We start from the raw sequence: 60,948 nt of genomic DNA, 5'->3' as shown, positions 1-60,948 counted from the left end.
CACCCCCTCCGTCGTCCTGAGGCGCCTAGCCACCTGCCCTCCCCTCCTTACACCTTCCCTCTGCTGCCCGCGGCGGGAGAGTCCGCGGTGGACGCCTTCAGCCTGCGCGCGAGCCAAGGCTCCCCGAAAGGTGATTCTCAGGTGAGGGTGCTTTACAGGCAGCCACGTCCTCGTCACAAGTGTTTGCTAGTGAATCACGTTAAACGCCTTTAATTTCCTGAGAACTCACTTTACACGATGAGTTTTGAAGAACCAGTTTATTTAGATTACACCAAAAGCATAAACAATTTATACACTAAACTCCAACTGAAAAAACAATTAACCAATAAAGGTGCTTTTGTTTAAAAAATGCACAGTACTCACAAATAACAAGACAAACTCGACCTGTTCAATAAATAGAAATGAAGTAAGGGCTAAGGAATTTTACATGGAAATGGAAACGTCTTCCTCTTTTTACAATTTCCAGTGGATGCCCGCTATTCAAACATATATATATGAAACTCTGACAATCAGAGGATCACTTGCCTGCAGCCCCAGCAGGCTTCCTCTAAGGTCCCAGGAGGGCGGCCACCTCGATGTCACTCGTAATGACTCCTGACATGAGCTCTAAGGCCATTTTTAATATGTTACGTTCAAAGATGCTGTTGGTCCAGAGACTCTAACAGGCAAAGAGTGGTTGGATACCAGTATGAACTTGTCAGCACTTGTGAAAATTATGGGCATCATTTTTCACATCCATTACTTGCTGGAGGATGGACGATAGTTGGAAGAATGGGCGATGGTCTCCGCATCTTCCTTTGCATCTTCCCACGGCCTTCTGAAGGAGTCATAAAAAACCAGCCCCATCAACCACACTGCACCAACAAGTCACCTTAGCCTAAGCTGTTTTCAAGCATTCATATTGCAAAAAAGAAGATATAATACAGTTAATGAAAAAGAATTGCTGGCATCACTCTTCCCCCACAATATTACATAAAAATGAACAACACATTAAATAAACTTCTGTTATTAATCATTAAATATATTAACACTAGAAATCATGTATAAATTAGGAAATAAATGTACAAACTATTTCACAAAGTGCTTTTTAAAAAAATATGTACACAACATTCAGGAAATTCTTAATGTAAGACATTTCAGATTGCAGTTTTGGGATGATAGTTTTTAGGTCTCTTTTTTCTTTCAAAAAGTATTAATACAGCACTCTTAAGAAAACACATAAAAGGTTTATTCCCAGATTGGCAAGGAATAAAAATAAACCGTATTTCCACAGTCATCTAAAATGTTTAACATTTTTGATGGGAAATTTTGGCCCCAGTGGAGTTTGCAAATGAGTTATACGAAAATCATTAGGCAGGATAAGAACAAAATCAAGGAAGAGGAATCACTAAGTGACACTCACAGCTTGGTCAGCAGTCAACAGCGCCCATTTCAGGAATTTGATATGGACAGGTAGATGTGAAAATTGGGCCCTTACCGGGCTTTTTAAACACACCTGCCAACAGACTTAGCACTGTGTCCCCACGAGTGTGATGTGGGTCTCCCTAGAAGGGGCAGAGCCACAGGACGGGACCTGCGCCCTCCCCGACGGAAGAGCAGGGGCCGCCACGCTGCCCCGTGTGGCCTGTCAGGACTCATCTGAGCAGAAGAAATAAAAGTGCCTTGCGAACTGCAAAGCGCTGGAGAAAAGCAATTATCTTCAGCAGACCTCACGCATCCAGAATTGGATAGCTTTTGTATTTCCTTGCAAGTTCTCAGAAATACTTCGGCATTTATCCAAAGCTGTTTTTTGTTTGTTTGTTAAAGGATTCCTGGTAGCTACAAATGTTACTATCCAAGTAAAGGTTAAGCAAACGTCCCTTCTGCTTAATCGTAGAAATCTAAGATTTTTCCTGTGCTCGCATGCTTCCAAGTGGGCGGTCTCCAGTGTGTGCACACCATTCAGGCAGCCTAAAATGTCCTGGGAGTGTGAAAATGGCTCAACTCGAATTTCTCTATGTAAAACCTTCGCTTTTCATTAGGAAGAACACGGTCAGGTGTCGGGGTGCGTTTTGAAGGTAGGCTGTGAGTTTCAGGGGTCCCTAAAGGACAGGAACCCTGGCCGGGAGAGCTGAGCAAAGGTGCTGGAAGGGACAACAGGACATAAACAACTTGCCAACTGTTTGGAAAACTTGGTATCAACGCTTAAAATTACTTAAAAACTTAGAATTGAGCATATTAAATATTCAAATCCCAGAAATGACCATGAGATAAACAAGGGCCAAAGCCACTCCGGAGGTACCTCCTGGCCCCGGTCGGGCCACTCCCCTGGGATTAGGCTAATCTAGCGCTGCCTTCCCGGAGTCATATTTATTTGGAATATAGTCATTGGTCCCTCTTTTTAGTACAAAAACCTAACTTTTGAGATAAACGGCATCGGCATGAGACCCAGGTAATGAGTAAGCGCTGTTCACAGCCCCCGGCAGTGAAGCACTGGGTAACAGGAAGTGGCCAAATGCCCCCCAGCACAGCCCGCCGTGCCCAGGAAGAGGGAGCTCCCGGGCGCTGCGTGTGCCTCCAGCTGTGGTGGAGCAGGAGAGCATACAACCCACGTCATGAAAGGAGCACAAGCAGGGAAGCGAGGCCAATCTGTCCACGTGAGGACACGGAACACAGCACGTGTCCGCGGCGTCCCCTCACCGGGCACAGATGACCCCGAAAGCGAGACACAGCAGGGAGGGGCGGGGAGAGGAACGTCTCTCCACATACAATACCACACAGCACCAAATATGTCACACCACTTGAGCGCTGTCTCGGCCAGCGGCGCACGCAGCGGCCCGCCTGGCGTGGCGTGAGCGTCGCGTGCAGGTGCTGTGCTGGGCCAAGGGGTGGCCTGCACGCCACAGCTCGTCAGACCCGCTGCCGGCCCGTCCGGTCCCTGGTGGACACGCTCTCCGGGGGCTCCGACCAGAGCGCCGTGCTTCACTGCTGGTAGTTTCCATACTGGCCCTAGGAGAAAGGAAGACAGGGTTGGACCTCCGGTGGGTGCTGCAGGGGCCACCCCAAGGAGAGCAAACCCCACGAACCAACACCCAGAACAAGACGGGAGGAAGTTCAAGGGGCCAGGGGGCAGCCGTCCTGTCCAGCGGTCGCCCGCATCCACGCGGCAGGGCAACGGGCCCCCCGAGAGCCCCTGTCCAGCCCTGCAGCTAGGGATGTCGCCAGAGAGCTCCACGCCGTCAGGCAGTGGGTGCAGGCCCGGCAGGTGTCTGCCACGAGACCCTCGGCTAAGGCTGCGCTGAAGGCCTGTCGCCCTCTCACTCCAAAGTGTCCCACAGGCGCAGTCGGCCCGGGGGACGAAACTTGGGCCCGAGGGCACAGCCCTCCGAGGTCCCCCCTCCTCAGTGGATGTAGGACGGCGGGAGAAGAGCGGGTGTCGCGCTTCAGCGACGGGAGCCCGAAGAGAGTAGAGAGCACGCGCCCGCGAGGACGGCGGCGGAGGCGCCCTGGGAAGCAGAGCTGGCGGGTCACTCCGAAGACCGCCATGGACGAAGGGCACGCTGCCCCGCCCTGACGCCCTGAGCCCCTCTTCACCCCCCGCTCCCTGGCAGTCAGGTCTCCTGGGCGCCTACAACCAGCCTGGGGAAGAAGGTCGGAGACCGATGGAGAATCACAGCCCAGTGGAGAGGGCGTCCGCCTACCACATGGGAGGTCCACGGTTCAAACCCCGGGCCTCCTGACCCGTGTGGAGCTGGCCCATGCGCAGTGCTGATGCGCACAAGGAGTGCCCTGCCACACGGGGTGTCCCCCGCGTAGGGGAGCCCCACGCGCAAGGAGTGCGCCCCGTAAGGAGAGCCGCCCAGCGCGAAAGTGCAGCCTGCCCAGGAGTGGTGCCACACACACACAGAGCTCACACAGCAAGATCACGCGACAAAAAGAAACACAGATTCCCGTGCTGCTGATAAGAATACAAGCGGACACAGAAGAACACACAGAGAATGGACACAGAGAGCAGAAACGGGGGTGGGGAGGGAAGGGGAGAGAAATAAAAAATAATAAATCATTTAAAAAAAAAAAGAAAATCACAACTTAAAAAAAAAAACCCAAATAGTAAACCACTCTAAAAATTCTAACGCCACAGCAAGCCACAGACCACCACCCTGCCCAAGCCAAGACGGCGCCTCTTCCTGGGTGCCGCGGCCAGCGAGCCTCCGAAAGCGCCACACGCCAACCCTGCGCACAGCCCACGGGCGTCGGCATCGGTGGAGGGCGCGCGCCAGCTTCACGCACAGGGGCCTTGGCATTGTCTCTAACGCCAGAATGGTTTGCCCTCGTTATCCTGCGGAGGTGGGTGTGTCTTGTGTTTTACTCTCTGTTTAAAACAGATTTCGCTTGAATCGTCTCCTCCTTTACTTCTCTTCAGGGAGCAGGAAAAGAAGTGAAACACTTAAAAAATAAAATAAAGGGTCTCACCTACAGTTACCTGAGAAAAACCACCGTGCCCGGCGTGGTATTCTGAGATTCCACACCTGCGCCAACCGTCGTGAACCCCCCACTGGCTTAAAAGTCGGGGGCAGACGCCTCGGCAGAGGGCTCCCTCTAAGGAGGCCCCAGGAAGCGCCCAGGGTGCCTCCCACCCCCGCTCCAGCCCGAGCCCCCCTCTGCCGTGAATGGGAAAAGCCACCAAGGCCCCAGGACCTCCCACGTCACCTCGGTGGCTCGTGGCCCCAGTGTCACGTGTCCTTGACCACCCTGCCAGACACAAGCCCGGGGGCCCTCGCCAGCGGGACTTTACTTGCTATTGACTGTCCTCCCCTCCTGGGGTCCGTAACAGTCACTTCAAATCTCACACGCCCGATACTAACTTTTTTTTAAGCTACTTTAATTATATATTTAGAAATGACAAGAAACGACAGTAAGTAGCACAAACCAACTCCTGAATCATTGGCCTAGCTATTACAGGTATCTCCGGTTATTTCCTAATTCAAATCTGTAAGCAGACCCCCAGTGGTGATTCCACCGTAATAAATAAGGAAAAAAATCTCTCCTTTTTTTTTTTCAACAAGGTTAGGAAATTAAGAGAAATAGAAAGTAAAGCCATGCCCTCCACCCAGCCTAGAAGTTTGAAAATCTGAAATTTTATCGGAAGCGGAAGTTTGCAGATGCCTTGCCACTGCCTGTTCTTTGCGGCTGCGGGATAGCGGCGTGCAGACGGGGCCTCAGAGCTTCCTGCTGAATTTCATCCCATTCCTAAAGGCTTTTTTCTCTGTCGCCTTCGGGGTGTTTCATGGACTGTGAAGGGAGCGGACACTAACTCGCGACTCCCTCCAGGCTGCCCTTCCCAGGCTTCTGAATCCCAGGAAGGGGCAGCGGCCCCCGCTGCTCGGCCACAGCGGGGCCACCGAGACCCTCACGCCCCGCCTCATCCTCCAGCCCCACGCCCAACCCACTCTAAACGCACCCAGCGCCCTTGCCGGGGCACGGCCACAGCCTCTGTGCTGTTAGGGATTACTGATCAATTCCAAAAAGAAATACAGACTACGTTTGTAAGCCGGTCTGTTCCTCTGGGCGTCATCCCCTTTGACTGTACTAGATTGAGCTGTCTGATTACATCATATAAACATTAGGGCTTTGATCCAACCACGTCATTAGAGTGTGACCCCGCATTGGGACCCAGTCCCCTCGGGCTGATAAAACTGACTCTCACGTGGAAGGTGGCACAGAGAAAAAGAGCAGAGAGGAAGAGGGACGGCTCATTAGACACGGCAGAGGCCCCGGGAAGAGAGATGAGCCTGATAGTCTAGAGCTGACCTTGTGCAGAGACCAGAGCAGCTGAGCCCAGAAAGAAACGAGCCCCAGGGAGAGAGACGCGCCCCAGGCAGAGAGACGAGCCCCAGGGAGAGAGACGAGCCCCAGGGAGAGAGACGAGCCCCAGGGAGAGAGACGCGCCCCAGGCAGAGAGACGAGCCCCAGGGAGAGAGACGCGCCCAGGGAGAGAGACGCGCCCCAGGCAGAGAGACGAGCCCCAGGCAGAGAGACGAGCCCCAGGGAGAGAGACGAGCCCCAGGCAGAGAGACGCCCCAGGCAGAGAGACGCACCCAGGGAGAGAGACGAGCCCCAGGGAGAGAGACGCGCCCAGGGAGAGAGACGCGCCCCAGGCAGAGAGACGAGCCCCAGGCAGAGAGACACGCCCCAGGCAGAGACACACGCCCCAGGCAGAGACACACGCCCAGGGAGAGAGACGAGCCCCAGGCAGAGAGACGAGCCCCAGGCAGAGAGACGAGCCCCAGGGAGAGAGACGAGCCCCAGGCAGAGAGACGAGCCCCAGGGAGAGAGACGCGCCCCAGGGAGAGAGACGCGCCCCAGGCAGAGAGACGAGCCCCAGGCAGAGAGACGAGCCCCAGGGAGAGAGACGAGCCCCAGGCAGAGAGACGAGCCCCAGGGAGAGAGACGAGCCCCAGGCAGAGAGACGAGCCCCAGGGAGAGAGACGAGCCCCAGGGAGAGAGACGCGCCCCAGGCAGAGAGACGAGCCCCAGGCAGAGAGACGCACCCAGGGAGAGAGACGAGCCCCAGGGAGAGAGACGCGCCCCAGGCAGAGAGACAAGCCCCAGGCAGAGAGACAAGCCCCAGGGAGAGAGACGAGCCCCAGGCAGAGAGACGCGCCCCAGGCGGAGAGACGAGCCCCAGGGAGAGACGAGCCCCAGGGAGAGAGACGCGCCCCAGGCAGAGAGACGCGCCCCAGGCAGAGAGACGAGCCCCAGGCAGAGAGACGAGCCCCAGGCAGAGAGACGCGCCCCAGGCAGAGAGACGAGCCCCAGGGAGAGAGACGCGCCCCAGGCAGAGAGACGCGCCCCAGGCAGAGAGACGCGCCCCAGGCAGAGAGACGAGCCCCAGGGAGAGAGACGCGCCCCAGGCAGAGAGACGCGCCCCAGGCAGAGAGACGAGCCCCAGGCAGAGAGACGCACCCAGGGAGAGAGACGAGCCCCAGGGAGAGAGACGCGCCCCAGGCAGAGAGACGCGCCCCAGGGAGAGAGACGCGCCCCAGGCAGAGAGACGCGCCCCAGGCAGAGAGACGCACCCCAGGCAGAGAGACGCGCCCCAGGCAGAGAGACGAGCCCCAGGGAGAGAGACGAGCCCCAGGGAGAGAGACGCGCCCCAGGCAGAGAGACGCGCCCCAGGCAGAGAGACGCGCCCCAGGCAGAGAGACGAGCCCCAGGCAGAGAGACGCACCCAGGGAGAGAGACGAGCCCCAGGGAGAGAGACGAGCCCCAGGGAGAGAGATGCGCCCAGGGAGAGAGACGCGCCCAGGGAGAGAGACGCGCCCCAGGCAGAGAGACGAGCCCCAGGCAGAGAGACATGCCCCAGGCAGAGACACACGCCCAGGGAGAGAGACGAGCCCCAGGCAGAGAGACGAGCCCCAGGCAGAGAGACGAGCCCCAGGCAGAGAGACGCACCCAGGGAGAGAGACGCGCCCAGGGAGAGAGACGCGCCCCAGGCAGAGAGACGCGCCCCAGGCAGAGAGACGAGCCCCAGGGAGAGAGACGCGCCCCAGGCAGAGAGACGAGCCCCAGGGAGAGAGACGAGCCCCAGGGAGAGAGACGAGCCCCAGGCAGAGAGACGAGCCCCAGGGAGAGAGACGAGCCCCAGGCAGAGAGACGCACCCAGGGAGAGAGACGAGCCCCAGGGAGAGAGACGCGCCCCAGGCAGAGAGACGAGCCCCAGGGAGAGAGACGCGCCCCAGGCAGAGAGACGCGCCCCAGGCAGAGAGACGAGCCCCAGGCAGAGAGACGCATCCAGGGAGAGAGACGAGCCCCAGGGAGAGAGACGCGCCCCAGGCAGAGAGACGCGCCCCAGGCAGAGAGACACGCCCCAGGCAGAGAGACACGCCCCAGGCAGAGAGACGAGCCCCAGGCAGAGAGACGAGCCCCAGGGAGAGAGACGAGCCCCAGGCAGAGAGACGCGCCCCAGGGAGAGACGAGCCCCAGGGAGAGAGACGCGCCCAGGGAGAGAGACAAGCCCCAGGGAGAGAGACGAGCCCCAGGCAGAGAGACGCACCCAGGGAGAGAGACGAGCCCCAGGGAGAGAGACGCGCCCAGGGAGAGAGACGCGCCCCAGGCAGAGAGACGAGCCCCAGGGAGAGAGACGAGCCCCAGGGAGAGAGACGCGCCCCAGGCAGAGAGACGAGCCCCAGGCAGAGAGACGAGCCCCAGGCAGAGAGACGCACCCAGGGAGAGAGACGAGCCCCAGGGAGAGAGACGCGCCCCAGGCAGAGAGACGAGCCCCAGGGAGAGAGACGCGCCCCAGGCAGAGAGACACGCCCCAGGCAGAGAGACGAGCCCCAGGCAGAGAGACGAGCCCCAGGGAGAGAGACGCGCCCCAGGCAGAGAGACGCGCCCCAGGCAGAGAGACGCGCCCCAGGGAGAGACGAACCCCAGGGAGAGAGACGCGCCCAGGGAGAGAGACAAGCCCCAGGGAGAGAGACGAGCCCCAGGGAGAGACGAGCCCCAGGCAGAGAGACGCACCCAGGGAGAGAGACGAGCCCCAGGGAGAGAGACGCGCCCAGGGAGAGAGACGTGCCCAGGGAGAGAGACGCGCCCCAGGCAGAGAGACGAGCCCCAGGGAGAGAGACGAGCCCCAGGCAGAGAGACGAGCCCCAGGGAGAGAGACGCGCCCCAGGCAGAGAGACGAGCCCCAGGGAGAGAGACAAGCCCCAGGCAGAGAGACGAGCCCCAGGGAGAGAGACGAGCCCTCGGCCAGCCCACAGCCGAGATTGGAAGGAGCTGGGAGGGAGAAGGAAGAGGGCAGCTGACCCCTCACAGACGTCCCCGCCATCTTGCTTGAACACGTGGCAGCAGAGTTTGGTGAGGAAGCAACCCTGAGTTGGACTCTTTAGGGTCTTGCGAGTGTAAGCTTCTACCCCAAATAAATCCCCTTTATAAAAGCCAACAGATTTCTGGTATTTGGCTGACTGATACAGCCTCCTACCTGGTCTGGGTCACGTGTGACAGGGTGGTCAGGGAAGGCCACCCTGAGGAGGTGACTCAGGGGCCGAGAGCTGAGAATGAGGCAGCACAGGGAGAGGACGTGCAAAGGTCCTGGGGCAACAATGGTTTGCCACATTCAAGATGGTGACGCGGCGGCTCGGTGGCTGGAGCCCCGGGTGTGAGAAGTATCTCAGACATTGTCCAAGGGCTCCCTGCTGTGCCAGAGCAGAGGGTGTCCCCACCAGGCCTCTCGCCTCCTGCCACCTGGCCTCCCTGCTGCTTCTCCCGGGTCTGTGGCCCTCAGGCTTCTGTCCACCCTCGGCTCCTTCAGGACCCCATGCGACTGTCACATTAGCTAGAGGGTCTCCATGTAGTAAGGACCCTGGGCTCACCCGAAGAGGGGTGAGGGCCTTTGTCCCTGCTCGGGGGCTCCCTGAGTGTGGGAGGCCCTGGGTGATGCCCGGGCTCCTGCTACGAGGGGCTGTCGCCCAAGCCTGGAGCCGGAGCCTGCACTCCACCACGGGGTGACGTGCCGCACGCATCGTCCCCGTCCCTGGGCGGTGCATGTCCAAGGGCAGCCTCGCGCCTGGGCCCTCCGGCCTCCTCCGGCCGGTTCTACGTGTCCTCTCCTGTGATAAACACGCCCTGGGGGTGTAACAGGGGTCAGAGGGTCTGTCAGTCCTTCTAGCAAACCACCGAGCCGAGGGGGTTTTGGGAAGCCCCTGAGCGTGCGCCGGGGTGAGAAGTCAGGGGCTGACTTGGCAGCACCGTCCCCTGAGCCCCGAGCCGGCCAAGTCCCTCGTTGGGGTCACTCCCACATGGGGTTCCCCAGCCACGCGGTCTCAGCCTCCTCCACGTAACTGAGCACCTGACAAGTGGCTCCCCGGACAGTCGGGGCGTGTCGAGGGCGCGGGGCGTGAGCTCTGGAAGGCCGGGGCTGTGTCTCTCGCCCGCGCCGGGCGGCAGAGGGCAAATGCTGTTGAACGACCACGGAAAGCCCTGGGCACGGACCCAGGGGTGCACTCAGGGTGGAAACGGCCGCCTGCGCCTGGACACGGTGGGCAGACGCGGCGAATTCTCAAAGCCCCGCTGCTCTGCGGGGCCCTGGCGCCCGCAAGCCCCCGCAGAGCGCGGCCTCCCGCCCGGCGCCCGGAAGCTTGCCTGCTCGTAGCCGTAAGGCCGCTGCTGCTGGGCGGACGGCCCCGTCTGCGATGCCCTGTAGCCGCCGTACTGCTGGCCTTGGCCTTGCTGGTAGCTGGAGTACTGCGAGGTGCCCTGGGCCGGCCCTGGGGAGACAGCACAGCGGTGACTGCGAGCGCGCACGCAGCGGGCTTCCACAGCCCCCGTCCTGGTGCCCTCCTGACGCGACCCCCCGCCCCCGCCCTCCCACCTGACCGGGCCTCGAGAGGGGGTGGGCGGCGCTCACCAAGGAGCACTTGTGTTTGTTCCAGAACCAGGTTATGCCAGTTAAGGCGTGGCTGTAACCACGTCACTCGACCACGCATGATGGGACAGGTGAAAAAACGCACGCGCAAGAGGCTGAACTATTGCTGCTATGAAAACTAAGCTGAAGGCTCTGGAAAGAATCCATGAAGGCCTAGCAATTTGAAAAACGCACTGAAAGGTTGGGAAAACACCTCAAGCTCTGGTTTTCCTTCCTCACGGTGTATCAGAATCACTGAGCATAAGAAAAGCAGCTCCCAAAACAAGATACAAAGAAGACAAGAAAGTAAATAAATACAAATGCCTGCTCCCCACTTACAAGGTCCTGGTTTCAATCCCAGTACCTCCTAAAAACAAACAAACAAAAATGAGCAAAATGAAAACGCTAGCTCTCCCTGGGGAGCGGGTGTGGCTCAGTGGCTGAGCACCTGCTTCCCAGGTACGAGGTCCCAGGATCTACCCCTGCTACCTCACAAAAAGAGAAAGAATCTCAGCACTCCCTCAGTTGTTGTTTTTAATTGTTTCCACTATGAAAATATCCAAACATTTTTATGTACCCTGGATATATGCCCTGGAGAACTCCTGCCAACCCGATGTCCTCTGTCAATAACATCCCACACCAGTATTCCTCCGCTGAACGGCCTCCCATGCAGGGCGGAATGCGACCGTGAGTCATCGTTTGGGCTGAGCTGGGCCCAAACCTTACTTTCCAGAAGCTTCCCAGGTGAGCCTAAGGCGTGGCCAGGCTGCTGCCCCGTGGCTGAACTCCCACTCCCGGCCAGAGAGGGCTGAGCGGAACGCAGGGATGACGCGCACTGGCGCTGCCCACGCACGGCTAAGGCCGGGCGCCGTTTTGAAGCGGGTGAGCAGGCGTGCGCTGCCTCGAGTCCTGGGGCCTCGGCGTGGCGCGTGGACGCCTACGACACCTGCTGCCACTCGCCGATGGCCGGGTTATCAGCCCTTGACCCTCCCTCCCAATTTCCTGGAGAATCACTGCGTGGGCAGCGCACGGCAGCTCCGCCAGAAACCAAGAGCACTGACACCCCCGAACAGCCTGGGATCTGGGGAGACCCCAGCAGAGCGCGAGCCCCAGCAGGGCCGGGCAGCGCCTCGGGGGGACTGGGGGCCCGAGGGCCTTGCCTGGTTTGGGCTTGATGGCTGGGCCTGCGGGCAAAGGGCAGGTGCTGCGGCCGTCCCGGCGACCCCACCCGGGGCACCGACCTGGCAAGGCCTCCAATAACTCCAGTCCACCGGGATGACCCCGCCACCAGCCTGCCCTGCGAGGTCCGCCTGCCTGAGCGAGACTCAGGTTTTCGTTTCTGCCCGTTTTCTTTGGGTGGATGTGATTTTCCCCGTTGCTAATGAAGCCCCAAGGCTGCCCATCTGCCCGTGTCCTCCTGTCCCGACGCAGCCAGGAAAGCAATCTTGTCGCCCGGGGCTCCCGCGGCCCGGTGTGCAGCAGCCTGGCTGGCTCGACCGGCCCTCAGCAGACCCTCGAGGGTGAGCTGCGGCTCAGGACGAGCGAGCACTCCCCAGCGCTGCTGCAGGGCTGCTGTTGCAGGCAGAACCTTAGAAAGGGAGCTTGGCACGTGCCCGTCTGTCCCCGCTCTTGGCTCCTGAGCACCGCTCTCTGGTAACGGGAGCCAGGGCTCCCGGAGAAACGCTGGTTCTGGGTCTCGAGCAGGAAAATGAAGACGAGCCGGGAGCATCCTGCGGTGCCAGAAGGTGAAGGGCGCTTGGAAGCCAGAGGACGGGCACGTAAAGGGCAAGGCGCCGGGCAGCCCCGACGACCACCGCGATGGCAGCGGTAAATCGCACGAGACTGGGATCAACCCCAGGTCTGAAATTTACACCCATGAGTCCAACTGACACAAATAACTGCCACATGGGGGCAAGAGCCCACCTGTCCCTACAGAAGGGACCCCAAGAACCCGTGCAGCCTCCAGGAGGGGGGCAGCTGCCTGCAGAGCCTGGGCTGGCCTTGGAGGCCTCCAAGAAGTGCCGTCCACCGGGTGCCGGGGCCACTGGACTCTCTGTGCCGTCCTCACAACCTTGCTGTCAATCTCAATTTATTTCCAAATGAAAAGTGTGATGCATTGGGAAGCGTATGTGGCTCGAGCGATTGAGCTCCCGCCTACCACATGGGAGGTCCCAGGCTCGGTTCCCGGTGCCTCCTAAAGAGTAGATGAGCAGACATAGAAAGCAGACAGCGAGCACAGCAAGTGGACCCAGAGAGCGCGCAGCGCGTGTGCACAGTGAGGGGTGGGGGGAATAAATAAAATAAATCTTAAAAAAAGTGTGACATCCTGGAGCTGCGCAGCAGCGGCGCAGCGGCCCCCTTACCGTAGCCTTGCTGCTGCCCCGGGTACTGCTGGCCCGGGTACTGCTGCTGGTAGCTGGCCTGCTGGGCGCCCTGCTGGTAGCCGGCCTGCTGCTGGCTGTACTGCGAGTTCCCTGCAAGAGGAGGAGCCGGAGGTGAGGCACTGTGGCTGGCGTGCGCTCCCGCGCCGGGCGCCACGGGCCCTCGGGGTGGACGTGCCTGGGCGGTTCCCAGGTTTACGTACCCTGCCACGTGTTCTCTTATTATTTCCTAAAAGCACAAAGGGAAATCACAACAGCACGAAGGCTAACACTGCATCGGAACGCACACGCCTCCAGAACCCGGCGGGTCAGAGCCGTCGCGCGGGGCACGCTTGGAAAGGGGGCGCGAAGACCGAGCAGGTGCTGGGGCGCCGTGGAGCTCAGCGCGGAGACAGTTCCCGTGATGACGGAGGGGACAGAGCCTCACCGGCTGGGCGAGACCACCGACCGGGCTGCGGGTGTTTCAGGCAAACGCACGTGCCCGTTTCCACTCTTCAAAAGTCAGCTCAAGGACCGTCCCGTGCGCCAGGTATTGAGAAATATAAAAAACACCATGGGCCGAGCTGGCCCCCGTGGAGTGTCCCGCAGCGCTCTGCGCGGAGCATGGCGGTCAGTTCCTAAGGACACTGCCAAGAGGGGCCATCGCACCCCCACGTCCCTTTGCAGGTGAGGAAACCGAGGCCACAGCAGTCGGAGGTCCAGGAGCCACATCAGGTAGCCGGGTGGCTCTGGCGCTCGTCCTCAGGCCCCCCCACTCATCCCGGGCAGCGAGCAGTGGAGGGTCTCCAGGCCGGGGGGGGGAGGCCGAGACAGGAGGGAGAACCCGTTTCCCCAGAGCCACGGGGTGAAGCGGGTCCTTGTGCTACTGTGTATCTCCGCCTTAGCGAAGCCCACGAAAAGCAGTCTCTCTCCTCTTCAGAGTCACATGCCTCAGCTCTTGCTCCTAAAAGCCTAACTACACGTGAACTGCGGACTGTAGTTAACAGTGATGTGTTGCCGCTGACCCCTCGGCTGGAGGAAGGGAGCGCGCGCCAACGGCAGGAAGGGGCTGGGCTGGGAGAGCCTGGACTCTGCTCAAGTCTGTGTAAAGGTAAAACTCCTCTAAGAGGTGAAGTCTAGTTTTTAGAAAAAGAAAGCCCAAGTAGCCAGCCTGTGCCCATGCCAAAAGAACTCTACAGTGAGGAAAACAATGTAGGAAAGGAACGAGCTACCGCCAGGTAATTTCCAGGAGCGAAGCGAGGACTAGGAACCACTTTAACCTTCCCACAAAGCCCTCCAGACGGAGGCCTGAAGAGCCACTGCTGAAGGGTAGCATCGAGACCAAACGCCCCTCGTGGTTTGCAAAGCGTCTTTTCAAGAGCCCACCCAAGCCTGTTGGCACCATTTTCTTTTGGGTGGTTGTAGCAGTTTGATAGGGTTATGAATTCCAAAAATAGATACTGGATTATGCTTGTAATCTGATCTGTGCCTGGGAATGACTGAGTTATGATTAGGGCATTTGTGGGTGGGGACTCACAGATAAAAGACAAAAGACAGAGTTGAGGGTTTTCTGATGTTGGAGTTTTGATGTTGGAGTTTGATGCTGATGCCTTAAGCTGGAGCCCCAGGAAATCAGCTCATAGAGGAAAGAGAAGCCAGTCCCGGGAAGGAAGGAACCTTGAGCCCAGGAAGAAGCAAGCCCTGGGAAGAAAGGAATCTTGAACCCAGAGAGAAGCAAGACCCTGGAAGGGAAGAACCCAGGAAGCCTGAGCCCTCGCAGATGTCGGCAGCCATCGTGCTCCAACACATGAAAATAGCCTCTGGTGAGGGCAGTAACTTAGGCCTTATGGCCTGGTATCTGCAAGATCCTATCCCAAATAAACGCCCTTTATAAAAATCAACCAGTTTCTGGTATTTTCCATCAGTACCCCTTTGGCTGATACAGTGGTGGAGTTGGGCTCTGTGGACGTCCTGGGTGGGCGAGGAGGGGTGGGCCGGCGGGACCCCGAGACCTCTCACTCCTCTGGGCCCTAAACATGCAACTGTGAGCCCGGCCCGAAATGGATCCTTTTCTTCTGAAAACAAGTCCAGGAATAAGGAGGCGCAGCAACAAGAGGCCAGACCACAAGAGCCGGTTCCCAGAGAACCCACTCTGCTAAGCCCTGCCTTTCCTACGAGCGTAAAACATCCGCGTTTCTTAACCAGCTCTTTCTCTGAAAACAGCTTTACTGCGATAGAACTCCCGCCAGAGAGGCTCACGAGCCAGGGGACTCCGCCGTGCAGTCGCCCAGCGCTCCCCTCTGCAGGCCCAGCCCCTGCCGCGCTCACGCCTCCTGGAGAACGCCCGCCGGCCGCTCCTCCTTGGCACGCGCCACCTGCCCGGGGCCGCCGCCCGCCGAGGAGCTCACGCTCTCGCTCTGTGCTCAGAGGCCACGGGCCTCCTGAAGGTGTGTGGGCCTCTCGGGACAGCTCGCACGTCCCCGTCCCCCCTGGGAAGTCGGGGACCTCGGAGAAGCGGTGGCCTCGGGCCTGGCGCACAGCAGGAGGTAAGAGAAGCCGCCGGGACAGCCTCAGCCGCAGCTTCAGCAGCTTTGCCCCGCCCGGGCCGAGGGGGTGGAACGCCGGCGCAGGCGCCAGCCCTGGGAGGAAGGGGTCTCGGGGAAGGCGCCCCGGCGGGCCCAGGGCATCTCCTGAAACAGCGGCAGGGAGGAGGCTGGGCCTCTGCTCCTTCCGGAGTGGCATGGGGGGCGCCGGCGCCACTCCCCTCCCGCAGACAACCTGCCGCGCTGCCTCTCCTTTCCTGTCCCGTCTTTCGGTTTCCTCTCTTTTCTCTTTAGACTCTGGCGACATCCTGTGCCGTCGCTGTGTAAACACGAAGCTTCGGTGCATTTTGTGTAAGTTTCAGGCGCCGCCGGCCCGCAGCCCGAGAGGGACCGCTGGGAACAGCCCCCAACGGGACGCGCCCAAGAAGTGCCCCTGCCGGCCGCCTGGCAGCCCCTGGGGACCCAGGGATAAGGCTGGGCCGCGGAACTTCGGATTTAGGGTCCGTTTCTTTCTGACAACAGGCCAGTGCTGAATCACTGCTAAGTGTGACTCTGGACAACAGGTGCGGCTACACGAGGCAGGAAACCAGCACGTACCTTTAGAGAGGCTCAGGGTGCAGGGCGCTGCCACCACTGCCCGCCCCGCGCCCACTGTCTCGGTTTCTGGGGTATTTCAGAGTTTGTCGATGGCGTCCGTGCACGCACGTGTGTCAGGACAGGCTCTCATTTCCTTACATTTCTGCACAGAAGGCCGTGTCCCCCGTCACCCTGGGGGCTGCACCGCACCTCGCGGAGAGCACCTGCTCATGCAGCCCCCACGGCACCGGCCTGCCGCCGGCGAGATGCAGCAGGACCTCCCACACCCCCTCCAGGCTGCCTGCTTCCGTCAGGCCCGCAGCTCCTCATCCATCGTGGGAGGCCCCACGTCCACTGCCCCGCCGCACCATGTCCGCTGCCCCCGCGGCCCCACGTCCACTGCCCCTGCCGGCCCCACATGCGCTGTCCCTGTGGTCCTATGTCCACTGCCCCTGCCACACCACGTCTGCTGTCCCTGCCGGCCCCACATCCCCAGTGCCCTCCTGGGCTGGACCTTGGGGATGGCGCTCCGGCAGCCTCATCTGACCTTGGGGGACGTCGGCCAGGTGCCACCTCCCTTGAGCAGCCCTCCAGGCTCTGGGCACACCTGGTACTGGCCTCCCCGGTAACGCCGGAAGGGACAGCCAGGCTGCGAGACGGGAGCTGTCCCAGCACGGCAGGACCCAGGTGCCGCTTACTGGGGAGAACGGGCGCACAGGAGCCTGGGGCTCGCATGGGGGCCCAGTCTGTCGGCGCCCACGGGCACCGCTCCCCGAGGACAGCCCAGGTCCTGTTTCTCCCACGGGAACTCGCCTCTCGGTCTGGAACGAAGCCGGAGCGCCGGCTGCCACGAGGACATGCGGAGGGCGGCGAGCGGCAGGCAGCCCCGGGGTCAGGCCCATTGGCCCTGCAGGGGTCCCTCGGCTGGCACGTGCCGCCTGGAGCCACGCCAGGAGCCGCCCTCCAGGGAACGAGCCCCCAAGCTGAGAAAGCGGCCGTGAGCACCGCAGGCGAGCGAAGAACAGAAGCGCGGCCGGGCCGGGCTCGGGGCTCCAGCGGCTCAGCTCCTGGGCGGGCCCTGCCCTTTCCCAAGTTTCCCAGCGACGGTCCACGGTCCGATGGAGGAGAGGAAGCTCATTTGGCGTTTCCGTCTCGCCGTCCCCCCAGGCCCTTCCTCTCAAGGAGCGCGCTCAGAGCCCTCGCGCTCCCACTGCTTGGCGGATTTGCGGGACGTATTTGCAGCCGGAGCCGACCCCCACCTTCACCCAGCAGGGCTGACGGACATCTCTCCCCAGGCCCACGGGCAGGGGCTGCTGTGCCGGGGTGGGCACCGTTGCCTTGGCCTTGGCCTTCCCTCAAGCAGCCCCGCCTCCAGCCAGAAGACGCGCTGCAGCCGGCGAGGGCGCTGGAAGAAGCACCGGGGCCAAGCCACGGGCACCCCTACCCAACTCCCCACAGTCTGAGCTGGCCGGGCGAGGCCATCCCCAGCGAAGGCCCCGGGCTCTCCAATGTGCGCCAGGAGAGGCCCCTGCGGCCCACGCTCCGCTCGCAACACCAGCTCTGCCCTCGGCTCGCCATGGGCTGCTGGCACCTGTCCAACAGTGACCCTGCTCAAAGCCCGCTCCCAAGAGCGCCGCGGTGCCGTGCCCCCGCGCGCCCAGCCCATGCTGGACGCGGGGCCGTGGCCCCTTACCGCCCTCGTAGTAGTGCTGCGCGGGCTCCTCGAATGGCCGGTCGTAGCTCTGGTCGGCGTAGGGCGACTGCTGGTAGGCGTACTCGCCGTGGCCTGCGGGGAGGTGGGGGGCAGTCAGCGGGGGCCTGGCAGGACCACCAGGTGCCGGCCGCGGGGAGGAGGAGAGGGACAGGGCCGGCCCCCTCAGTCCCTCACAGCTCAGGGTCTGTCGTCTGAAAATGCGCATGCCGATCGCCACCGCGCGGCCGGTCGCCAGGACAGAGAGCCTCTGCCCACGCCTTCGCTCACATCCGCTCCCTCCCCAGTGCCCGTCTCCCCAGAGCCCCACCCCTGCCTCCCCAAATCCCACCCACCCTCGAGGCCACTTCAAGTGCCGCCTCCATAAACCCTGGGACGATTAAGGGTGACCCAAAGGTGGCCGTCCACAAGCAAGTAACGCACAGACGTCACAACCGAGCAGCTGGGGGATGAGGGGCCCGAGACCCGGGTGGGGTAGCCAGGTAGGGCTCATCATGCGCCTCTCCAAGACACTCCCACACGTCCCCGCCTGGGGACGGCACCCCCAGCCGAGCCTCCCGCTGCCTTCTGGAAAGAGGGGTCGGGGGCACGGTGGCAGATGCTGGAAACCTCTGCTGGAGCCCAGCGGCCCCCCAGCCGTGAGCTCAGTGAGCAGCCCGCAGGCCCCAGGGACGGCAGAGTCCACGCCCCGCAGCCTCGGCCCCACCTCCACGCCGCCCCCGGCCCCCGGGCGCTCACCGTCGGGGTAGTAGGGCTGGCTCAGGGGCTCCGAGGCGCTCTGGCTGTGGCCGTACTGCTCGCCGTAGTACTCCTCCTGGCCCAGGTACTGCTGAGAGGAGCCTGCGGGGACGGCCCGTCAGCCCCACGCAGACCTCGGGGGCCCCCGCCAGCTGTCCACCCAAAGGGGCACCCACCAGGGCACCCGGGCCGAGCTGGCCGGCCACTGGCTCCCGGGCAGGAGCCACGCCGGCCGTGGCCCCGACACCGCGCTCGGCACGGACCGGCGCGCCGGGCCCCCCCGAACGCCCCCAGCCCCCGTGGAGGAGCGGCACGAGCGCGCGGTGCGGGCGTTACCTTGCTGCGAGGACCGGTAGGGCGCCATGGGCCGCTGCCCCATCATGCTGCTGCCCTGGGTGCCTTGGCCCATGGCGGCGAGCGAGGCCTGGCCTTGGTAGTGGGGGCCGCCGCCGGGCGCCGAGCTGTAGTGGGGCGTGGCCGACGGCTGGTGCATCATGGAGACTGTGGGCGCAACGGCGGCCGGCTCAGCCCCACGCCCGCCCGTCCTCCTCCCAGCCCGGCCCCTCGTGGGCCCCCGAGATCGTCCTCTTCCACCCCACGTCGGATCCCCCGCCAGCGCCAACGTCCTGGCACCAGCCAGATGCCGGGGGCTTGGGCCAATCGTGCTAGAATGTGTCAACCCTCTGGAAGCACCGCGGGGCAAGAGGCCGGGAGCTCCCCCGGGCGGCAATGCCTTGGGAGGCTGCGCACGGCAGGCGCCCGGCAGCCCTGCAGAGCACGAGGTGCACGTCTCCCCCGCTACAAGCCTGTCCATACACGTCGCCCCTGCCCGGAACCTTCCAGAACAGCACCACCCGGCAGGAGTCAGATGTGAGTCGCAAACGCGAGCCACACACTTTGAGTTTTCTAGCAATCGTCTTAAAAAAACTGAAGAGAAACAGGTGGAGTGAATTTTAATAATGTGTTTTATTTGACCCCAACGTGTTTAAAACGTCATCGTTTCGAGGTGTTGTCGACATAAACCATCCTTGTTTCTGCTGTGACTGAGCCAGGTGCCCTCGCCCTGCCCTGAGCGCTCGCGCCCCCAGTGACCTCGTGGCAGGCCGGGGCTCAGGGCCTCTGCCCCCGCGCAGCGCTCCCACCCCACCCATTCCCCCGGCCCGGCCACCTGCTCCTCAGGGCCTGTCCGGAAGCCCCCAGGAGGACGAGCCCACCCCTCCCCAAAGCCAAGCCCCGCCTAGCTGGGGCGGGGTCCCCGCCACATCCCCTGCACCCCAGGAGCTCCTGGGGAACGGGTCTCATCCTCCCTCCTGCCCCCACCGAGGGCGGCACTGGAGGCCCCCGCACGCGGGCCGGGCGGTACCTGGGTTGGACGGCAGGTTGAGGTTGGTGCGTGACACGTAGCTGCCGATGGCGCCCTGGCCCTGCATGGGGGCGCTCTGCGAGCCCGGCCCTGCGTGGCTGTAGCCGGGGCCTGCTCCATGGCCGCTGCCCGCCATGCTCATGGAGGTCGTGGGCAGCGTGCTCTGCGCCGTCTGCTGCAGGGACGCGTGGCCGGGCCCTGCCGGGCGGGGCGGTGAGGGCAGCATCAGGGCCAGCCCAGGGTCAGCGGAGGCCGAGACCCTGATGGCCCCCCTGGGCCCGCGGCCTCCCAGCTCCCCCTGAGACGCTGTCAACCCCAGAACCGCGAGGGTGCTACGGGGAGCCGGCCCATGGGAGCCGCGCCTCCAACCCAACGCAGGGCGCTTCGCTCTGCCCGGAAGCTGCGTGCGCCCCGTCCCAAGAGAACCGCCGCCCGCGTGGGGAGCGCCGACAGACGCATGCCTCGGACCGTGGCCCCCGGGAGCCTCCCTGCCGGGCGCCCGCCGGGGACCACCCCCACCCCAGCGGCCGGGGCTCACCGTTGCCGATCTGGCCCTGCATGAGCGAGGCGGGCGGCAGGCCCGAGCCGATGGCGTCGCCGAGGCCGCTCTGGGGGTGCAGGCTCTGGCTGGAGCCGCCCTGGGGAAGCGCCCCGGGGCCCAGGCTCAGGTTCTGGGTTGGTGGCTGCGGGCGACAGGAAGGGTTCCAGGGCGGGGGGGTTACCTCTGCCGGGAGCACCCCAGGGGCCCCTCAGGGACGCAGCGGCCTGCGGACAGTCGTTCCAGCTCGTGACTTCTGATGACGTCTCTGGGTGGCAGTCAACGTCCAACTGAGGGGTTCCCCGAGGACCCCCGAGCAACCCAGAGCCCATCGGGACCCAGGCTGGGGTGGGCGGGGCTCTGGGCAGACGTTGAGAGTGTGGGTGGCCCCGGCTCACCAAAGCCAGTGCGACAAGCGGGGCCCCCTTCCCGGGCCAGTCCCCAGTCTCAGGGCAGGCACGTAGCCCCCACCCCTCCCGGGCCCCTGCACGGGCTGCTGTGCGCCCGGATGCTTTGCTTCCTGAGCTCCTACTCCACGTGCCCCCAGCTCCCCGCCACCCAAGGGTCCTGGATCTGGAGCAAACAGCAGCCCCGAAGCTGGGGACAGAGCTGCCGTGCACCCCCGGCAGGAACACGTCTCAGCAGCACCCACCGGCACCTACACGTGAAGAGCCCTAATCTGAGAGTCCAGCAGAGGACTCGACGCGGTCACTGGTGAACGCATCTGGCACCGACGCCCCGCCCTCTCCAGGGCACCAAGGGGCATGGGGGGGGGCCGCTTCCCGCAGCACGCTGCCCCGGACCACATTGCGCGGTGAGTCGCCACGGGGCTCGCACACGGCGCTGCCACGCTCCCCACGAGCCGCCCGAGGCAGCAGGTGCAGGACTTTGCGCTGCCAGAGGAAACTGAGTTTTGGGAAAATACATTTTAAAAAACGACAACGGAGGTAAAGTGCCGATTTATCCAGTCTGACGCGTTCCGGCGCTGAGCGTGTGCTTTCTAAGCTTTGTCTTTTGGTCACAGCTACGCTCAGTTTGAAGGTTTTCGAGCGGTTTAAAGGGCTTCGACGAGGGGCGAGCCTCCCCTGCCCAGAGGCGGCCTGGGCTCCCCCTGTGGGGGCTCTAGGCCCCTGTGGGGGCTCTAGGCCCCTGTGGGTTCAGTTCTTCTGCGGTCACCTTCCCTGAGCGGAGGCCGAGGTGCCCGCAGGCGCCAGCTCAGGCCGTCCTGCCGGGGGAGGGTGAGCCCCCCCTCACCCTGGCCCCCCAGGAGCCCCTCAGGCCTCGGCCCGGGGTGGGCCCCCGGCAGCGTTCTGCCCCTCGGGGTGTGGGTGCAGCAGTGCCCCCCTCCTCCGCCACCCCCCAGTGGGCCCCGGGCGCTCACAGCAGGGAGCAGGGACTGCATGTTCTGGTTGGAGTCGGCGATCGTGGCCAAGTACACCAGGTTCCTGTGTAGGATCTGCTGGTACCTGCGGGCGGGGGCGGGGGGGGCAGTGAGAGGGGGGCAGTGAGAGGGGGGGAGCGAGAGGAGGGGGGAGTGAGGGGGAAATGAGAGGAGGGGGGAGCAAGGGGGGGAGTGAAACGAGGGGGCAGCGAGAGGAGGGGGGATGAGAGGAGGGGGAGCGAGAGGAGGGGGAGTGAGAGGAGGGGGGATGAGAGGAGGGGGAGCGAGAGGAGGGGGGAGTGAGGGGGGGGAGTGAGAGGAGGGAGAGGCGAGGGGGGAGCGAGAGGAGGGGGAACAAGAGGAGGGGGAGTGAGGGGAGGGGGAGAGGAGGGGGAGGCGAGGGGGGAGCGAGGAAAGGAGGAGGCAAGGGGGGAATGAGAGGAGAGGGGAGCAAGAGGGAAGCGAGAGGAGGGGGAAGTGAGGGGGGGAGCGAGAGGAGGGGGGAGCGACAGGAGTGAGAGGAGAGGGGAGTGAGAGGGGGAGAGGAGGGGGAGCAAAGAAATGGGGAGCGAGAGGAGGGGGCAATGAGGAGGGGGAGTGAGGGGGGAGTGAGAGGAGGGGGAGGCGAGGGGGGAGTGAGAGGAGGGTGGAGCAGGAGGAGGGGGCAGTGAGAGGTGGGGGGGGCGAGCGAGAGGAGGGGGCACAGTGAGCCTCATTGCCTGCAGGCCTGCCCAAGCAAGAGCAGGATTAAGTAAAGCCGGCCTCCCCTCTGGCCAAGGGCTGTTGGACAGTGTCCCTGGAAAAGGCCCAGGGCCGGGCTGGGCGGGCGGGGGGCAGAGCAGTGCCGAGGGCCAGGGGGGTCGGCCGAGTGGGAGTGGGAGCAAGTCCCAACCTGGCTCCCAGGAGTCTGGGCCCCTCACCCCATCCCTGCGCCCGCCCCAGGGTCCAGCAAGGCTCTGCCGTAGGCCCCCCGTCCTGGGCACGTCCACTGCCCGCGGCCCCCGCCTGGCCTCCCCGATGCTCCGGCTCCCCGGCCGCTCCCCCGCAGTCCTGGAGGTGGCGCGGCCCACCTCTCTGCAGGGTGGTGTGTCCACTGGGAGGCCATACAGGCCCAGAGTGGGCTCGGCGGCCAGCCCTGCGGTGGCGAGGGGCGCGCGGCGCGAGCGGGCGTGCGCGTACTCACTGGGTGCACTCAGCCGTCTTGCCCTTGCTCTGGTACTCCAGGATGCACTGGATCAGGTGGTGGTTCTCGTCCAGCATCTGCGGGGCGGGTACGGCGTGAGCGGGCAACGTGAGCAGCCCCCAGCCGGCCACATCTCCACCCAGGACCCGAGCGCTGGCCCCAGGCCCCCCCGGCCCCCCGGGGCGGTCGGCCACGCCACCAGGCCTCCCTGGGGCCGCCACAGCCCACCCCGACCCCAGGCCAGCGCCAGGCCTATCTGCGCCGCCGGCCTGGAGCCATCACGGGGCCCACGACTAGAGGAGGCAGCACACAAAGACCCAGCCAGAGCCCCGGGGGGCCAGACCCCCCAGACTGGGGACAGCAGCTACAGGGGGAAGCACTGCGCCTGGCAGTGGGGGCAGGAAGGGGCAGCAGCAGGAGGGGACAAGGGGCTGTGGCCCGTGGCTGTGCCCCCAAATGCCACACGACGCCAGGGCTCTGCTTTGCAGGCAGTGGGGGTTGTCCGAGACCCCTGGGGTGGCCTGGGGGAGCCCCGGGGCAGTGCCGGGAGCCAGGGAGGGGTTTGGGGGGGGCAGGGGCTGGGCGAGGGAGAGGCTGAGGCGGCACGGCAGGGCCGAGGCCTCCAGAGGCCCCAAGCACCCGGACCCCCCGGATGGGCGCGGGGCCAGCCCGCGGGAGGGCCGAGTGGACAGCGGGAGCTGGGAGGGAGGGACAGAGCCACGGCAGGATGGAGCCACGGCGCGCAGGCCGCCACGAGGGTGCCACCAGCACTCGGGACCCGCCCCCCACAGGAAGACCCAGACCCCGCCCGGGGGTCCCAAGTCCTTGGTCAGGGCTGTGGGGGGCTGTGCAGCAGGCTGAGCCCACCCCGGGGCCGATGTGGGAGAAGCCCCCCACCCCCCGACTCGAGCCATCCCGGCTCTGCGGACCCCCGCGCAGGCGGCCTCCACCCAGGGGGGCTTGTACTGCGACCCGCCGGGGACGCCCCAGGTCCCCCTCCAGCAGCCCCAAGGTGACCCTGCAGACACGCTCCCCTGCCCCCCTCGCGAAATTGTGAATCTGCACTCGGCCTGCCAGATCGGGGCGACGCTGTTTAACCTGCCAGGGGCAGGGCACTGGCCCCCACAGCCGGGGGTCCCGGGGCAAGGCACCAGCAGATGGGGGTCCCGGGGCAGTGTGCCAGCCCCCCCACACACACAGGGGTCCTGGGCAGGGCGCCAGCCCCGCACATGGGGTCCCGGCAGGTGTGGAGCTGACCCCCCTTAGCTGGCAAGGTCCTGGCTCCACCAAGGCCTGTCCGAGCCTGCTTCCGCCCGGCCCTCAGCCTCCCGGGGGCTCCTCCTCTCCACGTCCCCCTCTGCTCGGCGTGGCTCCCCCAGGAGGGCACGTGTCCTGCGTGGCGCTCGGCGAGGGGCCGGTCCCGAGCCGGCAGCCAGCGGGCGCGCGGGCAGCAGATCACAGGAGCGGCAGCTATCCCCGGCGGCTCGCCCCTCTCCCTGGGGGCCGCCCCACGAGCTCCGCGCCTCCTGCGTCTCTGGGCAGCAGTGCCCGGCGGGGAGGTCCTCGGGGATGGAGGCGACCCCTCCAGCCCCACACGGGCTGTCACCCCAGCGCTTACGGAGGGGACAAGAGGGGAGAAGCTCAAGGTCAGTAAGGAAAAGGGTTCATCAAATTCCAGTAACTTCCTGCCGTGGCCCCTGAACCAGCCGTGAGGACTGCTCTGCAGCAAAAATGGTTTCTGAGCTGGTTTTTTTTTTTTTTTTTAGGATTGAAACCAGGACCTTGTACAGGGGAAGGAGGCGCTCAACCACTGAGCTACATCCACTCCCCAAGAGCCGAGTATTGTTTTGGCTTTTCCAAAAGATTTTTATTTATCTATTTCGCCCACCCGTTACGTTTGTGCGTTCGCTATCTGCTGTGTCCGTTCGCCATGCGCCCGTCTGCTTGTCTGCTCTTCTCGTCTCCTTTAGGCGGCACCGGGAACCGATCCAGGGACCTTCAGTGGAGTCTCGAGAGAGGTGCTCAGTCACTTGAGCCACCTCAGCTCCCTGGCGTGCTGTACCTCCCATTATCCCTTGTCCCTCCTCTTTTTGTTTTTTAAGATTCATTTTTTATTTATTTCTCTCCCACCCCCCCAGTTGTCTGCTCTCTGTGTCCATTCGCTGTGTGTTCTTCTGTGACAGCTTCTATCCTTACCAGCGGCACTGCAATCTGTGTTTCTTTTTGTTGCATCATCTTGTGGTGTCAGCTCTCTGTGTGGGCGGTGCCATTTTTGGGCAGGCTGCACTTTCTTTCACGCTGGGTGGCTCTTCTTACGGGGCACACTCCTTGCATGTGGGGGTTTCCCTACGCAGGGGACACCCCTTCTTGGTAGGGCACTCCTCGCACGCATCAGCACTGTGCATGGGCCAGCTCCACACGGGTCAAGGAGGCCCGGGGTTTGAACCCTGGACCTCCCATGTGGTAGACGGACGCCCTAACCACTGGGCCAAGTCTGCTTCCCCCCTCTGTGTCTTTGTTGCGTCATCTTGTTGTGCCAGCGCTCTGCGCGGCCAGCTCACTTTTCTCAGCAGGAGGCCCGTGGATTGAACCCTGGGCCTCCCATATGGTAGACAGGAGCCCCGTCGCTTGAGCCGCATCCACTTCTCCCTAGGCTTTTTATGTGTCCGTTTCTTGCATTTGAAATATCCTTTGTGATGCCCTCGGCCTGCGTTCCCGGCCGCAGGCCTAACCACCACACAAGGGCACCAACCGCTTGCCGGGGTTTGCCCTGTTGCTCTCACAGAGGCCGCCCCGGTCCCCTGCCTTCCTGTCGTCATCGCCCTGGTTAGGACGACTGGGATCGGCACCAAGGGCCCGTCAGCGTGGCAGGGTGCAGGCACACGAAGACGCTCGGCGCGCGGCTAGGGCCCTGGCAGCTCCGCGGACGCCGCGTGCTGGGGGCACCGCAGGTGAGGGGTCTTGCAGAGCGGAGCACGTCCCCACGCCCCCGGCAGCAGCGCCTTCCTCGGCCATGGTGGTGGGTCACAGGCAGAGCCGAACCCTGAAAGCACCTGAACCTCGGCCTCCGCGGCGGCAGGGAAGGAGCGTAGTAGGTTTTTTAAAGCATGGGAAGGTTCAGTTCTGCCTCAGTTAGGCTAAAAACTCTCATAGGGGAAAAAAAAGGCAGGAACGACGACTTGGGCCTGGACTCCAAACGCTGACTGACCACCAGGCCAGGAAGGGATGGAGAAGGCAAAACCTCACGGGCACGAAGAGCAGAAGCTGGGACACAAGGGGACGGGTGACGTCAGCAGCCCCTCTGGTGCAGACCCGAGCCAGCTCCGCGAACAGCCGGGCCGTGGACCCCTCCAGGCCCCAGGACGGTGAGCGTCCCAGGCTGTCCCCAGCCTAGGAGGCCCCGGGATCCCGGAGGGGGCGTCTCGGCACGAGCCACGGACCACGCGCAGCGCCCGGCACGGGCAGAGATCAAAGTCGGGGGACGAGGCCAAGGCCAGCCACAGCAGCCAGGCTGGAGGAGCTAGGTGCCAAGAGGGAATCAAGGAAAGCGGATGTGGCTCAACCGATAGAGCGTCCACCTACCACACGGGAGGTTCAGGGTTCAAACCCAGGGCCTCCTGACCTGTGTGGTGAGCTGGCCCACGCGCAGTGCTGATGCACACAAGGAGTGCTGTGCCAAACAGGGGAGTCCCCCGCGTAGGCGAGCCCCACGCATAAGGAGTGCGCCCCTCAAGGAGAGCCGCCCCGCATGAAAAAAGTGCAGCCTGCCCAGGAATGGCGCCGCACACACAGAGCTGATGCAGCAAGATGACGCAACAAAAAGGGACACAGATTCCCCATGCCACTGACAAGAATACAAGCAGACACAGAAGAACACACAGCAAATGGACACAGAGAGCAGACAATGGGGGTGGGGGGCCAGGGGGGGAAAGGGAGAGAAATAAATAAAAAATAAATCTTAAAGAAAAAAATAAAAGAGGGAATCAAGACAAGCAACTATTATTAACAACCTCGGAAAGGTAAAAGAAGTTACTAGAGCCATGAAGAAGAGGGTACCATTTAAAAAAAAAATAACCCAAAAGAGCTCTTAGAAACTTAAAATACGTTGGCCAAAATGGCAAACCCAACAGAAGGCTTAGGATGTAAAGTTTAGGAAAACTAGAAATCGGCTCAAAAAGACGGAGACAGAAAATAGAAAAGGTGATGAAATGAGAAAGATGGTCCAAGTGGGCCAACAACCAATTCTTCCAGCACTTCCAGCACTTCCAGAAAGAAAGAAAACATGGGAGGAAATGATCCAAAAAACCGTTCAAGACATTTTCTCAGAGCCGATGGACGCAAGTTTCCAGATTGGGAGCGTCTTCCGGAGCCAGCCCGGCTTGCCAAAAAATACCAGGGACAAAGGCCCTGAAAACGGGGGATGGAAAACCAGGTTTCGGGAGCCGGGCGTCTCCACGGTGCCGGAAGTGGGCAGCAGGGATGAGGGGGCGAGTCCGGAGGGCAGACCTCTGCTCCGAAATTCCGGTCAGCCAAGGCGTCAACTGGGGTGGGGGCAGAACGGCCGCACCCTGAGATGCACAGTTTAGGAAAATGAGCCCGCCACCCCCCCATGCTGGGGGACAGTCCTTAAAGGACCTGGGCACTCGCGTCAAAAGCATGTCGAGAACGGCCGAGGAGGACAGAGGAGCAGGGAGCAATGGGCATGCCGGGCAGGCCGCGCTGTCCAGGAGGTCCCCGGGGCCACTGGGGAACCTGGACGAAGGTCTGCAGGTCAGAGCTCGTCACTGCGGTCATGCCGCAGCCCTGCGGCCGCCGTGCCCCAACGCCCTTATGTAGGACGTGGGAGTACACAGGCCTCGTGCCCACGCGTCTCGGACGGCTCAGGAAACAATCTGCACCCACGGGGCGGGCGAGGAGATTCGCAAACGAGGCTGTTAGCGTGGGGACATGTGGGAAAAGGGAAGGGGGAATCCTCACAAAACCTACGTCCTGCGCCCCGATTCTCGGGAAGCCGCACCAGGACGCACAAGGGTCCTGACCCCAAAAGCGGAGGCTGGCACCCAGCCCGGCAGGAGGCACAGGAACCTGGGAGGAGCCCCCAGGAGGGAGGCCCCGGGAGCCAGGGGGCTACAGAGACCAGGGGCTTCCACAGCCGCAGGGGAGCCGCGGACGAGCCAGCGACAAGGGACCGCAAGGAGAAAGGGAGAGAGAACTCCGAGTGCAGGGAAGAGGGGGCGTGCGGGCCAGCAGGCGCGGGCCACGGCTGAGCCGTTGCCACGTCGTCGCCACGTGGCCGCGCCCCACCCCACCCCACCCACCACGTGGCTGCACCCTGCTGGGGCACAGGCGTGAAAGAGCAAAGCCCAGCTCTGCCTTCTGCAAGGGCAGCAGGCAGCACCGAAAGCTCAGCCGATTCAAGGAGCCACTCTGTTCAACCCTAAGGAGGTAAGCGCGTGCTGCGGGGTGGGGGGCCGCCCCGCTTTTAATACGTGCTCAGAGAGCGCGCCGACTCTCCGTGCGGGCTTGGCGAGGAAGGAGCAGGAAGCTAAGGGCAGGGAGGGGGGCGACGGGGGCTCGCTGGCCGGGCTCCGGGTCCTGTGCTTGCCTGCGTGCCCACGCCTAAGGCGAGCGCAAGCTGCGCCGAGACGCCCGAGCAGACACCCGCGGGCGGCCCGACGGCGGTGGTCAGCCGTCCCCTCAGCCCATGTGTGTCCGAAAATGCCTGTCCACGTGGCAAGACCATGTCTCGGTGACAGGGGCGTGAAGGGCTCCCCCGTGCCCACCGCCTCCTGTCCGAGCGGCCTGGAGCGCAACTGCGCTTCCTTGCTGGGAAGCCGACCCCTCGCCAGGTCTCGGGGAGGCGGGCTCTCCAGGGGCCTGGGGCTGAGCTGGGGAGGCGACGTGTGGGACGCACCAAGGTCGGGGCTGAAACCCAAGTGCCAGGTGTGGCCGCGGCCTGCCCGAGGCGAGGCTGCTGGGGGCAGAGCCCAGGAGGTGGGCGCACGCCTGGGGACGCCACGAGGGGCTGTGAGCTCCCGCCTCGCAGGTGGGCCTCGCTCGGCACCAATGGGCGTGGGCAGCCACAGGAGACGGGCCGGGTCAGCGCACAGTGGGGCAGGCAGCGGGCGGCCGGGGCCGAGGACCCCCTGGCACGCGCCCACTCGGTGCCACCAGGCAGCGGTGCGTGGAGCGTGAGGAGGCCGAGGCTGGAGGCAGGCCGAGGCTGGAGGCAGGCCGGACAGCTGACCGGGAACGCGGCGGTGAAGGGCGGCTGGGCCACGTGCATAAGCATGGCCAAGCAAGGATGCCCGGGAACAGGAACCGAGTTCCAGGCCACTGGACTGTGCCCACGGCGTGAGGGTGACCTTCTCAGTCACAGCCTGGCCTGACCTCGGAGTGAGGGCAGAGCTCAGGAGGGGCTGCCAGACCGAGACTGCAAGGCACGTGAGCACTCCCGTTAGTTACCCACTGCCGCGTAACAAACATCCCAACGCTCCGTAGTTAAAAGTTCTCGGCTGGGGCTAAGCAGGGGGGCTGGCCTCGGTGGGACGCCAGGACGACGCCTTGGCCCCCCCGAGCGTGTGGCCTTAAGTCCCAGCGGCTCAGGGGCCAAGAGGGCAGCTCTGAGGCGCGGTGCCTTTCGAGCCCCTGCGGTGCCCCATTTGCTGACGTCCTGCCGGCCGACTCTGGGCAGGCCACGTCCTGCGACCACATGGCAGCAATGCCGTGACAGAAACCATTTCCACGGGGGACTCTAAAAGAACTGGGCTTGGTCAGGGGCTGGTGAGGGACGCAGGGGGCTCGGGGGACAGCAGCAGGATGGGGTCGACGAGGAGGCTGCTGAGGCCACGAGGGACCTCCTGACCGGCTGGTCAGCAGGGGCGGCCAAGCTGGGGGGCGGGGAGAGACTGTGGCTCAGAGCCCACAGGAGGGGGGCTGGGTCCAGGGGGCAGCTCTCTGGAAGGCGGCCCTGGAAGGTGGGGCGCGGGTCACCGAGCGCAAGGGCTGCCCCACAACGCCCTGGCGGTGATTTTTTCAATTAACCGAGTTTTGCTGCGCTGTGTTCAAACGGCAAAAGAGTTCGCAGGCAGTCCCTTAGGAAAGCCGCCCCTCCGCCCCCACCCTGCCCCGCCCTCTGGATCCCTCTCCCAGAGGCCTCTGCTACCAGCTTCGGCTCCTTCCAGAAGTATTTTAGCCGTGGGGCGCGCACACGTCTGCCGCCTGCTACACAGATGGAAACACCGGGTCCTCTGGGCCTGTCCCCGCCAGCACAGACGCTACCTTGTCATTCCAGCCACGGACGGACACGCGGGCACTGGGCTCCTTTGCTGCCACAAGCAGTCCCCCGTCGGCCACCCTCCGCGGAGTGGACAGAGCCGCAGGTCTCATCAGGCGCCCGCCAGCGCCCCGCATCGCGCACCCCAGGGCAGGGCCGCACGCGGCCCTCCCCACGCAGCGCCCAGGTTGCCACCAAGGGGCAACAACCACGAGGTCGGCAGGCTGGCGCTCAGCTCCACGACAGGGACCAACGGGGGCCCTTCGGACGCTCCCCCAACTACAGAATAAGGGAAATCAAAAGAAAAGCCAAACCAGAGCTGCCCGCACAGAGGGGCCCCCCAGTTCCCGGCGGTGTGTGCAAGCCCCACGCCCCATGTCCAAAGGCTCCTACACCCCAAGGCACGGTGAGGGGCTCGCACCCTCCATGCCACGGCAGGCCCTCCTCGGGCGAGACAAGGCACGGGTCCCCGCGTGAATCCCGGCTCTGGGAGGCAGGGCAGAACAACTGAGACCACACAGGAGGAGTAAGGCCACGCTGCTGTAGGAAAGACGCGTGATGTCGGGGCGGCTGGCCTCGCACAGGCAGCCACCTTTCCCTGACGTGGCCCTGGACCTGAGACGGTCTCCTGCGGCTGGGAACAGACCCCCACCTTCTTTTCAAAATGCCCCGGGCAAATTCTGCCCCTCTCCAATAAGCGGTCAGTCCAAGGGCTGACCACGAGACAGCGCAAGACCTTCCCGGGCCAGGCCGGGGCCACTGCCGGGAGGCCACAGCGGCTCCCATTCAGATGAGGACACGGAGCCACAGAAGGCTGAGCGCCACCCGTCATCAGGGGAAGAGGGCCGGGGCTGCCACTTGCGAGGTCCCAGCACCCCACCAACTCACACCCGCCTCCAACCGGGGAAGGAAAGGGCAGCAGCTCCAGCTGCCCGCCATGCACAGGAGCAGGTGAGCCGCGCTCTGCACCCACACCGATGCCTCCCCTCGGCTCTTGAGGCGCCTGCAGCGGGGGGTGGCGCCGGAGACAGTCAGGGAAGGCGGCGCCAACTCTCCCTGCCTGTCGTTCGTGGAGGACAGGAGCCCTCGTGCGGGAGCTGTGGTGCCCGGGACCACCGCTCAGCCTCCTCCGACCTGCAGCTGCGGGGTGAGGCTTTCCGGGGCATTCCAGGAGCTGCCAGGTAGGCCCTGACCCGCAGGCCGGGAGCAGGGGGCCGGAGCGCTGGGCCAGCGCCAGCGGGGGCCACCTGGCTGCGAATGGCCGGTGGGCAAGACCCTGCTGCTGCCCCACCCCTCTGCCTGCCTGTTTCACACACCGCCCCGGGGTGGCGGACAGATAGACCGGCAGGCGGCTGGGGGGCGAGGCTGGAGCCCGCCAGCCGCGGGAAGGGGGAGGGAGGCGAGGTGGGGGCCCGGCAGCCGCTGCTCGCCGTGGAGGACGCCCTTCCTGCCAGCCCCCCCCCACCCCCCGCACGGTGGCAGGTCTCTGCAGAGCTGGGGCGCACGCGCAGCTGCATGGCATTCCACGGCACAGCGAGGCCAGGGGCCGCCCGGCTGCCTCCCCCACTCTCCCGCAGCAGTTTGGGGTCCCCAGGAACAGGTGGAAGGCTATGTCGCCCCCACACCCCAAGTCTCTGGGGTGGCACCCTAGGCGCCATGCTCCCCCTCCCCCCGGAGGCCACGGCCTTGGGTTCGAGCGCTTCGGTACATCTAAAAAGGGAGGCAGCCCGGCGGTCCGAACCATTGGCAGCAGCTGGAAACAGCCCTGATTTCATATACCCCAACTGACGTCCCCACCCAAACGAGCCCACGTCCTTAAGACGGAGGTCAGCCACCCCTTCCCAGGACATACATCCCCTGGCCAAAGGGCCACCCCCTCCCCTGCGCCCCTCACCTCTCTGGGCTCTCAGCCCTGCCCTGGTTCCCGGGCGGCGGGTTCTCCTCATCGCCCCCCTGCACAGGCTGCCGAGGACAAGGGGCAAGCCACTACCGCGCGCCCGCTCAAGGAAACAGCTAAGAGGGGCGCGACAGGCAGTGACCGCGACTCAGGTTTACTCTAAGTAACGCGCATTCTCCTGTGAGCCCGGCAGAACGCGCCGCGCATGCCCGGTGAGGTCCAGGGGCCTCCCCTGGGTGCCCGAGCCCAGCCGCACGCCCACCATGGCGCCGGCCAGCAGGGACACGCGGGCTCTGAGCCGGTGGAGAGCGGCAGAGCGCGGGGGCCGGACAGCCAGGTACGGGCGCCGGCGGAGGGGTCCCGGGCAGCGCGGCGTCCTCTGTGACTTGGTGTTCTCACCAGAGTGCACCGCGTCTCACCCCCGGACTTGACCGTGCGCTCAGCCGCCACGCCCAGGGCACGCGTGGGCCCACGCCAGCTTCCCTCAAGCTTCTAGAGCCGCCCCACCCCTGCCTATGGGTATTCTTGTCTGGAATATCCCTCCCCCGCATGTGCGCCTATCCCCAAATGCTCCACTGCCAGGACCAGTGTCGGAGATTCTTTAGGGACTGACCACTGACTGCCCAGCTACCATGTCTGCCTTGAGGGACAGCAAGGAATCAATCTGTGACGCCTAAGCAATGTATCAAAACAGTTATGCTGGGGAAGCGGACCTGGCCCAGTGGTTAGGGCGTCCGTCTACCACATGGGAGGTTCGCGGTTCAAACCCCGGGCCTCCCTGACCCATGTGGAGCTGGCCCACGCGCAGTGCTGATGCGCGCAAGGAGTGCCCTGCCACGCAGGGGTGTCCCTGCATAGGGGAGCCCGACGCACAAGGAGTGCGCCCCGTAAGGAGTGCGCCCGTAAGGAGAGCCGCCCAGCGCAAAAGAAAGTGCAGCCTGCCCAGGAATGGCGCCGCACACACGGAGAGCTGATGCAGCAAGATGACGCAACAAAAAGAGATACAGATTCCTGTGCCGGTGACAACAACAGAAGGGGACAAAGAAGACACAGCAAATAGACAGAGAACAGGAGAACAGACAACGGGGGGGGGGGGGGAGAGGAGAGAAATAAAAAATAAAAAAAAGTTACTCTGGCATATGACTGACAGGGGAGCCTGGAGGGACAGCTGAGCGGGGCTTTGGAGGTTCAACAGGAGTTTGCCTGGCAGAAGTCTCCCCACAGATATGCTCTAAGGAGCAGGTGAATACCTCCTGCCCCTTTCCCGCCAAGCAGGTTCTGAGGAACGCCCGCTTCTCCCATCAGTCCTGGCATGAGCCTCCAGCACGCCATGTACACAGTACACGCCCCTGTCACAGCCCTCCCAGACCCCCTGGGTACATATACTGGCTGCCAAAATGTCAAGAGCAGGATAGAAACCGCCGGCCCCACTGCTCAGGGCCGGGGGGGGGGGGGGGGGGGGGGGCGGGGGCTGAAGACCCGCTTTCGAAGGAGGCAGGCTGCATGGTCAGCGGGTTCCCTCTTCTGATCCAACCACGTTTGGGGGTGGCAGCTCTAACACCCTCTTGCCTAGAAATTTTGGGGAGCTCTACCAGGGACTGCGATGTGAACCCTGCAGCCACAGGATTCGGTAACGACGACCACGCCCCTCGCACTCAGGGCCCTCGGGGCTGCCGCACATGCCTGAGCCGCGCTGGAGCCTCTGCCCCGACACGTTCCCCGGGCAGTGCAGCCCCGCAGCTAGGGCACCCCGGTTCTGCTCCCGGCTCCACTTTGCCTCTCCAGGCCTCGGTTTCCTCATCTACAGAATGGGACGACAGTAACTACCCCCCAAAGTTAAATGGGTTAAGATTTACGACCCTTATGACAGTTACGGGCACCAGATAAGCACCACGTGGCTAGACGAAACAAATCCACGTTTCAGCTGCTCCTCCAGCTGCTAGCCTCTTCAGCGCTGGCTGAGACTCTTCAAACACCATTAAGCACCTAACGCCAGCCAGAGCAGGGGGTGCCCTAAGCGGTGACAGGCGAAAGCCAGCTTTCATCAGGGAAGAAGGGCCCAAAACAGCAAGGTGCACCCCCCCAAAAAAGAGGCTCTGGAAGCAAGGCCGCCCGCTCCAGGTGCGCTGCCCAGAGCGGGGGTCAGAGACCAGGGGCCCCATAAAACGTGAGGAAGCACCAGTGTCAACCCTGCTTTCCTGCTGAGTTTGCCTTTTAAAAATAAATGGTGGAACATCAAGTCTCCACTTCAAAACGTCAGGTTTTTGCTGAAAATGTTCTGGTGACAGGTGTCCCCAAACGCACGTCAGTGTTTTTATCCACAGAAAACCCCACCGCCAAACTGGACGAAGGGAGAGGCTGGAGAGCGGACCTGGAAAGTTCCAGCCGGGACAGGAGGCAGGCCGGGGGGCGCCCCGAGAAGCCACCTGCCCCGGAGCGCCCGCGCGCCGGCCGCCAGGTGCACCCCGCAGGGCTGCGGGGCTGCCGGGACCGCACGGCCACGCTCGGGACCCCCGCTTGGGGCCTCCAGGTGTCGGCACCTGAAAGAGGCGGGCAGGGCGCGGCCACCCCGGGCTACCCGCTCCCCAGGCCGGCCCGCGCGCCCCGGTCCTCCGGCCCGGGTGTGCGCAGCGGCGAGTGGCCGCCGCCGCGCCTTCGCCCTCGCCCTCAGGGCCGGCACCCGGGCGAGACGAGCCCGCGGCCCCGGAGCCCCCGGCGTGCTGCGGGCAGCGCCCGCAGGGGACCCGCAGCGCCCCCGGGCCGCGCGGCCCCTGCCCCGAGGGCGAGCGCCCGCGCAAAGCTGGCGCGGGGAGGCGCACCGCGGGGGCACGGCGCGGGGCCCGGGAGCGCAGAGGTGCGGGGCGGCCACCCCGGGGCGCGCGGCCGGCGGGGCTGCGCCCCTCGCTTTGTTCCCCGCCGCCCTCCCGCGTCCGGCCCGCGTGCGCGCTCGCCAGCACCTGCGGGGCGCCCCGCGCCCACCTTCTGGATGGTCTGCTGCGTGACCTCCCCTTTGCCCCTCGGCCGGGCGGACGCGAAGGCCACGGACATGGTCGCCGGCGCGGGGATCAGCCCTCGATCCTCGGGGGTTTATTCTCCGGCTCCGCACGCGTCCAAAGGTGCTCATTCTCCGCAGTCGGGGGGGCGGGGGACGGCGGGGAGGGCGCGGGGGGCGCCGCCTCGTGGGCTCGCCCGCCCCGCCGCCGCCGCCGCGCCCCCCGGCCCGCCAGCCCGCGGCCCCCCTGCGCCAGCCTGCCCCGGGCCCGAGCCCACGGCGCACGCCCCGCGGCCGCCCCGCGCGCCGTGTCCCCGCCCCCGCCGCCGCCCCGCCGCCCCCCCCGGCCGGGCCGCGGTGGTTCGCTCCGGCCCCGTCGCGGGCACGCGCCGCACGCCACCTTACGCCAGGAGCGTAGAGCGCCGGCAGCGTAGAAGAGCGTAGAGCAGCGTGAACAGCGTACGCAGCGCGGAGCGCCCGCGGCGTAGAGCGGCGTGCGCAGCGCGGGGGCGGCGGCGCAGCGGCGTCGGGATCGCGCGGCGCGCGCCGATGAGTGTGCGCTTTTGAGGCGGCAGCGGCGGCTCCGCGTCTAGCTCCGACAGGCAGCGGCCGCGCCTCCCCGGCCATGAGCTACGACCGCGCCATCACCGTCTTCTCGCCCGACGGCCACCTCTTCCAAGTGGAGTACGCGCAGGAGGCGGTCAAGAAGGGCTCGACCGCGGTGAGGCGCGCCCGGCGGGCTGCGGGAGCCCGGGGCCGGGGCCTGCGCGAGGCCCGGGCTGCGGGCGGAAGTGGCCCTGAGGGCCGGGCGGGGGCCGGCGGGTGGGCGCCCCGCGCCTCGGCCCGCGCCGGGCCCTCTCGCCCTCGCGCTCGGGGCACGGCCGGCCAGCACGCCGCGGCGGAGGGGCCTTTCCCGCCGGCGCGGAGCTGCGGGGACGCCGGGGCGGTGGGGAGGAAGAGCGGGGCCCGGGGAGGAGGGGGCGGCCTCCGCCGGGAGGGGCCGTCCAGGACGCCGCCGACCTCGGAGGGCGCGCTCTGCCTTGGGCTGGCCCCGTGGAGGGTGCGCGTGAGCCGGGGCGGCTTTCGGACCGCGCAGGAGCCGCGCAGGGGCGGGAGGCGGGCTCCTCTGGGTCGCGCTCGCCGTGCCGCCGCCCGGCGCCCGCAAGGTGACGGCGCGACGGCCATCTTGGGCCTCACCGGGGCTGGGTGCGGGGCCCGGTGCGGGGCCCGGGAGCCCGGGGGCCGCGGCGGGGCGTGGGTGCTGGAGCTGCGGGGCCCGGAGCCAGGAGCGGCCCTTGGCCGGGCGCCGCGGGGCAGGCGGCTGGGTCTGCGGGCTCAGCGGCGACCCCCCGCCGCCACCGTCGCCCGTCTTCAGGGACTTTATCACCCTTTCAAGTTTACAGTCCTTGATGTCTTTTAGGCAGCTGTCAGCTTTCTCATTGGTCGAATTATCGGAGAGATTTTCTCACCTGGTATTGGGGAGGTTTGAGTGGGCAGGCACCAGCGCACACATTCTGTAAATTTTGAACTGTTTTCATGTCTTGAATTTTTGTTTGGAAGTTCAGTCCCCAAGTCTGTCAGGGGTCTCACTCAGCCTACAGAGCACTGGAAGAGGAGCCAACTCCATGTAATCCACAGCCTCTCTGGGAGGGCTGCTTCCCCTCACCATCACTTTGAAGATCATGTAAGAAGATGGAACCCAAAAAAACCCTTTGGAAATTCACTCGCAACCAGAGGCCACTTGAGCAGGGGGCATTTGGCAGTGTTCGGAGGTGTTTTTGGTCGTCAGGTGTCAGGAGGGGCTGCTGCTGGCATCTGGTGGGGGGAGACCAGAGATGCCACTCGTCATCCCACAGCGCCCAGGATGGCCCCCCAGTACACGGTGGTCTACCCTACAATGCCCACAGCGAGAGGCTGGGCAGCTGTCTCCGGAGTTACTCACCAAATGATTGCACGGGTTTCTGCTCCCCTTGGGACTGGGGGATTAAAGTGGCCCTCAGCGATTTTCTCTGTTCTCAATAATGGCCACCAACTCTCCCCTCTACAGAGGAAGCGGGGTGCGTTTGCCCTCCCAGGAGCAGTTGATGCCATTCAGGCCTTCCCACAGCTGTGTGCCTTGGAGTGTGGTGGCATGGGGTGGCAGAAGACCTGGCCTGAAAGTCAGGGTCTGGGGCTTAAGGACTCGTATGTACTTGACTGACTCGTGAATTTAAAATAATAGACTGGTTGTCCGGTGGTTGATTGTTCATCTACTTAGGTTGTGGTTGGCACTACCTAACAGTGTTTTAAAGGCACGGCATTGGGCACGTCAGGCTGAGGCACCTGTGCTGGTTCTGCCTGCGGAATGAGTATCTGGAGTTCCGGATGAAGGCAGCTGCAGCAGCAGACATAGGGTAGAGGGTGGCAGTACATGGGCGCACCTTTAGGGTGCTGCTGTCCCCCAGATGTTTGCATGATCCACGTTAATGTCTGCTCTTAGTACTTTACCGGTGGCAGAACCCAATGTCACTTTCTTACGTAATCTGTTGGCTTATTGAAGGTTGGCGTCCGAGGAAAAGATATTGTTGTTCTTGGTGTGGAGAAGAAGTCAGTGGCCAAACTGCAGGATGAGAGGACAGTGCGGAAGATCTGTGCTCTGGATGACAACGTCTGCATGGCCTTCGCAGGTCGGTGTCACGCTCCCAGGCTGGCTGCTGTGATGTCCCCGTACACTTAGTCACCATCTAGGGAAATCTAGCTTCTCCAAACGAAGAGAGCAGGCCGGTGCCCTGCCCTGTGCCGGTGTGATCCGAGCACTTAGCGCGGATTAACTCACTTCATCCCTCAGCAGATCTGCTTTCTGGAGGTCCCAGCTCAGGTAAACTAATTAGGGGCTCATTTGTTTTATAACCGGATTCTCTGGAGGACTCAGCTAGTGTCTAAATGTGGTCGCAGGCCCCACTTTCTCACAGCCTCTGCTGTCAGCCCCTTGGAGGACCCCAGTTCTGGCTTCGGAGTCTTTGCTGAAGGATGACTGCTGTCGACGTGTGTTGTCTGAGTCGTTCTCGACGGGAGTGGGTGGCACATGGCAAGGGCAGCCCCTCTTCTCTGTCGTGGCAGGGCTCACCGCCGACGCCAGGATAGTCATCAACAGGGCGCGGGTAGAATGCCAGAGCCACCGGCTTACGGTGGAGGACCCAGTCACCGTGGAGTATATCACCCGCTACATCGCCAGCCTGAAGCAGGTGGGTGCCCGCTGGCCTGGCTGCAGCCTCCCTGTGGTGATAAGGGCCCCACTGGGTCCTGTTCAGAACACCTGGTTGTGCTTGTTCCAGGGCATGGTCCTGTTTTCTCATTGAGCACGTAGCATTTACTGTAAGGTGACCATTTCATGTGCCATCCTGTTCTCTTTTAGTGGTATGGAGCAGTCAGGATCCATCTTTCTAGAAGGAAATGATAGTTTTTTGCCTCGCCCTTCTGGATGGCCACCAGCTAAAGCCCTTTGGGGGGGGGGGCTGACCACCACCTTCTTTGTGTGTGGTAAGATGCAGCTGGTCCCTAAAGCAAGTTTGTAGCCAGACAGCTACTCCCAGGCCGCCTCAGGTGTACACATGCTGTAGTTCTGGTCCAAGCCAGGTCTTCCTCAGAGTGTCTGCAATTGAACGTGCTGAAAGGGAGGGAGGAATGATGAACGCTGTCACCTAACGTCATTTGGGTTAAAATAACCTGAAAGTGGGCACAAGAGCGTGGAAATAGGTTCACTCTTTCACTGGGCTTTCCAGAGTAAAGCAGTTATCGGGGACATCGTGTTTCCTTTCTTCTGGCTGGTCTTGTGGGGTCTTGGTGCTGACACCAAGGGGGGGAGACGGTGGCAGTAACGGGCCTCTTTTCCCACCAGCGCTACACACAGAGCAACGGGCGCAGACCGTTTGGCATCTCTGCCCTCATTGTGGGTTTTGACTTTGACGGCACTCCCAGACTGTACCAGACGGACCCTTCTGGCACGTACCACGCCTGGAAGGTATGTCAGGGGAAAGGTGCCTCTAGGACACTTCCAGAACAAGCCTTTGGGTGCCATTTACAGACATCGCGCTCCCGTAAAGCTGGCATCAGTGACTGGGTGAGGATTTAAATTAGCCATCTTTTGGGTGTGTGTTGCACACACATCCTGATTATTCAAGATGTGTAACGATATGGGAGCAAAGAAGATGATTAAACATTGCTGGTAATGGGAGAAGTCAAAGGACAGCAGGACGTGAGAATGTACAGCCTAAGTTACATCCTCCAACCTTTTGCTGAGATATAAATGTAGTCCCATTCTCGCTACGAATCTACAAATCAGCACGAACTCTGAAAAAAGGAAGTGGTAGGGCCGGGCCTGGGGCCCCAGGCCACCTCCTCCAGGCAAGCTGTCACCTATTGCACCCTCTCTCCCCACGTGCCCAGGAGAGCGAATGAGGGGAGAGGGCAGCTGCCGGCAGGCCCACATGCTGGTGGCCGTGGCATTGGGGCAGCTCTTATCGGCCTGTTTCTATTTCAGGCCAATGCCATCGGCCGAGGCGCCAAGTCCGTGCGCGAGTTCCTGGAGAAGAACTACACCGACGAGGCCATCGAGGCGGACGACCCGGCCATCAAGCTGGTCATCAAGGCCCTCCTGGAGGTGCGTGCAGGGTCCGGCGGGGTCAGCGTCGCCACGTTGTGGGGGTGGCACTTGGGCTGGACGGCAATAAGCCCACTGCAGAGTGGACTGAAACAAAGAGGCATCGAGGGGGTGATGGCCTGCCCTGGGCCAGGCACTGTCCTAGTGCTTGTCACGACCCATGTTCCTCCCAGCCACCACACGAAGTGGGCGCCTTCATACAAATGCGACAAGTGCACCAAGAGGCGAAGTGGCTTCTGCAAGGGGCAGAAGCAGGGTATGAACCTGGGCTCTCTTCTCATAGCTGTCAAGAGAACTTTCTAGGCTTTGAGCTGCTATTAAAGTCAGAAAATGAGAAGAGCTGGGAGTAGCCCTTGGGCATCGTGAGGTTTTGGGTTTGGTCAAGACCTTGGGAGTGCTGGAGCGCAAAGCCCAAGAAGGGCCTAGAGGAGGGGTAGTTGGGAGAGCAGGCAGTTTAGAAATCAGGAGCTCAGTGGTGAGAATGGTTGCACGGGGTGGGGGGAGCTAGTGCATCAGCAGAGGATGCCTGGCGGCCTGAGCAGGGGCTGGCTGCAGACGGGGTACACACGTGTCCCAAACAAACTTGTCTGACGTAGACGAAGGCTTTGGGCGCTGGGGCTGGGGTCTGCACTGCGCTGTCCCTGGGGTGGCAGTGCTTGCTTTGGGCACACTTCCCTTCAGGTGCTCACGACTTCTGGCCTTGCGGGAGAGTTAACTTCCTCTTCTGGTCTCCTTCAAGGTGGTTCAGTCAGGTGGCAAAAACATCGAGCTTGCTGTCATGAGGCGAGATCAGCCCCTCAAGGTAATCAACCTCATGTTTGCTTCCTTGGCCCACTGGGAAAAACAGAAAAAACGTGGGCTCTTTCCCCCCTGGAGTTTTCTATGGTCAGTACAAACTCAGAAGGAAACATGGCCACTCTGCTGTGGTTTGGGAAGGAGCTGCCTTTCCACCATGTCCCACAGCCGGGTCTGAAGAACACTCCAACCTAAAGCAGGTTCTTGCATGGCCTCTTGGCACAGAGAAAAGCTGTCGGCCGTGTGCACCTTCGTGGCTGCCTTTTGAGCAGCTGCCTGGGCCTGGACTCGCACTGTAGGCTGGATCAGGCCAGCTGTGGTCTTGCTCATAGGGGAGTCTCTCTTCAGAGGCTCAGAGGCCACATTGCCGCAGTAGCTGGGGTGCAAAACCTTGGCTGGTGTCCAAGACCTCCCCTCACCGAAGGAGGGCAGCAGTGCTTTGGCACCTTGTGAGGCTCAGGTATTAACCATACTTACTTTCCCCCATAGATTTTAAATCCTGAAGAAATTGAGAAATACGTTGCTGAAATTGAAAAAGAAAAAGAAGAAAACGAAAAGAAGAAACAAAAGAAAGCATCGTGATGAATAAAATCTCCTTGCTTGGAGCAATTTTTAAATTCAAATCATGGGTGATTTTCAAAATAATGTGTAGGCATCTCCATTCCAGGTATCCAGACTGTCTCAGTATCCTGTAATAAACGTCCTTATTTTTTAATTTTTTTTTAAGAGGATGTGTGTTTTTTAGGTAAAATAACAATGGCTCCTTAGAGCCATCGATCCCTCAATTTTAGCATCTGAGTATTTCTTTAACAAAAGCTTCCTTTGCTGAGCTGCAAGACAAGCCAGGTATCTGAGCCAGGGGTTCTGTGGGGACGTGGAAGGGCCTCGAGTCCAAGCAGCTCCTGGAAGGACACAAAGCGCATGTGGGTCCTGTGTGGCTGCTGCCAGGCACCGTGGTTCTGGGACTCGACTCCCCAAGTCCTCTGCCTTATGGCTGTGCACTCCTGCCTAGCTCGAGTCCTCACGTGACGGCATCCGAGGCCCGAGGAGAACTGGAGTCCTACAAATTCAGGTTTATAGAGCACCAGCCTTGTTTGTACCTTTCAAGTTTCTGGTTTTAGTAGACGTAGTCTCCTGAATTTCTACTCTTAAGGTTTTTCTTGTTTCTGGATATCTCCCACCCTTCCTCTTCTTTTGGCTTCCATTCCAACAGCTGCTTCACAAAGTATCCTCTTGCCTGAAGAGTTTGGCAGCCTAGTAGGTTCTCGACATCAGGGTTCAAGATGGTCTTTGTCCTGGTTCTGCAACGTGGAATGAGCTTCCTGGCTCACCACTACCTAGGGAGGCCGGACAAAGAAAGGGCCTGCTATGTCCTCACGTTGCCCTTCCAGCCATACCGTTAACAATTCAAGGGCTCCACATTTTGCCCGTGTAACTTCTTTTCATCTGGTTCTCATTTATGGCACTTATTTTGTCTGCCCAAAAAGGTAAGCAAGCCAAAACAAGGCCAGGTCCAGACGCCATCAACAGCTTCTACCCACTTTAACATTTCTGCGTTGGAACCTGATTAAATCTCACAGGCATTCATCTCAGCAAGCAAGTATTTAAGATTGGTAAATTAATAATGGATAATCCCTCTAAAGTCAATCAAACAGGATGCTTAAAGACTGCCCACCTCCCTTTAGAGTTTCTGGGAAGCAGAGCCACCCAGCCAAGTTAGCAGACTCTAGCAAGCCCAGGCCTGCCTCCCCGCACTCTGCCCAGACCAGCCTGGTCAGTCCTGTTCCTTGAGCCCACCAGGTCCCACCCCCTGGCCCCACCAGCCCCAGCCTGCCCTGAGCTGTGCAGTCACCACCCCCCAGGGTGGGTCGATGGATGTTCAGAAGGCAGCCGCACCTCGGGTGCAATGCCAGAAGTGATCTGGGCAGCAAAGGAGGTGACACTATTTTAGAGCCATCAGAGAGAAGAGAGCTTTAAACATTTGCATGTTTATTTATAATTACAATTTACCCCAACAGAGCAACCCGGTGGCTCTGTTCTAATTCTTAGCCATTAAGTCCTACAAAAATAAACCCAAGCCTTTACAATAACTCAGTCAATACATAACTAAAACCTTTCTAGCTACTTAAAGGGGTTAGTTACCAAGGTGCTGATTTTCAGTAAAACGCCCTGCCAGGGACGCATGCTTACGCTAGAGGTCTGCCCCCACTTACTCATGCAACAAATTTATATACCCCACCCTCCCTCCACCCTGCCTTTAAACCGAAACACAGAACTATTTACAATAGATGGGGAGGAAATATGCTCTTGGTCAGCTGACCTTGGAAAAAGAAAACTGGCTCATTTCCAAAGGGGATGAGAAAACCCAACCATGTTCTGCCAGAGTCCAACACTGAATGATGCGGCACACCAGAGACTGGCCAGGCCAAGGCAGGAGGGCCGTGGAGCTGCCTCCAGGGGTCTCAGCCTGGGCTTGACCCCTAACCTTGACTCCTGTGGACACAGGGCTGCATGCCAGCCAAGCAGCTTGTGCTTAGGGCCCCTTCCTATGCCCAGGAGTCTCCTCCATTCTCCCCCCGACCCTTGCCAGCTCCCCTCCAGACGTCAGAGTACTCCGGTTCACTTACACAACATGATCCGCGTGAGGCCCACTTGCCTGCCTGGGCCCACCTGCCCCTCCCACCCTTGAGACACTGCCCTTGGCAGTGGGGATGCCAGGCCAGCAGCACCGAGGGCCTGCTGGGTTAGACACACTTGGCTGCCACACTGGCCAAATGAGATTTGGTTTCACTTAAAAGTCAAAGCTGTCATTAAAAAAAAAAGTCATAAAGCGAGGATCACACTTTTGATACAGAAACCTTTCTGCAAAATACTAAAACCTTAGAATTAGGCTGTGTGCAACTACAAAGGAAAAAATAGGCAAGACACCTCCAAAGAGGTTACCCATGGACACTTCCCCAAAAAATAAGTGGTTCTAACTCAGACCATGTCCAAGTTGAGTTAAGTCCAAAACATAAGTAGTATGGGAATTCTCCAAACTTAGTAAACAAAGTGACCCATTTCTCCCCACAATAAGTGCAGCATTTTCTTTGTGTCCTTCTATACACAGCTTCATGTCTGTGCTGCTTCAGGAGGAGCCTGCAAAAAAAACAAACGACGTAAGGCTGGTTTCTTCAAGGCAGTGCCTGGCGCCCACCTGAGGCCGGCACTGTGGTTCCTGGTGAGCAGCCACTCGCCCCCCCTCCCCGGTCAGGCCAGGGCTCCCCCATCACAGGCCACACAGAAAACTAGGCTTGCACGAGGCACTAGCACCAGCGAGGCTGTCCCAAGGGCACGCGTGTCCCCTGTTCAGCATGCCCCACACATACCGCTCAAACCCTTCCCTGGGACCTTGTCCGCACAGGCTGACGCAGGCAGAGCCTGGGGTGGGCTCGGGCTCTTGCTTGCTGACTCCTGTGGGTAGCAGGGACCCACCCACGAGGCACTCTCAGGGCCCCTCACCTGGCACACCCTGGAATCCCCCAAGGAGCACCAACCATACTGGGGCCTAGGGCCCTTCCCGAGATGTGGTTTTAACCGATCTAGGCTGCAAAGGCCACAGCCGTCAGTCTGGCCTGACACCTCGAGGCTCTGCTGCTTCCTGGAGGATAGTGCCAGCTGCTTGCTGGTACCTCATCTCCTCAAGTGGATGCCACCCCGGTGGTCCCGTCCTGACCCCTCCCACCAAGAGCCTGCATGTTTTCCACCCAGAAAGTTCCCTCACTCACCTGCAGTTACTCCTCACACCCTGCCAGTCCCAGCTCGGTGGGACGTTGGGTTGCGACGGGCTGTACCGTTGCCTCTGCCCCCTCGAAATCCACCCCGGAAACTACGGCCACGAAGAAATCTCCCTGACACCCCGAAGGTCTCCGTGTTGAGCTTCCTCTCTTCAGCCCACGTGGTACGCCTGGAACTAAACCACAGACAAGGGGCGTGAAATCAGGACCACCGTGGGCACTGGTTCACAGCCCGAGCCGGGCCTCTCTCAGGAGCCAAGGGAAGGACAGGTTGGCCCAGTGCCATCCCATGGGGGCCACAGCCGGCCACAGCTCAAGTCGGAGACCCCACCTCAAGCACCCCATGCCATGCTGCAAATTGAGCTCGTTTCCCACCACAGGCTGGGTGGGCTTCTCACTACGGCACTTGCTCCTGGGCCAGCTACGGCGAGCACCCGACACGTGCTACGAAGGAAGCCCCTGCTGCCTGCTGGGGGGCAGACCGCAAATCCTCCCAGATGAGGCAGGGGTTGGCTAAACAGACCAGGTCCCTGAGAAGACGCTGCTTATGCTTTTTGGGGGAGGGGGTGGTGGGGACACACCCACTCTGCTGACAGCCCCCAGTTTTCTGTCTCTTGCTTGGACCCTCTCCTCCGCGAAGTCGTCTCCGACCTCCTACTCTGTACCCGGCACTCCCGCTCGATGCTGAACAGGCAGCTCCAATTCCACACATCAGAAACCGAACTCCTCCTCTTTTGCCACAAAACCTGCTGCACGCACAGGCATCCCATGACGGGGCGACGGGGCAGCAGCTTCATCCTGCAGCCACCAGGGCTGAGCAGCTGGAGTCACTCTGGACTCCTCCCAACAAACCAGCAAATCCCGTTAGCTCTATCTGTACGGTGGACGCAGAGCCCAGCCCTTCTCTCTCCACCGCTGTCGACATACTCCAAGACACCCGGTCACTGCACTGCCTCCTGAGCGGCCGCCCAGCTTCTGCACTTCCCCACCCTCAGTCCACCTCCAGCGCACTGCCCACCCGTCAGGTTCCATCACTCCTCAGCTCCAAACCCTCAAACAGCTCCCCACAGCGCTTGGAATGCAACACACCAGCAAGCGAGACAATGACTGCCAGGACCCACCCACACCTGCCCCTACTCCAGCCTCCTAGCCCGGCCCCGCCCCCAGGCAGCAGCTGCCCTGGGGCCTGTCACGCTCAGATGCTCAGAACTGCAGAACCAGTGTTTGCAAGGAAGTCACTCCGGCCTTACCTGCTTTTGAGTTCAGAGGAAATGTTGTCAAAGAACGACTTGGATTTGTCGTAGTAGCAGTTGGGCCCCAGGAGGTCTTCCTCAGGAGGGGTCTCGTCATTTGGGGTCACCACCGCGGGGTCTTTCTCCTCCCCTTTCTCCGCTTTGTCATCTACAAGAAGCAGAGTGCATTAACAGGCAGGAGAAGCCGACCAAGCCCACTTGCCACAGGCTAAGACTCTGGTAAAAAATGTTTTGTGTAACCGGAAATTTCTTCTCACAACTTATACCCGTGGTCTGTGCCTTCTGCCGTAAGAACTGCCTCCCCCAGGCCCACCCGAAGAGATGCATCACTTCAACACTTCCCTGGCTAATGCTGCTTCCAGACTGATCACCCCGGGCAGTCTTTTTCTAAGGTGCTGTACGGATGCTTCTAGAAGAACAGTGTTTTCATGTAACAGGTCAGACCTTTAAAATTCAGTTTCTTCTTAAATTCTTTGTCCAGCTCCTCTCGGTTGAACTGAGCATTCGCACTCTCAAAATCGAAGTCTCCTTCAAACTTGATTGTGTTTTCCTTAACGTTAGCCGGGCGGTTTTGCCCCCTGGAGCGATTCCTCGTCCGCCTGTTCCCTGTGAGAAGAGAGGAGAGCAATGGCTCAAGCGGGCCTCCAACCCAAGGACACGTTTCCAAGGGTTTCCAAAGGTGTTGACTCAGTGCTAGAGACCTGGTTGTTTACAGGTGCACATCAGCGAGGACAAAAGGGGGCAGAGCATGCCAAAGCAGTGACCCGACGCAGGGGCAGGTGCCAGCACAGCTTGAAACTGTCACCCTTAAGAGGCAGACAAGAGGGACCAGAGCTCAACTGGGTCACTCATGGTCAGAGCTGGAGCGGCAACAGCTCTTACCTGGTCTCCTCCTCTGAGGCCTTCTGTTCTCGTCGTTCACCAACCCTTGACTTTGCACAGCTGCAGGCTGAGCCATATCTAAGGTGCAAAAGAAGAGATTAAGGCCAAGCTCCCGCAGAAGCCAGAAACCCAACAAGGGAAGCAAAGCACCACCAGGCCAGGCACGGTCATGCAGCGCGGCACCGAGGGGCAGAGCTGAGGAAGAGGCTGCTTCAAGAGGCCTGCCCTGCAAAAAGCACGTGGGCTTTCAGGATTTGGGGTTGTTCTGCTGTTGGAAGGAACCCCGGGAAGTAGTGTGCCACTGCAGAACATCAAGCAAACTCCAGGGAAGTAAGAGCTCAGTACCGCTGGCAGTCCTGCTGCTCGGCTGGGCCTGGCGACCGCTGAGCTGCATCCCTGTGGCAGCCTTGCCGGGTGACAGCTTTCTGGCGTTCAGGTGATCAACAGAGCCAGTCTGGACAGCCTGTTCCACCATAGGGCTCTTGCCAGCCGGTACGGGCGGAAAACCAGCTCCTGAGTTGGGGAGGGGAGGAAGGTTTAAACACAGAGAGACAAGGAGAAAGCCGTACCCTCCAGCTAGTTCTCTTCTGGCTGGCATGTCAGGCAGGAAAGGAAGGAAACTGCCCAGGGAAGTTCCACTAAAACCCAGGCAAAGCTTTGCAAGACGAGGCCGTTCCTTCTGGCACTAGCACAGGCAGAAGCTGGCTGAGCCACTTGACAGCATCAGCCAGTGTCCCGGGAGCCTCAAGCTCTGACAACCTGAGAGAGGACACCTCAAGGAGAGGCTCTACACCCTGCCCACAAAGGGGCTCCCCCAGACGGCTCAGGACGGTTTCCTAAAACCACACGAGCACTGACCCAGAGAGGGCTGACAGGCCCAAGATGCTGAACTCAGGACCTGAGAACATGTTCAGTTCTGTGGCACATTGGAGAAGAACCAGTCCAGTCTGAGATCCAAAAATTACAACACTCAGTCTCTCAAGTTAAATTCTAAAATACTTTTGTAGTTTTTGCTTCAAGTAAAAGGAAATGAAAAAGGATGAAACATTAAATGCTACACTTGAAATAAAGTCTCAGCTCGCACTCCTTTACAGAATAAGTGTTGGGAAGCGGACTTGGCCCAGTGGTTAGGGCGTCCATCTACCACATGGGAGGTCCATAGTTCAAACCCCAGGCCTCCTTGACCTGTGTGGAGCTGGCCATGAGCAGTGCTGACGTGCGCAAGGAGTGCCCTGCCACGCAGGGGTGTCCCCCGCGTAGGGGAGCCCCACGCGCAAGGAGTGCGCCCCGTAAGGAGAGCCGCCCAGCGCGAAAGAAAGGGCAGCCTGCCCAGGAGTGGCGCCGCCCACACGGAGAGCTGACACAACAAGATGACGCAACAAAAAGAAACACAGATTCCCGTGCCCCTGACAAAAACGACGATGCAGCAAATAGACAGAGAACAGACAACCGGGGTGGGGGAAAGGGGAGAGATAAAAAAAAAAAAAAAAAAAGAATAAGTGGTCACCATAAGGACCCAAAAGGTCCCCAGGCTGCGCTTGGCGATGGGACTGCGATGAAGGTGGTCCCACCCTCTAAGCACATGGAGAGGAAAGCTCAGAAGCCCAGCCTCTGCGGACGTCCCCAGGACACCAGATGAGCCTGAGGCAGGGAAAGGGACAGAAACACTGAGCATGTGCCCCCATCTCCTCCTGTTCCTCCCCCCAGCTTCTGGGCCTGTGGGTGCCGATCAGACAGGGAGGGGGGAGGGGGGAGGGGGGAGAAGGGATGCAGCAGGAAGGGCAAGCCCTGGCCCTGGGGGACGTGCATGAAGGGAGGCTCAGCAGAGGATGAAGACCCGGTACTCAATCTTGTTCTTTCCATTGCACAGAAACCCACTGCAGGCAGACGGCAGCGCCTGCAGGACAGGCTGGGAGAGGCTGCTGGAAGCGCCGAAAAGTGTTCTCTATGAGTTAACTCAGCACCTTCTCTAGCCTCTCAGCATCTTGACCTTTCTTAAGAAGTACACACAGTTTATGACTATTTCCTGTTCCTACTATAATTGGCTGGAAAACAATCGTGGACTCATCTGCTTTTCAGAAAACCAAACCAGTTTTTAAAAATCCCCAACCTATCTCATCCTATGAGCAGCTGCTAGGAAGATCCTAGGGCACCGTTCAAGTGGAGGAAAATGTTACTACTTGTAAAAATCAGACTTGCTGGTGTCAACACCAGATCCAGAAAACAACACCTGCCCAATGACAGACTGACAGTAATTGGGTGCGTAATGAAAGCCCGAGTACCAATCCTGGACTAAGACCACGCAATGGTGGCGGCTCTGGCTTATGGCAAAGCATGTGGTACTACACATAAAGAATTGTCAAGGTGAATTTCAGAACTTCAGATAAAGTGAAAAGAATGCTGGGTAGGTAAAGGAGCCCCTCCACGTGCTTCTACCCAGGCAGAGGCAGGGTATGTACCTCCAGTAGCTCATGCCCATCAGGCCACCCCTTGCTGGCCTGGTCCAAGAGCACCAGCCAGGCACTCAATTTTTAAAGGGGCTTCATTTTATAAAGACACCTGAAGCCCCCAATTATGAACGCCCTGGACTGGTGACCTATGGCTCACAGAGGTCAAAGACAATTCAGGAAGGTTTCACTGCTTAGGGAAGTTCCACTGCAGATTAAACAACAGCCCTCAACCCAGACAGAGGCCAGCAAGCTGCAGCCTGCTTCGCACCAGCCGAAACCCCAGGGAAACAGCTTTTAGTGAACAGTGAGGTTTCCCACGTGTGACAGTTGTGGCACAGGTCAAACAGGTCCAAGTAAGCGCTGGAGCCAGGGCGCGTGCGGAAGTGCTGCACTGGTCCTTGATACTTTACACCCTCCTCCAATTCTGTGGTAGTTCATGGAGCAGCCTGCTGGATCGACGGGCTTGGGAAAGTATCTGCTATAGCTACTATCACTCTGCCCAGGTTTACCCCCTCACTCTTAGAATGGTTTGCAGAACAGCATGCAGTTCTCCCAGACTGCTGTTACCCTTGGAAGTGAGCGGATGTGGCTCGGAGGACATGTCAAGCTCTGAAACGGGTTGTGGAGATGGAGAAGAACTAGGGCTGGAAGCAGCGGCTGAGGCTGGAGGGCTTACCAACTTCTCTAAAAGAAGATAGAGAAAAGAGCAAAAACAGGATACAGTGAGTAATGACATAATTATAGCTAACAAGCTTGGAAAAAGCCAAGCAACCTCCCATAAGCCACTCACTGCTCCCGTGAGCATGTTTTAGAAACACGAGTCAGGTCGAGAAGGGCACCTGGCACCCTCAGAGCCACAGTCAAGCCAAACTGGAGGTTTAGCAGCAAGTGACCCAAGGCTCACTTCAGGCTCAGTCACGTGCGCCCTGCCTCTGGCTGTCTCCCTGCTAGACTCAGAAGCAAGGGTGGGCTGACTGGCTGCCAAGTCAACGTCCTGAATTCATCTGCGAAAGTGTGTCCAAGTCAAGGACGAGGCAGAATGTCACTCTACACGGGTAGAACAGGATCTTATCCTGCGAGTATCCAGCCTGAGGTGAAACTTAATTTTTGAGCAAGTCATTTACAGCAGGATAAAGGATATAAGAGGGTGTTAAACTTCGATATTTCTGGGCATACAGATGTGCAAACGGTCAGGACGCATCTGTAATTATGCATACCAGTCATCCATCAAGGCTGGTGTAAAAGGACTTCTGCCCAGACCAGGCTGACATCTCAAAGGAACGTGGACTGGATTCACCTGCTCCTAAACTCAGACCGCTGCCTGCTACTCTGAATGGTCTAACTAGCTGACGTTTCACCAGGAAGTACTGAGTTTGCTACAACGCAGCCTACAACGGCAGGGTGTGTGCTCCACTCCCAGCGCTACCGGCACGGCGGCTACTCACCGAGGCCCAGGGAAGCGGCGTACTGCTGGCTCAGCAGCGAGCTGGCCGCCAGCTGGCTGTAGGGCGGCATCCCTCGGAAGGGGCTGTAAGGCACGTGTGGCTGGAAGGATGATGCCGAGGCAGAGCCCAGGGAAGACTGAACAATGAGACACATGTCAGAGCAACGCAGAGAGACCGCTTAGGCATGAGAGCCTCTACTGTGCACTCCGAAGGCGATTCAATGGCCTTGGACGTGAGCTGCCAGCAGGGTTGAAGCAGACTCAAGCTGCCTTCTCCACACCATTTCTTTCCCAGTTCCACCTGTCTAGGTCGCGCTAACAAGAATTTCCCTTAGGTCAATTAAAACCTTGCAAAGGCTCACTCCCCCGCCCAGCCACAGGAAGAGTCCAAGCTCCACAGCAGGATTAAAATGCACCCCCCATCCACGATTCCCCCAAGCGCACAGACCCGTAACCACATGGGTGGGGAACTAGCTGCAGTTCCCCAAGAGGCCCCCTCCTCTCCTCCTCGGCCTTCAGGAGCACGGCTGCTGCAGCAGCGCGGACCCTCCCTCCCTCCCTCCCTCACCTGGCGGCTGCCTTGGCTCAGCTGCCTCCCTCCAGCCTTGCAGAAGTCTGGCCCAGGTGCTCACCACAGTCCCAGCGCCCTCCTGACGCCCCACCTTCCGGGGTGTGTGCTCAGCCTGGAAGCCTCACACAGAACGAACCCCAAAGGAGCCAATGAATGTTTAAGTGAACAAATGAAAAAACTGTGAGCCTGGGCCCCCTGGTAATCCTGAGCAAGGGACGGCCACAGACCTGCAGAGCGAGTGTCCCGGGGAACTTGGAGTCAGACACCTGGGGCAAGCCCTGGGACCCTGCTGGCGCCTCCATGACACGGCACCACTCCATCCGATTTTAGCTTCACCCCATAAAAAATGAAGGACGCTGTTCCCTAAGTACCACTCCCCGCCAGACGGACACTGTGGGCCTCAGGCTCCTTCACGAGGCGCCCTGCGACACAGCACACGCCGCCTGCCTGCCCCCGGACACCGGCAGCCTGGTAAAAGCCCAGCCGCGAGTCGGCCACGGGGCCAGGCGGGGAGGCGCGCTCGCGGCGGAGCGGGCGGGGTGGGCGCGCTGCCCGCGCGGGGCACACTTACCTGGACAATGGCGGGATCCTGAGGAAGCGTGTGCTGCGCTTTCGGAGGCTCACACACAGTTATGTCTTTGATGTCACTCCCCCGGAAAATGATGTACTCGTAGATTTCCTCCCTGGGGGGGGCGGGCCTCTCCGTGGGCCGGTCTTCAGTGCCAAAGGACCTCACTTCGAGCGGAGAGAGGGACGCGCTCAGCCGCGGCCTGAGCCCACCGCGTCCAATCAGCCCAGCGTCGAGGGCTCTCCAGCCTCCCGCAAAACGGCAGGCCGGGGGGCGGCGGAAGACTCCAGGCCCAGCCGCCAGCACAAGACCCCAGCCGGGGACCTCCAGAGGCCCTGGGTCGGAGACCCAGGGGCACCCTCACCGTCCTCAGGTGCCACGCGCCCGGGGCAGGGCTCTCAGTGGAGCAAGGTCTGCTGGGCAAAGGCTCCCTGCTCGCGACTGAGCTGGCAGAGGACACGGCCCAGCAGCTGGTTTTTGCCCAAAACCTCGCCACACCACGTCCCTGGGGAGCCCCTTTTCTCCAGAAGAGAAGCTGGTAAGTTGAGACGGGTGCTCGCTCCCCCACCCTCAGCCAGCCCGGGAAGAGCCGCTACACAAACAGCGGCAGAAGGGGGGCCGCAACACCAGTCTCGGGGGCCGCAAGAAATCCCAAACCTGAGGTTCTCCCTTGGGTATTATTACCCCCAAAGGGCCAGGCTCACCTCTCCTCTGTAGGCTCTCTGGAGCAGAGCTGAGTACCACAAAAGCCTCTGTGTAATGTGAGCACAGCTGCTCAGTTAGAGAAACTTCTGTGCCTCGGTTTCTCTAACTGGGGTCTCCTGTGAAGTGTGTGCACCCTGCAGGCCTGGGCTCCCTCCCACCTAAGAACTGCTCAGGACTCGTCTTGACCCCCCAAGCTTCCCTGGCAGGCCTCAGGAGCCCCGCACCTGCTGAGAACTCCTCGGAGGGCGGGGGAAGTACCCAGCCCGTGCCCTCCGGGCCGCCTCCTGCCTCCGCCCCTCTCACCCCCGCTCTGGATTTTCCTACAGTGACAAGAGAGCGGCCTTCCCCAGTCTCCCAGCAGCTTCCGTGCGGGCATCAGAGCCCGGGGTGAGTCACAGAAGGGGAGCCCTCCGCCTGAGCGCCCGGACTACGGTGGGAAAACGGCGGAGGCTCGCGGCGGGGGCTGCCGAGCGACGCTCCGTCTCGGCAGGAGGCTCCGCGAAGCCCTGCTCTGGGCTCTGGCGCGACGTCCCCGCGGCTTAATGGGTTCCAGCAGGGCTGGGGGGTTCGTGCTTTCTCACCCCTCGGCCTCCCGGGGAGACCCCGGGGACACGGTGCGGCCCCTCCCCGCGGGGCCCCGGGTTCTCGGCGCCAGTGGCCCCTCCAGGCCGCGGAGGGGAAGGCCGGGCTCGGGGCGCAGCCCCACGGCCACTCCAGGCAGCCGCCCACAGGCAGCCCCGCCCAGGCCCGCCGAGGCCGCCCCGCGCCCCGCGCACAATAACGCCGCGGGCGGAGCGCGGGCCGGGCCTTTGTGCCGCCGCCGAGCGCGCCCGCCGGGCAGGGCCGGCCCCGGGCTCCCTCGCGGGCCCTGGCCCGGAGCGCCCGGCAGGCGAGCGCCGCGGGGGCCGGGCGGGGGGCGCGGGGGGCGGGGCGCGGGCCGCGGGCGCCGCGGGGCGGTTGGGGGGCGGCCGCCGCGGGGCGGTACCTTTGGCGAGCGCCACGGTGGAGTTGTCGGTGTCGATGGTGTAGAGGATGCCCTCGTAGCGGATCTGCGCCTTGGAAATGAGGCTGATCTTGCTGCCCAGATACGGGGTGCCCGAGGAGCCGCTCATGGCGGCGGCCCGGCGCGCCGCCCGCTGCTCCTGCCGGCGCTCGCGCGCCGCTCCGGCCCTCAGCCCCGCCGCCGCGGCGCCTCCTCACCGCCGCCGAGGGGCCTGCGCCGCGGACCGGGCGAGCGAAGGCGGGGCGCGCGCGGCCGAGGGCTCGGAGCGGAGCGCGGGGGAGGAGGGGCCGCCGCAGCCTCATCCGGGGCCTCGCGCCGCGACGCTCCGCCCCCGCACGCTCACCTCCCATTGGCTCCCCGCGCCGTCCCCCAACCTCTTTAAATATGGCCGCGGCGCCGGCCTGGGGGCTGGCCTGCCCTCTGCGCCTGCGCTCCTCGGCGCCCGCGGCCCGGGGCGGGCCTTGCGAGGCTCTCCGCCCCTCACCTGCGCCTGCTCCCGGCGGTCCCTGCGCCAGGAGGGGAGCACGAGACTGAGCGGGCGGGGCGGCGCGCGCATGCGCGGACGGGCGGGCGACCGCGCAGCAGTCGGCGCCGCGTCCTCGCCTCGGTTTCCCTCTCTCCAGAAGCGGGGCCCGAAGGCCGCCGAGCCGTGCGCTCCTCCCCGAGGGGCGGGGAGGCGGCCACTCCGGAGGCCCCGGGTTTCCCGGGGCGCGGTGCCGGGGTCCCCTGGCTCCCCAGGGGCGAAAGCGGAGAAAGGCCGCCCGGCGCGGGGGCGCCTGTGCGCTCCGAGAGGAGACGGAGCAGCCCCCGCTCCCGGGCGCTCCCGGCGCGTCAGCCCCTGCATGGAAGGGGCCGGGCACCTGCTCTTCCGCCCGCCCGCCTCCTGGAACCCGCGGCGCCCTCGGCCTTCAGCCCCGCGGCCCCGCCTCCGCCCGCCTCGTCCCCCCTGCCGGGCGCTGAGCGCAGGTCGAGGCTGCGGAGGGTGCTGGTTTCCTCGGCTCTCCCTCCCTCTCGGCCAGACGCCCGGTCCTGAAAATGATTCAGTGGGTGGCGACCAGCGTTGTAGAAAAAGGCAGCAGGGGGACACGGGAACGGACCGCGTGCCACGGAGTGACAGTAGGTGGTGTCGAGTTCACTTCTCTTAGGTGGATCTCTGAGGATGTGTGGGTCAGGATGAAAACGCCTTAATGTGGGTGCCAGACAAGAGGGTGATAGCTGCTGCTCGGCACAACTTACCTGCCAGGTGAGGGAGGTGCTGTGGCCCTCCCGTGTTCAGAGGAGGAGACCCCCAGCACAGGAGAGTCGGGCCGGGTCAGTGGCAGGCCTGGGTCAGGGCGCACGGGCCGGGGCCGCGCGCCGTCCTGGCAGAACCCCCCACCGTCCCGCAGGAGAGGAGGTGGGAAGCCTTCAGCGGTGGACCTGTGCCTTCCAGGACTGCTCCTGGGCTCCTGGACAGCCGTGCTGAGCTGTCGCAGATCTAGCCCCGCCCCCGGAAGGGGCACCCCGAGATCGGCAGTGAGAGCTGGACCCCCGTGTCTGCCTCTGGGCGGCAGGGCCTCTCCCACGCGGAGGCAGTGGAGGTGCACATGTCTGGAGAAGGTGCGGGCAGGGGCCTCCTGAGAACCTGCGCACCGCCTGGGAGACCCCCTGTGCGGCCAGCGTCGACCCCCAGCCTCTGTGTCTGCGTGGGGATGCACCCTTAGGCAAGCTGGAGCCGAGGCTGCCTTGGAGAGGGGAGCTGGGTCCTGGGCTGCAGAGCCAGGGGTAGGGTGCAGCTCCCGGACACCCCTGCGTGGGGCCAGTTCCCGGGTGTGCAGACGCGTGGTTCCCTGAGGACATTCCCCCCACCCGGCCGCAGGTGCCCAGGCAGGGCAGGGACCTAAATATAGACGCGGTGCGCAGGCCCGGGAATGCGTCCCCGCCCCTCCCCCTCCGTGTCCTGCCCCACATAGAGGGCACTTGGGAGACATCCGAGAAGGGGAGCAGGCCTCGTGCCTCTAGCCTCAGCCGCAGGCTCTGTCTGTGTGGTTTGTCTGCACACCTGCGCCCTAAACAGCTCTCCCGTGCAGGCACGGGGCCGGAAAGCCCACCCCCCGATGGGCAGCGAGCCTCTCCCTGGAGGGGTACAGCAAGGAGACCTGGGGCGCCCGGGAAACCCTGAGCAGCTCAGACTCCCGGCTTCTCCGTCTGCCAGGCAGAAGTGACAGCGGCTCTGTCCACCTCGCTGGTGGACGTGCGGGGCCAGAAGTGTGAAAGGGTGGGAAGGGCACCCAGGGCCCACCCGTGGAAGACTGCGCGTGCGCAGGACCGCGGCGCTGCTGGAGCGGCCCCCACTGTGCCCTCAGCGCCCGCGGGGTGTGCATGAGCTGCCCGGTAAGGACAGTGTGAAGACGTGGGGAAGGGGCCCGCCCTGGATTGCGCAAACAGCCTAGCGGGGTCCTCCGGTGTGTCCAGCGGCATGGGAGGTGGGTGTGCACCGTGCATATGGCCAGGGTGTGGCCGTCTGCACACCCGGGAGAGTGAGCGCCTGCACAGCTCTCGTTGCTCAGCGGGTAAGTTTGGAGTAGCAAGTGCAGCTCCGTGGTTGAGCGCTTGGTTTGCATGTACGAGGTCCTGGGTTCAATTCCTGGTACCTCCTAAAAAAAAATTTGGAACAACAGGTAAGTTGGTTCAAATGTAGGTGGCCCACAGAGCACAACCCACTGGTGAATAGGCAACCCACACCCCTCAGCACACCCTCCGTGGCGACATGAAAATTTATTTCCCTAGGATAATATAACTGTAATCATTTCTAATTCTCCTAACCATGCGTCTTCCTCTCTTACCTGAACCTGTAATTTTCAGGGTCCCTGTGGAGTGTATTTCTTGCAGCTGAAATCTTCAGGTTGCTCTGTGCCGGCTGAGCCCTGGAGCCAGCAGCGTTGCGGTCAGCTCCTACCCTCCAGTCCTCCAGGCCTGCCCTGGACAGCCAACAACCACGGTGACAGACCCCTCCCATCCCCAGAACAAGGAGCATCTTCAGCTTCCTCCCCTGCCCCACAGGGGCTCCAGCCCTTCCCAGCCTGACGCAGTCAGGGGGATGTCACCCCAAATCTCTCAAGGTTGAGGAATTAATAGAAATAAGGGGGGAGGGAGTATAACCTCGGACCAAAGTATATTATTTTATTTTGTGTTAATGGAGTAACTTGTAATATTGGTATTTAAAAAACAAAAATAAAATAGAAAGTACGCTGGTGGAACAAGCCGCTCTCCTCAGCCAGGATCGGGCGCTGGCCAGGGTTGGTGCATGTTTGTGCACTCCGTCAGGAAAGAGCCGTGCACCTGAGGCCGCAGTGAAGCCTGCGGGGAGCCGGGCGCGGGCCTTGAGGGGCTCCTGCTGGGAGGGAGCTGCCAGGGCTTTCAGGGCAGGGAAGGGCCTGGGGGACGGGGGTGGCCGGGGAGGCAGGAGCGGAGGGCGGAGCACACGCCGGGCGTGCTCCCTGGAGTGCTCCCGGCTGCCTTTGCAGGCCTGTGCTCCGGGGGCTCTGGAGCCGGTGGGTCGAGGTCCACGTGTCTTTGGCTGCCCGTCTCCTTCCCTGCCTCCCTCCGTCTTCCCTCTCCCTCGGCTCCCCCCTTCCCTCCTTCCTCCCTAGCATCCTGCTCCTCTGCCCACACCCACCCTGACAGCCCGGGGCGCATGTGTCTCAGAAGGTAAAGCAGCAGCGGCTGGAGCCAGCTGTCCGGGCACGGCCAGGTGGAGAGCAGGTCAGGGCTGGTGGGGCCCTGGGCAGACCCTGGGCGCAGATCCCCCAGTGCTGAATCTCACCGGCCAGCTTGGACTTGCCCTGCAGGAGCTGGTGCTTAGAGCCTGCTGGGGCGGCGTGAGGGGCTGCGTTCTCTCTCGACAGCGACCCGCTGCTTGAGCTCAGGCCCCCGGGGTCCCCTGGAACCACCCACCCACCTGGAGGCCACCGGGTGCGGCTGGGGGTCCAAGGCAGAAAGGGGGCAAGAGCCTGCCTCAGAGGGGTGCAGCGAGGCCGGGAAGCGCAGCGGGGTCTTGCACGGGCCGCAGTGCGCAGCCTTTAGCAACCGGGCATCCGCGTACTGAGAGCCTGGGAGGCACTGGGCGCTCGGGGCGAAGGATGAGAGGCCGTGGGCGCCCCTCGCCCTCGGGGTCCAGCCCACACGCCGAGTCACGCTGCACCTGCACCTGCAGGGAGGAGGAAGGGTGGGAGGGGCCAGCTTCCCGGGCAGAGGGCCCCGGGCGTGCGTGGTGCGCCAGGAGCAGGGTCCTCGGGCTGGCAGCGGCAGCTCACGTAGGCCAGGGTGGGGGAGGGCGAGGGGAGCGGGGGCGGGGGTTGCTGTCGGGGCGTCAGCTCTGGGCGCTGAGGTGCTGCACCTCTGTTCTACCTCCACCCCCAAGAGCTCTTCCCCGACAGCCTCGGAGTCGAGCACACACCTGGCACGCAACGAGCTCCCAGTCCTTGTTGGTTGCTTGGATTGAGGGGGCCGTAGGGACGCCCCTGGGCAGGGGCCTGGAGGCCTGGGCCACTGCTGGGCACCTGCCGCCTGGGCTCACGGGGAGACAGGAGAGCGTGGCAAACCCACCTGTGGCTGCATCGAGGGTGGCGAGTGGGGAGGGGCTGGGCACCCTGAGAGGCGGGGAAGGGGACATGGGAGGGTCCCACCTGGACCCCAAGCACACCCACCCAAGTTCTCGGGGATTATCTTTATGTGTCCAGAAAAGACAGTTGTGTGTACCCAGCAGAAGCACACGTGTCTGTTCACCCGTGGACGTGCCTGGCCCCATGTCCAGCAAACCACGGGCCAGCGGCAAGCGGGGCCGGCTGCTCACAGGTGCTGGCTACACAGGCGTGTTCTGTTGGTGCAACTCCGTCCAGCTGGGCGCTGCGGCTCTGGGTGCATCTGCATGTGGACACTAACCTTTAGTGGGAAGTTAAAAGTGAAAGGCCAGAGCTGCCATGTCGCGCCCTGGCCAAGCGCCCATCGTGACAGTGCACTTCAGTGAACCCACTGCCCTGCCCCCTAGCCCAGCCCTAGGAGGCGTTGTCGCTGCACCTTCAGAGGTGAGGACACGTAGGCCCTAGGCGGCTGGCCTGGGCTCAAGGTCGCACAGCCGGCATGTGGCAGAGCTGGGTGCAGATCCAAGTCACCCGGCACTGACCCCGGTGGTGGCTGGCTGCCCTGCCCGGCTGCTGTGGACTCTGCACAGCCCCAGGGCACAGAGACCAGCCAGATGAGGGTCCTGCTCTCCAGGAGCCCCCTTTCCATATGTGCCCCAGACGAAGCCAGCCCGGGGCCAAATCCCAGGCTGGAGCTGGGCCCTGGCGAGCAGTCACTGCCTCTAGGGCCTTCCCACATTTCACCCTCTTGATTCCACGCACGGACGCACGATGCGGCTCACGGATTTGCCTCAGTAAGCCAGAGCAGCCCAGGATGCCGACTCCTGGTCCCAGGCTGGCTGGGCCGCTTCGCCTCGTGGCACCTGGTGGCGGGCGAGGCAGAGCCACGCTCCAAGGAGGAGGGCGTGTCAGTAAAGAGAGCGGGCGGGGCGGGTCCCCCCAAAGCCTGTTCTCCCCCGCAGTGTTCAGCGAGTCAACCCCAGGGCCCCTCGTCTGGGCTTTCCATCTGCCGTCTGTGTCCGTAAGACATTGTCACTGCCGGCAAAAGCCCGGGTGCTGGGGTGGGGCACGCCCTGGCAGGCACGTGATTATTTTTGCCGGCCGTCGGCTCTGATCTGTTAACCCATAATCCTTTCCTTCTGTAGCTGCCTTCGCCACCCTGAGAGCAAACGCTGGACCAAGGCTTGGGATGGTATTAGGAGTTGGTGGGGACACAGGTAGAACTGGCTGTGACGCCCACCACAAAAGGACAGAGTATGGGCAGGACAAAGAAGAGTGCTGGGTTCAAGGAAGCTGGTGTTTCTCCGAGCTTTTCCAGCAGGTACTGAAAGCACCACGAGCGTGCGCTGGCCCGACGTGCACAGAGGCCAATCCTGAGTCACCAGGATAGCGAAGAAAAGAATTTACTGTGTAGTCAACCAGCAAGGAGACCAGAGGCAGCCTCAGACCAGGCTCCCCCCACAAAACGGGTGCTGGGGTTTACACCCTCTGGGGAAGGCAGGCTTAAGGGTTAGTGTCGGGGGAGAAGACGTGGTCAGTCCCACTAGGGGAAGGCAGGGTTGCCCAGAGCACGCTCAGTGGCAGGTTATGCTTGTGTTAAAATGGCGGCTGCACGCTCAGGGCCGAGACCCTGCCAGAGCCAGCTTTAACAGGTGCTGCCGCAGGAGAGCAAACTTACTTCGTGAGGCAGCAAGCTTCCTGTGGCTAAACAGGAGGAGGTGGACATTTGAGAAAACGGGAAGTAGAAACTTCTCGAAACTTCTACAAAGTTTGTATTGCTTACCGCCATCATAGTCGCCCTTTTACGCGTACAGGTCGGTGGGTTTTGTATGTTTAAAGAGTTGGGCACCCATCACCTCTACCTAATTCCAGAGCATTTTCATCATCCCCCAAAGAAACCCCGTATCAATTAAGCAGGTACCCCCACAGCCCTGGCCACCACACATGGACTTTCTCTGTAGATTGGCCTTTTCTGGACATTTCACATGAATGGAATCATACATTGTGAAGCCTTCTGTGACTGAATTCTTTAATTCAGCATGATGTTCGCAAGGTTCAGCCGTGGTGTAGGCTGTATCGGTGTTTCACTCCCTTTTATTGCCAAGCATTCCATTGTACTGGTTTATCCCTTCACCAGGTGAGGGACGTGGGTTGTTTCCACTTCTCAGCTATTGAGAATGATGCTATGAACATTCGCATCCAAGTTTTCTGGGTGGATGTATATTTTCCTTTCTCCTAGCTAGAGACCTAGGAGTAGAAGTGCTGCGTCATATGGAAACTAGCTCTATGTTTAACATTTTGTGAACATGCCAAATTGTCTTCCCAAGTGGCTGCACCATTTTTATATTCCCACTAGCAATGTAAGAGGTAGAACCCTTGCTTTTTAAGAAGCCATTTCTGCGGCGGACTTGGCCCAGTGGTTAGGGCGTCCGTCTACCACATGGGAGGTCCGCGGTTCAAACCCCAGGCTTGCTGGCCCATGCGCAGCGCTGATGCGCACAAGGAACACAGTGCCACGCAGGGGTGTCCCCCGCGTAGGGCAGCCCCACGTGCAAGGAGTGCGCCCTGTAAGGAGAGCCGCCCAACGAGAAAGAAAGTGTAGCCTGCCCAGGAATGGTGCCACCCACACGGAGAGCTGACACAACAAGATGACGCAACAAAAAGAAACACAGATTCCCGTGCCGCTGACAACAACAGACGCGGACAAAGAAGACACAGCAAATAGACACAGAGAACAGACAACCGGGGTGGGGGGGGGAGAGAGAGAAATTAAATAAATAAAATAAATAAATAAGTCAGTTCTGGTTTGCTCTTCTCTGGGGACAAGGTGTCCGCGTCTCGGCGGTGGTGTTTCTCCACTCAGGGAATGGAAGCTGCTTCTCTGCTGGGATGAGCACTTCAGAACCAAATGTCCCCTCTCCCACCAGCAGTAGCCGAAGGGCCAACGTTCATGCTCAGATGAGCAAGGCAGGTAGAGGCTTCTTTCATGATGGTCACTGGGAAAGACCTGGCAATCCTCCCCTGGGAAAAACTGCATCGGGGCTGCTACACACACAGCCTGCCCTTCACTCTAGCCAGTCCCGCAAATACGTAAGAACAGCAGCCACGCAGCCCAGAATCCCCGGGTCTTACATTTCCAGATTTGGGGTCCTGCTGTTACCGTCCCCACCCAGAGCCTTGTCAGGGCATGTACTCTAATTTCTAAATAGGAAAATAACACCTGTGTAGCAAAAATGTTGAAGTGGGGGCTCAAAGAAAAAGTAACAGTTGGGTTTTATCATTGTTGTGTGTGTGC

At 61.9% G+C, this 60,948-nt stretch overlaps 3 protein-coding genes across 4 annotated transcripts; 1 reads left to right on the top strand and 2 right to left on the bottom strand.

Moving 5' to 3' along the window:
* Window positions 1–242: 242 nt before the first annotated feature.
* Window positions 243–35,134, bottom strand: SS18L1 (SS18L1 subunit of BAF chromatin remodeling complex). Its single transcript, XM_058287280.2, has 11 exons — window positions 34,933–35,134; window positions 22,781–22,857; window positions 21,598–21,682; window positions 20,217–20,361; window positions 19,679–19,876; window positions 18,652–18,816; window positions 18,316–18,417; window positions 17,560–17,652; window positions 12,751–12,861; window positions 10,126–10,250; window positions 243–2,988 (listed from the first exon to the last, which is right to left on the bottom strand). Exons 1-11 carry the CDS (start codon window positions 34,999–35,001, stop codon window positions 2,962–2,964), a joined length of 1,197 nt encoding a protein of 398 aa, XP_058143263.1. The 5' UTR covers window positions 35,002–35,134; the 3' UTR covers window positions 243–2,961.
* Window positions 35,135–35,476: 342 nt separating this feature from the next.
* PSMA7 (proteasome 20S subunit alpha 7) lies at window positions 35,477–41,094 on the top strand. The gene is made up of 7 exons (XM_004456690.5): window positions 35,477–35,666; window positions 37,485–37,611; window positions 38,045–38,169; window positions 38,823–38,945; window positions 39,465–39,584; window positions 40,324–40,386; window positions 40,869–41,094. Exons 1-7 carry the CDS (start codon window positions 35,571–35,573, stop codon window positions 40,959–40,961), a joined length of 747 nt encoding a protein of 248 aa, XP_004456747.2. The 5' UTR covers window positions 35,477–35,570; the 3' UTR covers window positions 40,962–41,094.
* A 1,253-nt stretch (window positions 41,095–42,347) lies between these two features.
* Window positions 42,348–53,271, bottom strand: LSM14B (LSM family member 14B). Of its 2 annotated transcripts, XM_058287278.2 has the most exons (10): window positions 53,014–53,267; window positions 51,327–51,490; window positions 50,186–50,321; window positions 49,308–49,424; window positions 46,636–46,803; window positions 46,291–46,368; window positions 45,853–46,014; window positions 45,406–45,556; window positions 44,147–44,331; window positions 42,348–43,517 (listed from the first exon to the last, which is right to left on the bottom strand). In XM_058287278.2, exons 1-9 carry the CDS (start codon window positions 53,138–53,140, stop codon window positions 44,160–44,162), a joined length of 1,275 nt encoding a protein of 424 aa, XP_058143261.1. In that variant the 5' UTR covers window positions 53,141–53,267; the 3' UTR covers window positions 42,348–43,517; window positions 44,147–44,159. The 2 variants fall into 2 exon arrangements, with proteins under 2 accessions (XP_058143261.1, XP_058143262.1); XM_058287279.2 differs by lacking the exon at window positions 46,291–46,368 and having other exon boundaries at window positions 53,014–53,271.
* Window positions 53,272–60,948: the final 7,677 nt, after the last annotated feature.

This window comes from Dasypus novemcinctus, chromosome 24, assembly GCF_030445035.2.
Source record: "Dasypus novemcinctus isolate mDasNov1 chromosome 24, mDasNov1.1.hap2, whole genome shotgun sequence".
Classification (NCBI taxonomy): Eukaryota; Metazoa; Chordata; class Mammalia; order Cingulata; family Dasypodidae; genus Dasypus; species Dasypus novemcinctus.
This window is presented reverse-complemented; position numbering and strand designations above follow the sequence as displayed.

What these genes read in the sequence shown, in the direction of transcription:
- LSM14B (XM_058287278.2), bottom strand. Translation starts at nt 53,140, where the DNA reads ATGAGCGGCTCCTCGGGCACCCCGTATCTGGGCAGCAAGATCAGCCTC. An exon ending in AGGATCCCGCCATTGTCCAG is followed by an intron (nt 50,322 to 51,326) that starts GTAAGTGTGCCC and finishes CTCATTGTTCAG; the next exon opens with TCTTCCCTGGGCTCTGCCTC. An exon ending in GAAGAAACTGAATTTTAAAG is followed by an intron (nt 45,557 to 45,852) that starts GTCTGACCTGTT and finishes TGCTTCTTGTAG; the next exon opens with ATGACAAAGCGGAGAAAGGG.
- PSMA7 (XM_004456690.5), top strand. Translation starts at nt 35,571, where the DNA reads ATGAGCTACGACCGCGCCATCACCGTCTTCTCGCCCGACGGCCACCTC. An exon ending in CGTCTGCATGGCCTTCGCAG is followed by an intron (nt 37,612 to 38,044) that starts GTCGGTGTCACG and finishes CTGTCGTGGCAG; the next exon opens with GGCTCACCGCCGACGCCAGG. An exon ending in GCACGTACCACGCCTGGAAG is followed by an intron (nt 38,946 to 39,464) that starts GTATGTCAGGGG and finishes TTTCTATTTCAG; the next exon opens with GCCAATGCCATCGGCCGAGG.
- SS18L1 (XM_058287280.2), bottom strand. Translation starts at nt 35,001, where the DNA reads ATGTCCGTGGCCTTCGCGTCCGCCCGGCCGAGGGGCAAAGGGGAGGTC. An exon ending in CTACCGGTCCTCGCAGCAAG is followed by an intron (nt 18,418 to 18,651) that starts GTAACGCCCGCA and finishes CCGTCCCCGCAG; the next exon opens with GCTCCTCTCAGCAGTACCTG. An exon ending in CCAGCCCTACTACCCCGACG is followed by an intron (nt 17,653 to 18,315) that starts GTGAGCGCCCGG and finishes ACCTCCCCGCAG; the next exon opens with GCCACGGCGAGTACGCCTAC.